General features: G+C 42.2%; 6 protein-coding genes across 6 annotated transcripts; all 6 read right to left on the bottom strand.

Annotated features, from left to right (window-relative positions):
* Positions 1 to 38,777: 38,777 nt before the first annotated feature.
* On the bottom strand, positions 38,778 to 39,302 carry LOC136980541 (uncharacterized). Its single transcript, XM_067276668.1, has one exon. The coding sequence runs from the start codon at positions 39,300 to 39,302 to the stop codon at positions 38,778 to 38,780; it is 525 nt and encodes a 174-aa protein (XP_067132769.1).
* Positions 39,303 to 41,085: 1,783 nt separating this feature from the next.
* Positions 41,086 to 42,483, bottom strand: LOC136980540 (uncharacterized). The gene has a single exon (XM_067276667.1). It carries the CDS (start codon positions 42,481 to 42,483, stop codon positions 41,086 to 41,088), a length of 1,398 nt encoding a protein of 465 aa, XP_067132768.1.
* Positions 42,484 to 48,019: 5,536 nt separating this feature from the next.
* Positions 48,020 to 49,180, bottom strand: LOC136980539 (uncharacterized). The gene has a single exon (XM_067276665.1). The coding sequence runs from the start codon at positions 49,178 to 49,180 to the stop codon at positions 48,020 to 48,022; it is 1,161 nt and encodes a 386-aa protein (XP_067132766.1).
* Positions 49,181 to 51,651: 2,471 nt separating this feature from the next.
* LOC136980538 (uncharacterized) lies at positions 51,652 to 53,049 on the bottom strand. Its single transcript, XM_067276664.1, has one exon. It carries the CDS (start codon positions 53,047 to 53,049, stop codon positions 51,652 to 51,654), a length of 1,398 nt encoding a protein of 465 aa, XP_067132765.1.
* Positions 53,050 to 57,331: 4,282 nt separating this feature from the next.
* LOC136980537 (uncharacterized) lies at positions 57,332 to 59,005 on the bottom strand. The gene is made up of 2 exons (XM_067276662.1): positions 57,573 to 59,005; positions 57,332 to 57,473 (listed from the first exon to the last, which is right to left on the bottom strand). Exons 1-2 carry the CDS (start codon positions 59,003 to 59,005, stop codon positions 57,332 to 57,334), a joined length of 1,575 nt encoding a protein of 524 aa, XP_067132763.1.
* Positions 59,006 to 64,032: 5,027 nt separating this feature from the next.
* Positions 64,033 to 65,682, bottom strand: LOC136980536 (uncharacterized). Its single transcript, XM_067276660.1, has one exon. It carries the CDS (start codon positions 65,680 to 65,682, stop codon positions 64,033 to 64,035), a length of 1,650 nt encoding a protein of 549 aa, XP_067132761.1.
* Between the last annotated feature and the right edge of the window lie 6,118 nt (positions 65,683 to 71,800).

Raw genomic sequence — 71,800 nt, 5'->3', positions numbered from 1 at the left:
TCATAACTCTTTTCCTGCAGTCTTTTCCCAAAAACAATCCTATATGTTATCAACGCATGATCGGAGGACGTATAACTATGAGAAACTTGACAATCACCGATATGACCTCTTAAAGAAGGAGAATATGCTACCACATCCAAAAAGGACAAGCCTCGAGTTGACATAAATGTCGGAACCTTGTCCTGACTATTCAACACCATAAACCCCCATCTATTAAGCATCTCCACCAACACTCCTCCTCTATCATCAACCTTGTCGCTTCCCCAAAGAGGTGCCTTAGAATTAGAGTCCATCCCAATCACCACGCGTTTACCCACTAAAGATTGCAATATCTTCTCTAACTCTATTAACGATACCTGAATATCTACACTTGGGGGAAATATAAACTAACTATATATACACTAATTTCCTCTCTAGTCAATTGTGCCACCGCACATGTGCCGGAGGAAAATTGAATTAACTGCATTATCGACCAGTCCTCCTGATACTCTATAATAGCTGCCCACGGAATTTCTTAGAAACTCTGGACAACTCGAGTCCGCACACCAAACCCCCTCACCTTTCCTTTAAATACATATGGTTCCTGTACTATAATAATATCAGGTCGACACTTTTCGAGATATAAAGCTAACTCATTAGGAACTATCTTACTACGTTGTAAATTAATTTGCGCAACCTTAAGAACCAATTCATAACTCCTACTATCCATAATCTATCCCTCGCTTATATCGACTGATAGCTACCTGATACGAGTAACAGCTTCTATCTCTAGTTTAGTGATCGAACTTCCTACCAATTCCTACAAGGAACACATACTCGTTCCGGCCTATCCAAACTACAGTCTTTAGATCTATGTCCTGATTCACCACATTTAAAGCATATCGTATGTTCCTGCCTGCACACTCGAGCAATATGGCCAAACATTTGGCATTTAAAACACTTAGATACCTCCAAAAAATCTCTAATCCCACAACACCTATATTTTACATACAGTTTCCCCAAATCTAATAACTTGTGCCGCAACTCTGGAAAAACTTCCAATACCCAATTCACTAATAATTCTCGTTTTCTTCCTACCCTATATAATAACCTAAGATGATTCTTAAACTCCTCTAACTGAATTTTCGTATCACCATATATCAAATCTACATTTAGCGTATACAATAAATTAATTACATCATCTACCAACAACATCCGCGGTTTCCGTTTAATAAAACTAACTGCCTCTAAGCCCGCTTCCCTCACTTTACTATGCTGCAAAAGTCTATCCCTATCTGTCTTAGATGCAGTAGTAACTGCCAAACCACCACTTCTTAATTTCTGCAGACCCTGAATCCTTATTTTATCTCTACGTGGATCTATACTCTTTATAAATCTACGCTTAATCTCCTCACTATCTAATATTCCCTCTCCTCTAATCATTAATACTTGTTCATCATTATCCTTACACTCCTCCTGTTGTTTACCCTTAACTTTATCCGAAAATAACGTAGGTGTAGTTGTTATAGATACCTCCCGTCTATCCATCTGTTCTAACCCACTAATTTTACCCATTAACCTCTCATTTTCCAAAGCCAATACTTGTACTACCTTAACAGCTTTTCCAAACATCTCTGTGAGGGCTCCTGCAGCCTGCCGAGACAATCTACTATCCTTATGCAGAACTGTCTTTCTAAATTCCAACGCTAAATTCTCTATCTCCTTCAACTGTTTCAGCCCATCATATTCCATCTTTTGCTGCGTCGTCTTCTCTAAATCCATACTTCGGCTCAAAACTCCTCCTGCCGGTGAACTAAACTGAGAGTCAGGAACCTCTCCCCCTTCCCCCTGCGCTTGTAAACGTTTTCTTTCTGTGTACTATCCATATTAACAATTAAGGAACCCCTTTACCCACCAGGAACAGGTGCCAGCCTGCCCCTCCCACCACCACACAAACCAGTCTGCGCCCCAGAGTCCATGAGAGGACAAGAGGCAGACCCCGTGGCCTCGGCGTAGGCCCCCACCCCCCACCAGTGGGTCCTGAACAAAGCGCCACCCTGCACACTGACAGGAGGCAGGATTATTTGCTAATTGACCAGGGCTGCCAGCTAAGACAGGCTAAGCCCGCCAGGCCCCTTTCTATTTAGCGCCCCAGGTGCGCAAACCCCAGTTTATACGCTGTACCCTCGGGGACTGCCTCCGATTTTCTCCCCCGGGAAACGCGTCCAAACACATGTGATAGCTTTCGGAACAGGCCAACACCTGAACCCCCCGCCGCACCATTGGCTTCCCCAGGAGAACCCGCCAAGACAGTCTAAGACCGAAAAGACAAGATCCGCCTGGGTACTGAGCCCCTTCGCCACGACAAGGCTGGTACGTACGAGTTGTGACTAGGGCTGAAGCCCCAAGCCACCATTTGGAGAGGAGTAGATAGGGACAAGTCAAGTCATTTATTAGAACGTTCCATAAATGGTACATACCCGGTACCGTTTAACACACAACCGGGAGAAATACGCGACAACGGTAGTAAATAGTAGTTCATTACAAAAATACAGGGTGAGTACAAAATATGAACGCGATATTTACATTTGATTAATTAGTAACTATGTACAGTAATTTCTAAAGCTTATTACAAATAGCAGAGTATTTAAGGCAGTTACAAGGTAAATGCAAAAAGAACATATAGATGTATAAAATACATAACACAAAACAAAGAAACTTAATGTAGAAATTTACAGTGTATTTACAGAAGCTGTCTGAACGACAGAGACATAGCAGCATCAGTAGGCTGGGACAGTTGACCGCTTGAAGTATTTGTTCACTAGGTTCGTGAAGGTGTCGAAAACGTCTTTATGCCTGAGTAGGCTGGCAATGTCACTTGGTGGCCAACAAATGTTATTGGCCTCAGCAGTAGTCCTTAGTATGTGTCGCTCGAGTTCCAACATAGGGCATTCCAGGATGTAATGGGCGCTGCTATCATTAATATTGCAGATAGTGCAGAGGGGAGCAGTGGTGCCCAGGAACCTGTGAAGGTAGCTGTAAAATTGCCCATGGCCGGAGAGGAACTGGGAGTACTTGTTGTTTGGTTTGTACCATTTAGACGAAAGCAGTTCACGAATGTTTGGTACAAATCTGGAGGCAGTGGTGTTGATACGGCACCATTGTGTTTGCCACTCATCGATGGTGTCCTGCCATAGGAGGTTTTTGATGGTCTGCAGGTTAATTTTACTATAGGAGATGGAGATGGCCTCATTGGTGGACGCCATTTTAGCGATAGTGTCTGCCCTTTTGTTGCCATAGGTACCCTGGTGGGCTCTAGTCCAGTCAATGTAGAAGTAGTTGGAGGAGACAATGGCGGCCTCGTGGATACTGGTGGCAATAGGGTGAGAGCCGGCGTTTTGCAGAAGCGCAATAGCTGAGAAGCTGTCTGTAGTGATGTTAATTCTCTTATGGTTATAACTTGTGTTGGCCCAGTCCATAGCCTTCCTGATGGCAAGAAGCTCAGCCTGGAACACAGTACAGTGCACGCCTAGCCTGTATTGTCTCGTTGCAGTTTCCGTATTGTTCTCAAAAGCAAGAAAGCCACAACCCACCTTCGTATCCGTCTTCGAACCGTCCGTGAAGATGTGGACATCTGTTCCACCAGGGGTGTCGAATCTGATTTTATATGGTGTGGCCGGGTGTCGGGTGTGTGTGACGCTCACCTTACTCTCTAGGTCTTCGTGCCTAATGTGGTCTGAGTCGGTGGAGATGTCCTTGCCCCACTTGATTAGCCAGATCTTGTGATGAAGGCCAATTACCAGGTCAATCGGGGCCTTCTTTGCCAGCACCTGAAGGGCAGTGTTGGGGGTAGTATTATACGCACCAGTGATGCGAAGGAGGGCACTTTTCTGGGCGGAAACAAGTTTCCTTTTATGTGTGTTTTATAAGTGTCTTGTCCCCAGCTGCCACAGGCATACGTAATGATCGGCAGGAAGATTTCGTCATAAATAGCGCTATGTGCCTCAGCAGCTAGGCCCCAGCGCCTCTTTGCCATGCAGGCAAAGGCATTGAAGATTTTTCCAGTGCGGTCAGTAATGTATTTGGTGTGGGCATTCCATAGGAGCCGATGGTCCAGCACCACACCCAGGTACTTGATTGTCTTCTCGATGCGGACTGTGAGGCCATTCATTTTGACAGTGGGGACACGGAGATAAAGATCTGAGTGACCTGGCCTGTTGAAAATAATACCCCTGGTCTTAGTGGGGTTAAAGGTCAGCTTGTAATGCGTGCCCCAATCAAGGATCCTCTCTATGATCCGATTGCCGTTTTCCTCAAGGTCTGCTCTCGACTTTCCCCCTAGAATGACCAGCACGTAGTCTGCGTAGGCGACCAGGTCATGTTGCCCAAACTGCTGTCTGAGGAAATCATCAAAAACCATGTTCCAGAGAATGGGTCCGCAGACAGAGCCCTGGGGGCATCCACGCACCACTTTACGGCTGAAGGAGTGCTCTCCATAGTGAAGGGTGGCTGAACGATCATTTAGGTAGTCCTTGATGATGTAAAAGAGGTTTGCAGGGCAGTTTTTAGCTCTTAGCCCATTGAGAACCGCTGGCCACCAGGCACTGTCAAATGCCTTGGCAATATCCAGGCTGATGGCCATGACGTACTTGTGGTTTTCCAGAAGGTTGTTAACTCTGTTGATAGCGCTTTGAACAGCATCTGCAGTGGAGCGCTGTGGACGAAAACCATACTGGTTAGTGTGTAGAAGGTTGTTCCTTTCGAGGTGCCATTGTAATCTGTTTGTAATCAACCTCTCCAACACTTTCCCAAGCACTGGCAGTAGCGAAATGGGGCGACTGTCTTCCAAGTTGCCCGGTTTGGGAACAGGCACTATTTTTGCGCTTTTCCAGTTGTTGGGATAGATCCCATGTTGTAGGCAGACATTGTAAATCTGTGTTAGATGTTCTGGGATAATGTTCCAAAGGCGCTTGGCTAATTCTGGCGTGATGTCGTCCTGGCCAGGTGCTTTCCTTCTGTTAAGGTCTCCGAAAGCCTTGCCTATCTCCTGTGGCTGGAAGGCTGGGGTGTCGAGGGTGTTTACACCTTAAGTTGCCAGTTCCCTAATTCTACGATGTTGTTCATTCTTCGTATCCTGTTTGTCTTCTATACAGAAGGAATCTATTTTCCGATTGGCAGCCTGGAAAAAGTCTTGTCCCGCTGCAGTGGAGTGCAGGATCTGTCTGTGCTTCAGCTTGTTTGTAGCATAACGGGTGATAAAGCCCCAGGGATTCTTGGTGGCCTCCCTGCAAAACATGGTCCAGGATGTCTGTTTACCCTTTTTAATCTCAGTCTTGTATTTCTTAAGATGTTGTTGATAGATGAGCTTATAATTGGTCCGGTTTGGCTCATAATGGCAGTTCTGGAACTGCTTTCGAAGTTTCTTGTTTTCGTCTCGTAATTTTGTCAATGTGTCGTTCCCCCAAGGAGCTGGTTTATTTTTGTTGGTATACTTAGGAATGAGCCTGTGACAAGTTGTCTCAATGATCTTGATGTTCGTGTCTATGGTCTCCCTAGCAGTCTGCTTGTCTCGGTGTTCACAGTTCAACAGATTGGATTCCAGATGATTCTTAAGATTTTCCCAGTCAGTGTGTTTGATGTTGAACTTAAGCCGTGGCTGCCTGGGGTTGTTAACGTCAGTGGAGTTAATGTTGAAGCTTATCATGGCGTGATCATCAAGGGAATCTTCCAGCACTTTCCAGTTGGTAACATGAGTCAACAGCTCAGGGAGCAGGCCGTGATGTCGATCCAGCTTTGCCCCTGGCTGAAGACAAAAGTGGGGGGAGAGTGCGGGTTGTTAACAGTAATTAGCCCATTGTTTGCAAAAAATTCTTCCCACCTACGGCCACGGTGGTCAAGTAGGTCGCCTCCCCAGGTTGGGGAGTGCGCATTGGCATCCTTCGCCAAAATAAAGTTTATGTTGTTAAAGTTGTTCATACAGTTCTGAATTGTAGTGAGCGTCTCCTCTATGTTAACGTCTTTAGGGCTATAGAAATTTATAATGATATATCTGTTGTTATTTTTAATGATCTCAGTACAGTTGATATAGGTGTTGCTGATGTTGCCGTGATGGAGAACAGACAGGTTGTTATTGGTAAGTATGGAGATAGTCCAAGGGTATTCAGAAGTGCCTTTAAGAATACTGCAGGTAGAAAGGAGGCAGGCTGGTTTATTGCGTACGCAGTATGGTTCCTGACAGATGATGAGATCATAATTAGTAATGTTTGAGGTGAGTATAGAGGTGGCAGCAATGCCTCTGCCGGTGTTGTATTGCAGAACACGGATGGAATTATTGTCTTGGTGATCCATACTCTGTACTGTTTATAATTTTGGTCTTGATGCGGGCGTGGACCCTACAGGAACTATCACGTGCGTTGTGATCAGTTTTGCTTGATCTTTCAAACTTACAGTTACAACAAACCGCCGGTTTGTTTTTATTTTTACATTCCTTATATAAATGTTCCCCAGAGCATTGACTGCAGGTGGGTACTGTCTGGCTACAGGACCTGCTAGAATGGCCAAATCTGCAACATCTGTAACATTGCAGGACCGGACAGAAGTCCGAGACCCTGCACTTCGACCATTCTATGGAGAGCTTGTCTAGCATGAGGAGTCTTTTGCGCAGGTTGGGTGTTACCTGTATAGCCCAGTTAGTGTAGTGTTTATCCCGTTTTCCTGTGGCAAATTTAGCAGTGAAGGCTTCTCTAAAGTCCTCTTCAGGGAAGTCCTCCCGCAGGAACTCGTTCTGTCTGTAAATAGTCTCAGCAATCTCCTTGCGAGGAACGTTTGCGGGAACTGAATAGATAATTATGTACGGTAGTCTCTTTCTGGGTTTCCTAACGGCAATCTCAGGGATTTCCTCAGTAACGTGTTTCTCAAGTTTAGCTGCCTCTTTGGGGTTTTTAAACTCAATGGCCAGGCCGCCGCCACCGATATTTCGCACTCTGTCGATTCCTATCTGGATCCTGGATGGTTTAATGTGATCAAACAGTAGTTTCCTAAGCTTATTACAGCTTGTGTCTTCGTTCTTGCTGTGGAGCAGAAGGACCTGAGTCCCTGAGCCGCGGGTACCAGTATTCCGGTTTTTGTTTCCCTTGGTCTCTTGGACCGTCTTCCCGGATTGGAGAACAGAGCTGTAGGTGCTGCGAACAGTGTCCCCTACAGGGATTTGTCCACTTAGTTGTTTTATTTTGGCAGCAGTACTCTCTTGGCTGTCCAGGATTTTCTGAATGGGATTTTCCTCCAGTATCTTGTCCATCTTTACAGTGAGGGCTTCTAGATGTGCAGTCGGGGCGTTGAAGACCATTCGGTCTGTGAGGTAGTCAATGCTTTCTCCAATTTTTTCATTAGAGTGTTCAATTTTTTCAAGCTTATTGTGTATCTCATGCAGTTTCTTTTCCATTTCCTGTTTATCACTGTGCAGAGGCTTGTCCGTGTTAGAGGCGGGGAGGCTGTTGTTGGTGGAATTCTCCTGCAGCTTAGCTAAAATGGGGGGAGATCTTTATCCAGCAGAGAGCTTAGTTTGGTGTATAGTTTTCCAAGTTCTGGGTTAGTCACATAGGGTGAGGATGGCGGGTGCAGAATGGGCATGGGAGGGGTGGGAGCCACCTCCAGAAACCCGTTATTCTTCCTAGTAGGAGTCATCTCGTCCTGCGTGGTGGCCTGGGGGGAAGGAGAGAGGGTCTTTTGAACCCTGTCACCCATCATCTTGGTCAGTAAGTGTGCAGTTCTCTTTCATGGTGAGAACAGCCAGGTCGATGATCTTCTAAAACTGATTTTTTATAAAGTTCTGGTTCTGTGTAGACCCAAAACGCCTGTCGGGTTTTTCAACACAGAAGCCCTTCACCGTATCGGCGATCTTGTAGGCCTTCTCAATAAAGTCCTCGATGAATGTAGTAGACATGGCACACAGTGGAACGAACCGAGTAATAGTGGTATGTGTAAGACCAACCAAAAGAAAATGTAGAGAGGTGTGGAAGGGTGTAAAAGATGCCAATAAGGCTAACAACTCTGTCGAAGCGAGAAAAAATTCCAACTTAGACAGAGGGGAGCAGATTGGTTGGTTAAGAAAAAGTAACAGAGGTACTCACCACAGAGGGGTTACCGTAGAGAGTTCTTTCCAAGTAAATCGAAGGAGGAAGTTGTTCCAATCCAGGCCACAGTGGCGGAAGCCGAGTAGGTCACAAGGAGGGTCCAGGAGTTCGTCACGAACACGTAGAAATCCGAAGGGTGTGGCCTGAAGAAGGCGGCGTTAAGTAATCCTGCAGGGAGGGTCCTAGGGGGTACACTGTTGAAGGGAGGTGATCCTGTATCCAATAGAGGCGATGTAGAGTTTAAGAAACAGCATCAACACCGAAAGTTCCAGAGACGGCTTCCTATAAGAGTCCCAGCTGCCAGAAGGGAGGCCAAGCTAGCTTGGCCAGTGGAAACGCAGGCTGCTAGGTATACCACCTGTCACTGTTGTCCCTCAGTGTCAACAAGACACCTGTTGGCACGGGGGGGACCTGGTCGAGTAACCAGGGCTCCCGCCAAACTAACAAGAGCAGATCTAGAGGTGTCCAGCTACTCCAACACAGTCTATGTTGGTTAGACACCTGTCTTGTCTAGACAGCCCTGGCTAGGAGGAAGTAAACAAAAACGCAGACACACGTAATCCAAACAGGAGCACATCACTTTCTTCATGTAATCCACAGGCACAACAGAACAGTAGACACAACACTAAATCACAACACAAACACCACAAAGTTCCCAACAAGATGGCAACAAACAACAACTCCAAAGCAGTACCTGCGGTAAGGAGTTGGGGAAGCCAATATGGTGACCTGGAAGGGACGTACACACAAGATGGTTGCTATCCGCTGTCTTCTGCTAAAGTAGAACCCAGAGTTGGGGAGGGCAACATGGCGACCCTAAAATCACAGCAGCAGAACCAAAGTGGAGGAGGGCTTCACTAAGCCTAAAGTTAGGGCTAACCCCAACTAACCAAGCTAAGCCTAAGAGAAGGCCCAGCAGAAGCAACTAAGCCTAAAAGCCTAAGCCTAAAAGTAGGCCCAACGAACTAGTAACCTGGCTAAGCCTAAACTAGCCCTACTTTCCTATACCTTAGTATGGAGGAGACTCAGCTAGGACTAAAACTAGGGTTAGTAGTCTACACTAAGCTATAACACATATAGAATGAGGAGCTAAACAACACACGTCTGAACAGCACGAAGACTAGACTCAGAGAGAGTAGATAGGGACATTTTTTTTTCATTTTTGTTGGAACTCGCCTCTCGACATAGGCTATCTAGCCAAGTCAGGTTGGCAGTTCCATTTTAATGCACTCTGCACCACCGTAGCTTCGCGGAGATTGGAAAGTAACAGAATAAAACAATGAGTACATAATAATTACAATGTAAAATATGTGCGCGACAGATATACTTCCGCGATACCGGAAAAAGAATGTTACAGTAGTGGCCGCGTGTAGAGGAAACTGCTAGAGAAAACTTAAACATTTTTAAACTTATGGTAACAGTTTATTAAATTTTGTAGCAGTGGAAAGAGCTTTGCATCTTTGACGAGAAGGTGCTTCGGCGTTGGCCAGTTGTATTTACGAAGTTCACATTTGTTCTTTAAGTCGAGCCTGGTCCGCTCCAGACGGACGCAATGGTAGATGGCGTGGTCGGGATCTTCTACGTCGCCACAGGTTGTACAGAGGTCGGTATCAGCATGGCCGAGGTTGTGGAGGTATTTGTTAAAGTAGCCATGGTAAGAGATGAAGGAGGAGATGAAGTGGTTGAGTTTTAAAGACTTGTTGTCAAGACGGTCCGGCACACTAGGAAGGAACGAGAAGAGACCACGACCGTTAGGCGACTGTTGCCACCTTTGCTGCTATTCAGCAAGGTAAAAACCTATGATGTCGTGCTTCATGCTTGATAGGGGAATGCAGCTATAGGCAGGCCTTAGGTCCATAGTGGTCCCTTGTTTGGCAAGTTTATCCGCTTCTTCATTACCATCGGTCCCGATATGGGCCCTCACCCAGGCGAAAAAGACATTGGACCTTGGGTCTAGATGAGACAGTTCGTCCCAGATAGAGTTGGTCAGACCATGCACGCTGTTAGGATCTTGGAGGGCCGCAATGGCCGACATACTGTTGGTACAGACGTAGTATGTGCCACCGGCACAAGACTTACGGACCCAGCACAACACCATCCTGATAGCCCACATCTCGGCCTGGAAATTGCTACAACGGTGGTGTAGCTTCATGGTCTTACTATAATGGCGATGCATGCCGTAATAGTATACAAAGGCGGCCCCCACGCCGTCCGAGTTCTTTGAACCATCCGTGTAAATTCTTCTTTGTGCAGTGTTGTCGTACTTAGCAATGGTAATAAGCGGTACGTCTCTCAAACCTCGTCGGCGAGGTAAGGAGAGTGGCCGCTCCAGCGTGGCACCATCAGTACGTAGGTACGGTGGGATAATGCTGTGGGACCGCACCAGGAAGATGTCCCTTTTAAGCTGGATTAATAAATCCAGAGGCATCTGGCCAGTGAGGACTTGGAGGGCATCGTTAGAGATAGTGCGGAAGGCACAAGCGGCACGGAGGAGAACCTTACGTTGAATAGATAGGAGTTTCCTCTTGTTGTGGCTGTGGTTAACACCAGAGCTCCAGGTGGCCGCAGCAAAGGTTAGCAGAGGGACGATAGCACCCTTGTAGATGACGAGGAGGGCTTCTCCGTTAAGGCCCCAGTCCCGCCTGGCCACTTTTGCAACCCAGGCGAGTAGGTGGCTGATCTTCTCCTTGAGGTGATCTACATGAACAGTCCAGTTCAGCTTGTTGTCAATCACGATACCAAGGTATCGCATGTGGTTGCTGATGTTGATGGGTTTGTTACCCATGCGGAGGGATGGGAACCTACGGTCCACCTTGAATTTTGTAAAGATTACACAGTCAGTTTTCGCTGGGTTGAAGCTAAGTTTGTTAGAGAGACCCCAGTCATGGATCTGGTCCAGAATTTTGTTAAGACTATGTTCCAGGGATTGCCTGGATTGGGCGGAGTGGATAAGTAAAAGGTCATCAGCATTTGCCATTATGTGGGCATCCCGCAGGAAGCCTTGACGTAATAAATCATCCAAAATGAGACACCAGAACAGAGGGCCAGAGCAGGAGCCCTGCGGGCAGCCAGAGGTAACCTGTTTAGTGACTGTGATACAGCCATAGGTCATAGTGGCCTTCCTGTTTGTAAAGTAATCACATATTAGGCGGTAAAGGTTGTTTGGACAGTTATAACGCTCCAGCTTGGACAGAATGAGGGGCCACCAAGCGTTGTCGAAGGCCCCCTGAATATTTAAGCTTACCGCCGCAGTCCAGCCATGCGACCTCCTTCTAGCCTGTAACTCCGCCACTACCCTGTAGATGGCGTCCTCAGCGCCAACACCTTCCCTGAACCCATACTGGTTGGGGCACAGGGGATGGTAGAGCAGGAGCCAGTCGGATAGCCTTTTCGTAACAAGCTTATCCAATACTTTGCCCATCACGGGCAAAAGGCAAATTGGTCGGTAACTATTGGCCATAACTAAAGGTTTGTTGTGTCCTTTATAGATGGGAACAATGTTGGCCACCTTCCAGCTACTGGGGAAGACGGCGTTCCTAAGGCAGCAGTTAAAAATATCCGGTAGGATGTTAGGTATCCTGGCATGGATGCCCTTAATAATATCGATGGTAATATTGTCCAGACCGGGAGCTTTGCCCCTTTTGAACTTATTTAATGCCCAATTTATCTCGCTGGAGGAAAAGGGCGGGGTATCGTTGCCTTTACTAATATAGGTCAGGCTATCACGTAGACCACGTTGTGCCACATTATCGGTGCCTTTTTTATCGTCCTTAAAAAATTCATTTAAGAGATGTTCCAAGCAATCAATGGCACTCGCTGGTTGGCTGCCAGTATTGGATTTAAAGTCAAGAAGTTGTATGCTGGTCTTAAGCTTACTTGTACCCAGCTTGTAGAGGATCCCCCATGGGTCCTCACTGCATTTGGAGCAGAAGTTTCTCCAGCTTCTTAGCTTGCTGTCGCTGATGTGGGATTTATAGCGTTTAAGCTCGGCTAAATAATCTTGTTTATAGGTTATTCTCATGCCAATGTTCTGGCATAGTTGGTAACGTCTGCGCTTTGCCGTCAACTTGTTTTTGTGAGTCTGTAGGTCCGGACTCCACCAACGGATTATCTTGTCCCTTTGCCTATAGCGTGGGATTGAGTCGTTTAGTGTACAAGTCAGAAGACTGATAAAGTTTTTAGTGGCCTCTTAGGCATTCCAGCGGTCATTAATGTGCTCGAACCTTATGGCTGCCTTGCTGAGTTTGTGGACTATGCCATCCCAATTCGCAAGAGAAGTATTAAACTTATTGAGATGGTTTGTTGGTATAATGTCAGTCAGTAGAAAACAGAGGTACCTGTGGTCTGATAGGGTTGGCGAGTCGCTGACCATCCAGTCATGGATGTGGCCAAGTGCCAAGTGGTTACACAGCGTCAGATCCACATTAGAGGTGCCATTGAAAGTTTCGAACGTGGGGAGATTGCCTGGCTCATTTAAGAGATAGAGTTCCTTCTCGTGTATAAAGTCTTCCAACATTTCACCCCTATCATCGGTGTTATCTTCGTACCAGAGATAGGAGTGGGAATTGAAATCACCAGCGATAACCACACAGTGAGTGGACTTATAGGTACACAGGAGATTATCCAAGCTCCTAAGAAGGACATCTAGGTCACCATCCATAGGGCAGTACACGCTGCCCAGGATCCACTTGCGGTTGTTGTCGATGACCTCCATAAAAGTCTGGTAGTTGTTACAGTGTTTAGTGAGCAGGGTGCAGGTGAGGGAGCTGTTGTTAACCCCTATCATGGTCCAGGGTGGGCTTCTGTCGCAGAAATAGAATTTCCTGGTACAGATGGGCCAGCCGAAAGAGACCCCACCCCTCTGGTATGGCTCCTGCACCAGCAGGATATCGGCGTTGGAGTTGCCCCAAGCCACAAGCTGTGATACGGCAGCGATTCCACGACCCAGGTTAGCTTGCACTATGCGTATGGAAATTAGAGACTGAGAGTTGTTTAGACCATCTTGTTTGGTACAAGCCTGGCTATCCATAATTTATTCTGGATGTTATAGATTTGATAACCTTCTCTCTCTCGGTGCAAGTTGGGTGGTTCGCTTTATGGGCAAAGGTATTACACTTATTACGGATACAGTTGGCACAACTAGGTGCTGTGTTTTTATTTCTGCATTCTGCATACCTGTGGTCCCCACCACAGTGATTGCAGTAATTTCTCTCTCTCTTACACTCGCGGGCAAAGTGACCGTATTTGTAACACTTGAAGCATTGGATAACGTTGTAGTGTTCCTCCACAGAACAGCGCACAGAATCCAGGTTCACCTTCTTCATTTTTAGAAGGGTTCTGTGTAAGGTTGGCGAGACCTCGCAGATCCAGTGATGGATATCCGGTTTTTTTACCAAATTTGCTTTTGATGGACAATTCTTTGCCAAGCTCCTCTATGTTAGTATATCCATTGGTGATGGCCTCATTCTGCTGATACAGACCTTCAATTATTTGTTCCTTACTAAGGATAGCAGGAACGTTAAAAATTGTGACCCTAGGAAGGATCCTCTTCGGCTCTCTGGCATTTAGGTTGGGAATGTCGTTGATACGACGTATCAACTCACCACTCTTCTCCTTTCCCGCTACCTCCACCAGCAGGGTACGGTGTCTGATTTTTCTGACCTGTTTTATCCCAATCTTTAGATTCCGTGGGTCCAAAGTGGACTTCAGCTTGGTTTTAATTCTTTCGGCGTCCTCATCCTGGTCCGTGCTTTCGATTATCACGACCGAGCCGGTGTCGACAGGATGGCCGGGGCTCACCTTTGTTTTTTCAGCATAGGTTGGATGGGCCCTCGTAGACGCTTTACTATGATCTATCAGAAGATCGAGCTTGCTGCACAGTTCAGCAAATTGACGGTCATCCGTCTTGTAGGAGTCCTTAAAGACCTCGATCATTTGATCAAAGAACTCAAAGATTCTCCCGGAGTGGAGACGTGTCCCAAACTTCGAGTTTGGGTTATTCTCCATATATTTCTCGGCCTCACTCCTAATGGAGTTTAGCTTGGCGAGACCTATTTCAGGGGGCTCCTCGCCCGGGTCCGAGGTAGAATCGGAACTGCACATGGTCGGAGCCGACCAGAACAGGAAAAAGTAAGAAATTGGCAGTGAAAACTGCCGTTTGAAGACTGCTTTTAGCACCCCAGAGACGGGGCAACAGGGCCGCCACGAATAGGCAAGCAGTACCAAGAGTCAAAGATGCGTGTGTACGACTAGAGACGCAGTGTCCAACGATACAAAGTAAAAGAGATATCAATCGAATAGCACTAAGACAAACTTTCGAAAATCACACACCAAAAAACGCTTAGGGACTCGGCCCCAGTAGATAGGAACAATCAATCAATCAATCAATCAAATTTTATTAAGTACAAAGAGTACATTCTCTGGTCCCGCTACGGCATCACCAGAGTAAGAGAACAGACATATAAAAAGTATTACATTTGATACATAGAATTGGTAACAGATGAAAAACAAGCTGGCGTCACTGGCTCTGCCAGTGACCAAAGAGAACCCCAGCAGCGAATACCCGCAACCGATCCTTCCCCATGGTAATACCGCAGACCAGGTGCAAAGCTTTTAGGCACAGACGGTATCGGGGCCTACTTTATGTAAGGAAGTCTAACCCAGGATCGAGTACAGGTCCCGCTGAGGAGTTGAAAGAGAGAAGTGGACAAAAACAATGACAAAACAAGTACAACAGTGGTACTGAATCACAGCAACTCGCGTGAAGGCAGTACGCCAATAAGGGCCCTTAGAAGCCAGTGATAGATCACTAGCGTATGTTGATGCTGTTTACATAGTAGATTTTCTTGGCCAACTGCTTGAAGTAGAGAAAGATATCTTTTTTGGTAAAAAAGTCGGTAGGGCTGCAGGGCCAAGAGATGTTGTTATAATCCAATAAGGCTTTAAGCTCATGTCTTTACTTTTCAAAGATAATACAGTCATACAGGTAGTGCTCTGGCCCGTCCGTAACCTCACAGGTTGTACACTCATCAGATCCTCTATTAGCGAACCTGGTCAGGAAATTCGCAAACTTGTTGTGATTAGTCATGATTTGACTAACGTAATGGTCAGGAATAAACCATTTGTTGGTAATGTGTGTTTCCAGGTCAGGCACGAACTTGTATGTAATGTGACCTGCATTTTTCTCCTACCTTCGTTGCCACTGGAAGATGGTTTCTCTCCACAGTAGTTTGCGCAAGGACCTCTGACTGAGTTTCTCATAAGCGATAAGACTGTTGTCTAAGTTGGTCGCTGCTTTAGCGAGTGTATCAGCTCTCTCATTACCTTCTTCGCCCTGATGGGCTCTGACCCACTTAACACTGATATTGCAATTGGCTGATCTGATTGCGTTCCTGATATACTCCGCCAATGGGTGAAGTTTACAGCTGTGTATGATTTTGTGAGCAGCTTGAGAATCAGTATAAATTGTAGTATCCATGTTATGAAAGTTTTCTTTTATGTAATCAGTGGCCCTGGCAATGGCAAACAGTTCCGCCTGGAACACAGAGCAGGAGTCATCCAGCTTATAAGTCTTATGCTCAGTTTCACAGTTGTTTAAGTAAATAACCAAGCTACAGCCTACTTTTTCATTTATCCTGAAGCTATCCGTATAAACCTTTATAGTAGGGTTTTCGGTATTGCTTTCGTTAATGATGCCGTAACCAGGAAGGAATAGCGTTTCGTTAAATGGGAAGCACCACTCAACTTTGTCATGCTTTATTGTTCCGCTGTTTAATTGGATATCCTGACCCCACTTGCTACGATGGAAGTTGCTTCTTTCAGTAATAGTGAGGTCCACTGGCGGCTTCCTGGCCAGCACTTGGAGGCTTTGATTACTGACAGTGCGGTAAGATTTAGTGATAAGCAGCAAGGCTCTCCTTTGAGATGATATGAGTTTACGGTTAAGATGAACCTTCTGACAGGCCCACCCCCAGGAACCACAGGCATAAGTAATTGTAGGTATGTAAACACAGTCATAGATTGTGGAAAGGGCTTCGGCACTAAGCCCCCAATCCTGCTTCGCCACCTTGGCATAGGTATTCATAATAAGTCCTGTCCGAGTTGTAACATATTTTATATGTGTATCCCATAATAGCCTGAAATCCATGTAGACACCCAGGTATTTTAAGGCCTTTTCAATCTTAATTGTACACCCATTCATTTTCAGGTGGGGTGTCCTAAGATACAGAGATTGCCTGCCAGGCTCATTAAAGACAATGCCGATTGTTTTTTTGGGGTTAAACCTCATTTTGTGTTCACTTCCCCATTCAAAGACTTTTTGGAGCATGTCATTCCCTCTGCTCTCGAGGTCAGCCCTGGACTGGCCCCCCATGAGTAACAAAACGTCATCAGCGTAGGCGACTTGAAGGTGTTGTCCATAGTTGTTCTTTAAAAAGGTGTCAAAAGTAATGATCCAAAGCAGGGGGCCGCAGACGGACCCCTGCGGGCATCCCCTTACAATATTTTTACAAACACTGTGTTCCCCATAGTCCAGCGTCGCCTTTCTGTCTTTAAAGTAATCATATATCAGCTGAAGGATGTTCCTTGGGCAATTAATTTTACGCAGCTGATACATAATGAGGGGCCACCAAGTACTGTCAAATGCTTTTGAAATGTCCAAGCTGACCCCGAGGACATACCTATGGGTTTGGAGCAGACGCTTCACGCCTTCCACCACTTCTTGTATCGCGTCTTCCGCCGACCTCTGTGTTCTGAAACCAAATTGACAATTGCTGATGGAATCGTTCCTCTCAATAAACCATGTAAGTCTGTTTGCAAGTAATTTCTCCAAAACTTTCTTTGCTGCCTGTTATGGGGAAATGGGCCTGACATCAGTGGCTGAGCCAGCCTTAGGCACTGGAATGACCCTAGCAGTTTTCCAGCTTTTTGGAAATATGCCATGAAGTAAGCAGGTATTGTAAAGCCTAAGTAGTTGTTGAGGGAGGATTCTCCAGAGATTGCATACGATGTCCATGGTAATATTATCCGGGCCAGGGGCCTTACCTCTGCCCATGTTGTTGATGACGTAGTTAACTTCATCTGTAGTGAACGGATCTATGTTTTCTGTGTTTTCCAATTTAAATAAGTCATTCCTCAATTGCCTCTGTTCGTCTGTGTCTTCACCTGGATCATCTTTTGGGGAGAATGATTCAAGCTTTACTTGTAAGTTATCGATAATTGATGTAATCTCACTGTCATGGCTGGTTGTAACAAGGATTTGCGTTTTTCTTAGCTTGTTGCTGCACAGCTTAGTAATATACTCCCAGAGGTTAGCGGATGTCCTGGTGCAAAACTCCTTCCAACCTTTAATTTTTTCCTGTTTAATTGTACTCTTGTACATATGTTGACTTTGTAGATATGCATTTTTATGTATAGGCCAAATACTGTCATCTTGGCACCTTTGATACCTTTTTCTTAGCCTCCTCGTGGTTGTCCTGAGGGTACTGAGCTCATCTGTCCACCAGGGGACACTCCTTTTCTTTGGTTTTTTATGCGGTATAAATGTCTCACACGCCGAGTTGATTGCAGAGATGTCTTGTTCTATTTGAGTCCTGGCCTCGGAAGGGTCAACAGAGAACTCCTCAGTCATGTTGTTTAACAAGAAGTCGTGCATTCCTTCCCAATTCGCCCTTTGCACAGCGTACCCAGGCTTCCTAGTAAAAGGAGAAAAGTCTGCAAAACCTGCACAATCCAAGTCATAAGCGACGTAAGCGTGCCCACTAATGCTATCCTCTTCCATGATCCTCCAATTGCAGATTTTATTGTAGAGTTTATTATTACATATAGTAATGTCTATCCAACTGTCCCCTCTACTTGAGGAGAAAGTGGGAGGAGAAAGAGGATTGTTAACAACATAGAGGCTGTTGGAAGCAAAAAATTCTTCAAGCAGAGTGCCACAAGTGTCAAGTTGAGTTCCTCCCCACGTAGGTGAGTGGGCGTTAAAGTCCCCAGCAATTAAGATTGTTAATGCCTTTAGGGATTTTTCCATGTTCTGAAGTTTATCAATGTAGGATTGATTGTCCTCCATGCCAGGAAAATAAACATTAATTATAATAATCCGCTCATTACCTTTCATGAGCTCCATTGTAACCGTATGTTTATCACAATAGGCCTCATGTTTCATGATGGAGAGATTGGAGGTGGGGATCAGAGTAGCAGCCCACGGGTACTCATCAGTCCCTTTAATGACAGGGCAATATGGCGGCAAACAAGTCGGAGTATTATCACGGCAATATGGCTCCTGCACTATAATAATATCAAACTCTGTCATCTGCTTACACAGCAAAGAAGCAGCAGCAATGCTTTTATCCACGTTGATTTGCAGGAAACTAATTCTATTACTGTTGTTTTGATCCATAGTCGGTTTTGGCTAGTATATTGCTTTTAATTCGTGTCAGAAGAGGACAGGAAGGGTCTCTGGTGTTATGGTTGTGATTGCCCGTCTTCTGCCGTGCGCAATTGGAGCATTTTGGATCTTTTTCCTTATTGGTGCACTCTCTGAATAAGTGGTTCTCTGCGCAGTGACTGCAGACTGGTTCAGTATGTGTGCAGTCCTTGGCTGTGTGGTAAAATCCAGAGCATTCGTAGCATTGCAGGACCGGGCAAAAGTCCGCGACCCTGCAACGCGACCACTCTATGTTAAGTTTGGACTGATGTATTAAGACTTTCCTTATATGCGGGGCCACTTCAACCACCCAGTTGTGATAGGCAGATCCCCGTTTGCCGATAGTAAACTTGACTTTAAATTGTTGTTTAAACTCATCCTCGCACAAGTGTTCACTGATGTTTTCATTTTGCTCATACACCAGTGGACCAAGATTCTTTTTAGCAATCTCTGAATTGACAGAGTAGATCACCACGTGAGGCCATCTCTTTTTCGGCCTTTTGGTAGTAAGTTCTGGGACAGCCTCAGCAATATTTCTTTCTAGTGTTTCTGCATCAGCACTATTACCCAGCTCAATTGCCACACCACCTCCAGTGATCCTCCTAACTCTATCCACGCCCACCTTCATAACAGAGGGCTTTAGTCTCTCCTGCATGGTCTTGCGCACTTGCTCGCTAGTTAGCTTTCCCTTGTCTCTCCCATACACCAGCACGACTTCACTTGTGCTGTTACGCTTAAGAGAAGACTGGTCGTTGTCCTTAGCTCTTCCTGATTTAACCATGTCGCTGTACAGCGGCCTATTAATGTTAGTCTCATGTTTGTCCTCAATCATCTTCAGTGTTCTTAAAATTTTGCTATGCGAAGTAAGGACGCTCTCAGTAATATTATCATTCTTCAAATCGCCTGTACTAAGTATTGTGGAGAGCTTATTATCAATAGATTTGAAATAATCATTTGTGGCTGCACTTGCCTTCAGGATTTCAGAGTGTGCAGAACGTAAGCCTTCATTATCAGCATTTCTCTGCTCATCCTCTTTAGTAATTAACGTCAGTAATTTTTCATCTATAGATTTCATATAATCATTGGTAGTCAGGGCAGTTTCTGCTATTACAATAAGTTTAGTGAACTGATCTATTATATATTGGGTATGGTTCCCAGTCCTGAAGCGCCCATTGGGGTTGCCAAGAGCGTATTTCTTGACTTCTTCCAGCAATTCATTCGCTTTCTTGCGAAATATTTCCATAATAAAGCAGATACAAGTAGCAAACAAAGCAAACCAAATACCCCAGTGTTAGTGTTATTACCTAGCCTAAAGCTGAAGGGTGTAAATGACAGAGAGAACCGAAGTTCCAAACGCCTCTGCACAGACAGGTTAACACCTATCAATGCAGAGAGAAAAGATAGCTACAGTTAGCTGTAGACTATCTTAAAATTAGTAATGACACAAATAACACCGCGCGTAACACAATAGTAGTTAATGGCAGTCTTTCAATTGCACAAAAGCACCGAATAAAGCATCAGTAGATAGGGACATTTTTTTTTTTTTTTTCATATGGTAATCATCACTTCCCCTTCCGGGAATCAGAATCACCCTTGTCCCGCTATTCGCACTACAAGGGAGACGTGTACTTTATTCAAACATCAATTAAACAAAAGCCTTAATACTAACAATAGAAGTTAAGTAACCTTAATTACAAAGGTATCCTGCCTTTACAATTGCGACTTGTGTCGCTAAGGAGGCAGCTCGCTCCCTCCCTCACGTCAGTGCTTTCCGCGTGAAGGATCTGACCTCTTGGATCATCTCTTTACTTCGAATAATCATATATAAGTCCAAGTTCGTTAAGTTAAGGGTTTCATTTGCAAGCAGCTGTAGCTGTAGCCGTTCTCGTTCATACTTCGTGCATTCTTGAATTAGATGTTCTAGAGTCTGGTCTCCCTTTCCACACTCGCATGCTATCTCGTGTTGTTTACCAATTCGACGGAGGTACTCTTTGGTGTTGCAATGGTTAGTTAGTAGCTGCGTTATAGTGTGATCCATCGGAAGCCATTTTAGTTCTTTAATTCTCTCCTCTATATTTGGAAGCAGCCAGTATGTATGCCGCCCTTTTTCGCCATAGCTCCACTCCTCTTGCCATTCCATTATTGACTCCTGCCGTAGCTGTTTTTTGACATAAGATATAGGGATTTTGTTATAAGAGACTTCAGTTAACAAGGTAGCCTCTTTGGCTAAAGCATCTGCTTTCTCATTCCATTCTATTCCGATGTGTGCTTTTACCCATCTCAATTTGACTGTCAGACTATGTTTTTCTATGATGTTTTTAACTTCCATGGCCATAACACTGTTATCAGTAAATTGCTGCAGTGTATATATTGCAGCTTTGCTATCTGTATTAACTATTATAGTGCCAGAGGCGCTAATGGGTAGGACCCATTTGATACCTTGAAGTATAGCGAACAACTCCGCCTGGTACACAGAACATCTGTCATCTAATCGATACAGGTCCTGGTATATTTCCTCGTTTTCTTTTGTCACCACGAATGCTGCTCCAACCCTGTCCTCGATCTTGGACCCATCAGTGTATATTTCTATGTCCCCTGTCTCCTCTTCTTCGGCTACTTTGATAGCTTTCCGTTTGTACAGCTTTGGTAAAGTTGCCGCCGTTGGCTGCCTCTCGTATTCCGTTTCATAGTATGTTTGTTCACTTATCGTAATTGAGTAACCTCTTCTACATTTGTAACTTTTGGCCTTTTCTCGAAGCACCAAGTCTATCGGTGTCGTTCCAGCTATCACCATCAGAGCCTCCGTGGAGGTTGTGCGGTATGCTTTTGTCATCCTCAATAATGCTACTCTCTGTGCACTCCTTAATTTCCGTTTGATTGCACCTTTTTCTGCGGCGTCGTACCAGGCTCCTGCTGCGTACGTTATCTTGGGTATGAAAGCCCCTTTATAAATTGTTGCAATGGCTTCACTCTTTAAACCCCACTTTGCTTTGGCCACTCGTGCCAATGCATTGAATAAATTTGTACAGATTGTCCGTACGTGGGTAGTATGTGGTAACCAAGTGAGATGGTGATCCAACACCACTCCTAGGTAAGTTATCTCTTTTTCCACCTCTATGTTATGCCCCTCCATCTTTATTAGTGGTGGTCTCTTATACAAGTCCGGGGTTTTTCCTTTACTGAAAATAATCGCCTTTGCCTTCTGCGGGTTGAAGTAGAGCTTAAGCTCCTTACCCCTCTTAGATATCAGTTCTAGGACTTTATCTCCAGTGTGTTCAATCTCTCTTCTAGAGTTCGAGCCGTATATAATTATGGTGTCATCAGCATACGCTACCTCCGTTATTCCTTCTCCTTTATTTGTTTTTAGGTAACTGTCATAGACAATGTTCCAGAATAGAGGTCCAGAATTGGACCCCTGAGGGCAGCCGCTACTGAGTGCTTTTTGTAAGTTGAAGCCACTCGTGTTATAAATAACTTTCCTGTCCCATAGGTAGTCCTCAACCACTTTGTAGATGTTTACTGGACAGTTTGCTTTCCTTAGTGTCTTTAGGATCAGGGGCCACCACGCATGGTCGAAGGCCCCTTGTATGTCCAGACTGATACTGCAACAATACTTGTTTTCGTTCAGTGTATTCTTTATCGCATCGATCACCTTACATATTACGTCCTCTGTTGATCTATTTGGGAGGAAACCGTGCTGTTTTGGGCTGAGAAAGTTTACGTTCTCAAGATGTTGCGTTATTCTTTGGCTGATGAGGAAGTCCATGACCTTCCCCATCTCTGGCAGCAGGCTGAGGGGCCTGTAACTTTTAATCCTGCTCTTATCTGCTTGGTCGTTCTTCGGTATAATGACCAGCTTTGCTATCTTCCAGATTTTAGGGAAGATGCCGAACCTAAGACATACGTTGTATACTTTGCGGAGGTAGCTGGGGTTGATGTCCCATATTCTATGCATTATTTCCGCAACCACCCCATCGTGACCAGGTGCTTTGCCTGGCTTCAGCCGTAGCACGGCATTGTTTATCTCTTCTTCAGTAAACATTGGGTCCATCGGCCCTGTGTATAGCGTACATACTTCCTGTCTGATTTGTTTATGCTCCGTCGTGTCAGTAGCGGGGTTATCCTCTGGGAAGAACCCAGTCATCAATGTTTGTATTGTCTCTTCATACCCCTCTGTAAGTTCAGTGTTCAAGTAGATAGGGACAGTTACAGTTACAGTTATTTTATTAAAAAAATATACAAAAGTTGTACATCTTGGTGCCACCAGGTATAACCGGGTACGAACAGTAAAAGGATTACAATACAGAAAAATGGAAAAAAGTACATAAACAGCATGCCTGAGCTTTAGGCATGTAGCGAGGTGCGTAAGCACCTGAACAAACAAAACGCGATGACATGGGACCGGCCGGGCAGCCTGCCCTGGCCGAAGAACAAAACAAACAAACGCGACACCCAGAAACAAAAAATTCCTCAGCTTGACCCCAAAGCCCCGCGAGAAAAGGCCCCTGCCAGCGGACCCCCCGCACCCGATCCCGCCCCGTGACGATACCGCAGCCAGGTGCAGAATTGCGGCACCGACGGTATCGGGTCTCAACTCCATAATGGAAGAGGGATCTACTCGGGATCGAGCACGGGTTCCCACCGAGGAGCCAAAAGAGAGCAGGCACAGATCCCACGACGCTCCTGAGCGAAGACGGTACACTGCTAAGGCACCGTCGTCCTTTTGAAATATGTATTTGTTAGATGCACAAAGGCATCAAACGCATCCTTGTGCTGGAAGATGGTGTCCAAACTATTAGGCGGCCAATTACCATTGTTGGCCTCAATAATGATTTTAAGCTGTAGCCGCTCATGCTCGAGCATGGGGCACTCCAGAAGATAATGCTGGCAACTATCTTGAATGCAGCAGATGGGGCAATCGGGGTTGCCTGCTTGCATAAAACGAGCCGAGTAATGGTGGAATTTTCCGTGATTAGACAACATCTGGCTGAGCTGATGACTGGGAGAGTACCACTTGGATTTGATAAACTCCTCGATGTTGGTGATAAGCATGGTGGTAATGGAGGAGTTTTGATTCCATTCCTTCTGCCAGTTTATCAGCAGGTCTTGCCACAGGAAGTTTTTGATAGCTTTGACATTGACCTTCCGATAAATAATAGGAAGATTGCTGTTAATAGACGCCTCTTTAGCGACAGCGTCCGCCCTTTCGTTGCCTAGATTTCCTACGTGGGCCTTAGTCCAATTCATGAAGATTTACAAGTAGTTGTGGCAGCTGCTTTTTGAATGTCCACCACCAGGGGATGTAAGGAGCCAGAAAATAGAAGTTGTAGCACAGAGGCACTATCAGTAATGATGTTAATGTTTGCCCCAGGAAACTGATGACTGGCCCAAACAGTGGCTTCTTTAATTGCAAAAAGCTCTGCCTGGAAAGCAGTGCAGAACTCTCCTAGGCGGTACTAATGCTGGGCAATTTCTTGGTTGTTACTATAGGCTACAAAGCCACAGCCCACATTATGTTCTGTTCTTGACCCATCAGTGTAGATTTCAATATCGGCTTGGCTTGGTGTCGTAAAGTATATTGCGCTGGGCGTGGCCGGGTGCATCGAGTTATGAAATGGAATGTTTTGCTCCATGTCCTCAGGTGTGATGCACTGGTTGCCAATGTTTAAGGTTCTGCCCCATTTAATTTGCCACACTTTGTGGTTAAGAGTGATGACATGATCTATTGGGGCTTTCCTAGCCAGGACCTGCAGAGATGAATTTGGCGTTGTGTTTTAGGCTTTAGTCAATTGGAGGAGTGCCCTGCGTTGAGCCACTATGAATTTCCTCCTAATGTGGACCTTGGCAATATCATGGCCCCAGCTGCCACAAGCATACGTACAGATTGTAACAAAGATTTGATTGTAGATTGGTTCTAGGGCCTCCGAAGCCAGTCCCCACTGCTTGCGGGCCATTCCAGAAAGGAGATTGAAAATTCTGCCAAGCTTGTCAGTAATGAAGTTAGTATGTGTGCTCCACAGAAAGCGATGGTCAAGCATAACACCAAGATACTTAATGGATTTTTCAATGTGTATAGTGTGCCCTTCCATTTTAATAGTAGGGACCCGCAGGTAAAGATTTTGCTGGCCTGGCCTGTTGAAGATGATGCCTTTAGGTTTGTTGGCATTGATGTTGAGTTTATACTTGGCACCCCATCTAGTAATGTTTTCCAGAATACTATTGCCCTTGGCCTCAAGTTCCGCCCTTGATTGTCCACCGTACAGCACTATCGCATCATCCGCGTAAGCGACAGAATCGTGCTGTCCAAAGTCTTCCCTCAGAAATTCGTCGAAAAGTGTGATCTACAAAAGAGGGCCACAGACCGACCCCTGCGGGCAGCCCCGGACCACTTCCCTCAGTACGGTATGTTCACCACAGCGCAGCTCTGCTGTTCTGCCATTGAGATAATCTTTGAATAATTTGTAAATATTATTGGGGCAGTTCCTGGTACGTAGGCTGTATAGAACCAGCGGCCACCAAGCGCTATCGAAGGCTTTTGTAATATCGATGCTGATGGCCAGCACGTATTTGTGATTATTCAGTAAGTTATTGCTGATTTGGATAACTTTTTCTATGGCATCAGGTGCCGAACGTTGGGGCCTGAACCCAAACTGATGGCTGTGAAAGTGATGGTGTCTCTCCAAATGCCAAAGAGTCCTGTTGGTAATAAGCCTCTCGAGGACCTTTCCAAGTACTGGCAATAGAGAGATGGGCCTGCAATCGTTGATGTTGCCCGGCTTAGGAACAGGTACGATGACTGCGTGCTTCCATTGGCCAGGGAAGACTCCAAACCGCAGACAAGCGTTGTAGAGATCGGTCAGTAGATTTGGTATGAGAGTCCAAAGCTGTTTCACTAGTTCCGGAGAAATGTCGTCCCGTCCCGGGGCCTTCTTGTTGTTGAGGCCTTTAATAGCCCAGTTAATTTTTTGCGTCTGGAAATACGGTGTGTTCAAGGTGCTACTGTTCATGTGAATTTGGCTACGGATCCATTGGTGGACAGCTGTTTCGTTGTCAGCATTATCCTGGAGACAAAATTGGTCCATTCTTTGCTCTGCGGCCCTTAGAAAGTCCTGCCCCACCGTGGTGGAATAAAGAGTTTGCCTGTGCAGTACCGTGTAATAAAACCCCACGGGTTGCCAGAAATTGACTCACAATACTTTCTCCAGGAAGCCAGCTTGGCTCTCTTAATCTCAGCCTTGTAGAATTGAAGGTGTTCCATGAAGTGCTGCTTGAGTGTCATGCGTAACGGCTCTGTGTGACAGCTTTGATAGTTTTTCCTGAGCCTGATGGTGGTTAACCTATGGTTTTTCAAATCCTCGGTCCACCACGGGACCGGCTTGTGAGTATTAGAAAATTTAGGAATATAGTAGCTGATAGCTGTTTCTATGATGTTGATGTTACCTTCTATGGCTATTCTTGCCTCCCGGGGATCCGACTGCATGCAGTTGATGAGGTTACTGTCCAAGAAATTCTTTAGACGTTCCCAATTTGCTCTTCGAAGGTTATACTTGAGCTGAGGATGCCTGTGGTCGCTGTCCGCAGCTCCAATGCAAAAAGTGATCAACGCGTGGTCATCCAGCGACTCGTCTAGCACCCTCCAGCCAGAGAAAAGATGGGCACAGCTAAGGGAACAAGCGGTAACATCAATCCAGCTGTGCCCCTGGCTGGAGGTAAAAGTCGGCGGGGAGTTAGGGTCATTGAGAACCAGAAGATTATTCCGTGCAAAAAAGTCTTCCCAACAGCGGCCGCGGTGATCCAGGATCTCTCCACTCCATGTGGGGGAGTGGGCGTTTGTATCGCCAGCGAGGACAAAATACACGTTGTTAAATGCATCCATGCAGTTCTGTATCTCATTAAGGAGCTCCTGGCAGTCCTGGTTTATAGGGCTGTAGAAATTTATCATTATAAACCTGCGGCCATCCAATAAAAGCTCCGTACAACAGATGTATTGCGAGCTTAAGTTTTTATGGTGAAGGAGAGAAAGGTCATTGTTTGGTGCAATAGTATTGACCCATGGGTAATCTTGAGTGCCAGTAAGTGCAATACAAGTAGTGGGAAGGCAAGCAGGGGTATTGCGTATGCAATACGGCTCCTGACAGAAAATTAAGTCATATTTGTTGATGTTAGAAGTCATTAAGGAGGTAGCAGCAATGCCTCTACCTGTATTGAATTGCAGAAAACGGACAACCTGTGTTTTATTTTGTTCCATAGTCTGTTCTGTTTATTATGTTTGCTTTAATTCTCTTATATACTTGACAGGAGCCATCTCTTGCGTTGTGTCGTGTGTCCCTAGGGTTTTCATGCCTGCAATTTGAGCAGACTGCTGGTTTGTCCTTGTTGCGGCACTCCCTGAACAGATGTTCGCCCATGCAATGGCTGCAGGTCGGGGTTTCCTGGCTGCATGCAGATGCCGAGTGGCCGAAACGGCAGCAACGGAAACACTGCAAGACCGGACAAAAGCCCGCGACCTTACAGCGTGACCACTCAATGGAAACCTTACCCTGCATTAAAAGAGTTTTCTGTAGGAAGGGCGTGACTTGAACTATCCAGTTAGTGAAGTCTCTGTTGCGTTTCCCTGTACTAAACTTGATTGAAAAAGAGTCGCAGAATTCCTTCTCAGTCAGCAGTTCTCCGACCGTGGGATTTTGCTTGTAGATAGTGAGCGGGAGCTCTTCCCTTGGAATCTGCGTTGGGACAGAGTATATTGCAACATGTGGAAGCCGTTTCTTCGGCTTACTGATTTCAATTTGTGGCAGTGTTTGCACTATATATTGTTGAAGCCTATCGGCATCAGCTTGTCCCTTGGTTTCCAGGGCAAGGCCGCCTCTGCTGATGTTCCGGATTTTGTTGATCCCAATTTTTAAACTGGACGGCTTAATTTTTTCGTAGATGGTCTTTCTAAGCTTGTTACAGCTTTTCTCTTTAGCTTTGTCAAACAGGAGAAGGACCTCTGTGTTGTCTCTGGCTGTGTTTGGGGTTTTTGTTGTGTCGACACACCGACCAGATTGTAGAACTGCACTATAAGATTTCTGCTGATTCCCACTTGTATGGAGGCAAGGACCCAGTTGTTCTATCTTCTGCGAGATTAATTCTTGGCCTTGCAGTATTTTTGTCAGCTGACCCTCTTTGAGGATACTATTAAGTTTTGCATTAAGACTCTCTATTTGTGTCAGAGGGGTGTCTAGTTCCAATCTGTCTAGAATGTGGTCAGCATTGCTTCCTGTCTGCTCACAGGTGTTGAGAATGCTGTTTAGCTTTGCCTCTATGTGGTGTAACCTCTGGGCAACATCTTTAGAATCCCACGTGGCCAACTCGAATTTTAATGTAGTGATGTATTTTTTAAGGTTCTCGGCCGAATGTGACTCGTGAATTTTGTCCACTGCAGAAATTAGGTCCTCCTGGAGCAGGCCTTTAATTTTCCCCCATATTTCATCGAATTTACTGTTGTCATTATAAATGGCACGCGGGGGGTGTAAGACAGGCATTGGCGGTGTAGCCTGTACGCAGAGAACATCGTTGTTTTGATGCGTTGCATCACTGAGCCTGCATGAGCTTCTTGTAGAGGATGGTGAGGACTCGGCTGACGAGTCACTTTGGTTGCCATCTTCCAAGGAAGAGAGGTTAGTCTTAATAGTTTTGGTGGCAAGATCAATTATCTTGCGCATCTGATCACACACATATTCAGTGTTCTGGGTTGCTCCCAGATGTTTATTAACTCCATCTGCGCAATACTTTTTACTTTCTGCCAAAATTCCATTGGCTTCCTTCAAGAACTGATCCAGGAAGTTTGGTGCCACGAGGACCAGAAAACACAGAAAAGTACCCCGTGTAAATGTTGTGTACCTAGCCCGCAGCTGAAGGTAGGTAAAACAGATGAACGTATGTTCCAACCAGCTCTGCGCTGTCAAGGTGTCCCTTGGCCTCGCAGAGAAAATAGAAAGAACTAAAACTAAAACTATAACTAAGTTAAATCTAAAATTACAAACAATACAACAGATGTAAAGAAGACTCAGTATGTACACACACTGTGATCCAATCCTGGAGAAAGCACTCTGAAAACAGATTTTACAGCCACAGGCTTTGTTTCTAAATTATTTGAAACATTCGTCGTCAAGGAAACGACCGTTGAAGACCGTGTCCGTTAGAGGAACGTTGGATTTCCGTTAAGGTCAATGACCTCTGGTTGTGCTGTAGAAAACTAAGAGTTTTAAAATTGCAAAAACTCGAAAAAATAACCAAAGTACTTGAACAAAAATGACACGGTACGTCCCGACCAAGGTCCTGCCCACGATAAAGGTCCTAATTCGCCTCAGCGACCCGCCGAAAGCCCGATGCGGGCCGATAACGTTCGAACACTTAAAGCTAAATTGCCAAAAAATGGCTGGTCCTAGGGTCACGAAACTTGGAAGGTGTACTCACGATGAGGTCCCCTGTTCGTCTAATCCATTATTTCCGGAAAATAACTACTGGAAAAGCGGCAGAAACGTCCGGAAAAATCGGTCTTCCTTCAAGAAACTTTAAATGGTCCTAAGTTCCAAAATATTAGGTCCACCCTGACAAATTTGGTATCAGAAGAATCCTCTTGTCTTCAGGAATCTAAAAAACACCAAAAAAGCACCAACAAAAGATATATCCAGGGAAAACTGCGCGAAAACGCGGAGCACGATTTGACAGCAGCTACCTAGCTGATGGAACAGTCCACTCTAGTAGACAGGGACATTTTTTCATTTCATTAAGGGGTCATCATTTCCCTATACAGGGATCAGTACTCCCTGCACCGCTAGGCATAGCAGGGATTTAAAATTCCCAAATAACAGCAGTAAAACATAGCACAGACAACAATCAGTAAAACACGTTAGTAAAAGATAAGTATTAGTAATATGTTAGTTACGCGTTTGAACTAACTTTGCCCGCAAGATAACAAGCACAAACTGACGCAATTCCCGAAGCATAACTTCGTTGCGAATAAGCTTGTAGAGGGGACAATGTAAAGTACTATTTTAGTTTACAACGATTATCGACTCTACCGTGTCGGAAACAACCGTTAACCTACCGGGTACTTTACTCGGATTCGCGTTAGCGTGCCAGGCCTGGACTTTAAGCGTGCACCGAATTAAATAAAGACTAAATCTTTGGTTTTTTTTCTATTGACAAATATTAATTAGTCGTTTAGCAATAACTATGTACAATATTTATCTACGAGAAGCCTGAGTGCAGTACTGGCAGAGAAAAGTGGTAAGCTCTGGCACTCTAATTTTTATCTACGAGCTGAGGTGAGTACTGGCAAGGAAAAAGTGGTAAGACTCGTTGGCACTACGTCTGAGTTTACCCGATGTAAGGTCAATTTCGAATGTCGATTGTACGAACCTGACTTCGATAGACGGTTGTTTAGAAATAGATGGAATAGTCGGTTAGAACTAGTGTTCGAATATACGTTGTTTTTTAGACGATCGATGGATAGGCGAGTGTTGGCAGCGGAAGCAAAACCGGTCGAGGCGTGCTGCTTGGCAGGCGGAACTGTGGGAGGTTTTTCATCGATGTAATGTGAAACGAAATTTTGTTTCTTCGGCTCCTTTGCCGAAAGTTCTATCGAAATAGGTCTAACGACGCCTCGGCGTTTTTAAAAGTTCCAGTTTAGCCCAGAATTTATCTAGCGAGCGCTGAGTGAGTACTGGCAGGAAAAAGTGGTAAGCTCTGGCCACTCGTCGATTTACACCCGACTGTCAGGTCCAATTTGTCGAAATGTCGAGTTCGTTCACAACTTGACTTCGATAGACGGTTGTTTAGAAATAGATGGAATAGTTTTTAGTAGGAAATAGTTTCGAAATAGTTTTCTAGTACGATCGAAAGCAGCAGTGTTGGCAGGCGAAAAACCGCGTGCAGCTCTGGCACTGGCGGAGCCGTTTTTCTCGATGTCCCGTTGCAGCCTCCTTACCAAGTGTATCTGCTCGTTCATTGCCCAAATACCCTTGATGTGATCGAATCCAACTGATGTCAAATGTACACGTAGAATTTATTATATTGTGCCGAATTTCAACTGCTAGAGGATGCAGTTTTATGCTATAGATTAGGTGGCATGCCGAGAAAGAATCCGTGTGTATGTGCACAATATTACCAGGAAGATTTTCTTTTGCCCATAGAATAGCCTTTAGTATCGCCAGGAGCTCTGATTGAAAGACTGTACAGGTGTCTTGTAAGCGATATTTGTCGCAGTATGTTTCCATGTTGTTGATATACACAACAAAACTGCATCCGACTTTATCATCTATTTTTGAGCCATCCGTATATATTTTGATGTTTGAGTCAGTTTGTTGGTTACAGATTTCTAATGTATACCTGTGAGGGGAAATAGTTTGGCTAAAAGGATACTGTTGCTCGTATTCATCCAGGGTTATTACTGTCGATTCCACTTGGATCGTGTTTCCCCATTTAAGTTGTAATTGTTTCCTTCGTTTGCTCGTAAATTACCTATGGACCTGGAAATCCACAATCACTTGGAGACTATTATTACTGGCGGTACGAAAGGCTTTTGTCGGGTAGAGTAGTGCTCGACGTTGTGAAGAGATAATCTTTCGTTTAACATGTACTTTGTCAACCGCTGTTCCCCATGTTCCGCATGCATATAGAATAATGGGAACGTATATTCCATCGTATATGGCAGATAGAGCCGCATATGTCAGTCCTCAATCTCTTTTAGCGATTTGTGAAAAGGCCTGTATGATACCTGTTCTTGAGGTTATATATTCGGTGTGTTCGTTCCAGGTCATGCGATAGTCCAATATTACACCAAGGTATTTTAGTGTCGTTCCTACATTAATTGTTTCTACATTTATTTTTGAGTGAAGGAGTTCTCCGGTATAAGTTTGTCTCTCTAGGTTTATTAAATACTATGGCTTTGGTCTTTTTAGAATTAAAAGAAAGTTTATGTTTCTCTCCCCACTTGCATATGTTGTCGAGCATGAGGTTTCCTTTTCTTTCAATGTCTGCTCGTGATCTCCCTTCAAGCAAGAGCAAGACATCATCCGCGTATGCTATGCAGTGTGTTTCTCCGAAATCTGTTTTCAAAAAAGCATCAAATGTGATGATCCACAGCAAGGGTCCACATACCGAACCCTGTGGACATCCTCCAGTAACTCGTTTTCGAACCTCATGTTGTCCATACCGGTAAATTGCCTCTCTATGTCGAAAATAATCAAGAAGGAGATTTAATAAATTGCGCGGGCACATAAATTTTCTTAGTTGGTGCGTAACTAAGGGCCACCATGCACTGTCAAACGCCTTCGTGATGTCGAGGCTGACCCCTAGTACATATTTGTGTGCCTGTAACAGGTTTTGGATGTTATGAATGGTGTTTTCTATTGCGTCCTCCGCAGATCGTTGAGGACGAAATCCATATTGTTTATTACTTAAGTGCATATTACTTTCCATAAACCACGATAGTCTGGTCGAAATAAGTTTTTCAAGCACCTTGCCCAATACGACAAAAGGGAGATTGGTCTGACGTCTGTGCTTCCTGCCTTAGGAACTGGCACAACTTTCGCTTGTTTCCAGGCAATAGGGAAAATGGCATGTTGTAAACAGGTGTTATATATATTAATGAAATGATGCGGTATGAGGCTCCAGAGCTTTACGGCAATATCTGTAGTTATTTCATCGAGTCCTGGTGGTTTGTTTTTACCCAATGTTTGGAACGCCCGTTGGATCTCCTTGTCTGTGAATGGAGGTATATCTTCAGTACCGTCAAGTAGTTCTTTATTCAAGCGCAGTTCATTTTGCCAGTTAGTATCCAATGCGGGGTCATCCTCAGGGCAAAAATTATCTAGTTGAGTCGTCATTACTTCCAGTATGGAGGGAGGGTTAGCTCCGGCTTGAGTGGTAACAAGGATCTGTGTCTTACGCAGTTTATTACTACACATTTTTGTGAGATAACCCCACGGATTATGCGACGTCTTGGTGCAGTAGGTTGCGCCAGCCTACGCAATTTTTCTTCTTTAATTGTATTTTTGTATACCATTTGACTATGGAGATATTCTTCTCTGTATATAGCTCTGAGATTATCATCATTGCATCTTTGGTACTTTTTCCGTAGCTTTCTTGTAATGTGTCGTAATTCACTAAGGCCAGGTGTCCACCATGGGACACTTTTCCTGGTTGTTACAAATTTAGGAATGTAGATCTCACATGCATGTTTTATACATTCTATATTCATATCTATTTGCTTTCGAATTTCACTATTATCCCCCGAGTAACTATGTATAAGGTTAGTTTCAAGGTATTCTGTGAGATACTCCCATTTAGCTCTATTGAGAGCAAATCTACATCGAGGAGTGTAAACCTGATTGTTGTCATCTGCAGAAGTCATGTCAGAAATAATATCAAATGCGATGTAATCATGGTCGCTTAATGTTTCTTCTGACAACACCCTCCAATTCATTATACTTGTAAAGCAACTGTCGCTGCATACGGTCACATCAATCCACGATTCCCCTCTAGAAGAGTGGAATGTTGGAGGAGCAAATGGATTATTTAAAATCAATAGATCGTTCCGTGCAAAAAATTCCTCTAATAGGCGGACCCTACTGTCGAAATTGTCTCCACCCCAAGCTGGCGAGTGTGCGTTAAAGTCTCCTGCGATAATGACAGATGTTCCATAGAACGCCTCAATAGTTTGCTGCAATACTGCCAAATATTCTTCATTATTGGTTCCGCCAGGAAAGTATATATTTATGATTATAAATCTTTTATTTCTAACCAGTACCTCTGTTACTATGATGTTATCATTACTGTAGTTAATATGGTGGAGAATGGAGATATAATTATTAGGCACCAAGGTAACAGCCCATGGGTATTGCTCCGTGCCTTGAAGTATAGAACAATAGATAGGTAGGCACGCTGGTTTGTTATTCCGACAATATGGTTCCTGTACAAGTATTATATCATAGTTTTGTAGTTGCTCCCCTAAGATTGACGTAGTCGCTACACTGCGTTCTAAATTACACTGCAGAAGACGTATTTTGTTATTAATAGTCTGTGCCATAGTCTGTTCTAGATGATATTAGAGTTTTTATCCGTTGATATACCGGGCATATGCTGTCACGAGCATTATGAGTGCTATTCCTCGTTTTATCGTGATGGCAGTTGCAGCAGATCGGGTTGTCTTGTCTATAGGGACAATTTTTGTACGGATGGTCTTGCATACAATGACTACATGTATATGCAGTTTGCAAACAATCTTTTGCGGAATGGTTGTACTGACAACACATAAAACATTGCAGGACCGGGCTAAAGTCCGTAATCCTGCAACGCGACCATGCAATATTTATTTTGCCTGTTGTCAGTAATATTCTCCGGATTGCAGGGGATACTTCCACCACTCAGTTTTTGTAAGGCTTGTCTCTTTTCCCAAGTTGAAATTTAACTTTAAATTTATGAGCAGAATAATATCTTACAATCAACATTTAGTGCAGATGACTTTATAAAACAATTTGAATAGGTAAATCCTCCCGTGTAATGTCAGTGTGTACTGAGAATATTGCCATGTGGGGTGATCGTTTCTTAGGTCTTCGTGTAACAAGATTCGGGATGTTCTTTTCTATACTTTCTTCGAGTTTAACAACATCTTCCCTATCCTCCAATTCCATTGCAATACTCCCTCCACCAATCCTGCGTATTTTATTTATTCCTATCTGTAGTACAGAGGGTTTGATACTATCCTGTAATAATTGTCTTACATTATCACTGTTGTTCACTTTTGGGTCTTTATTATACACGAGCAATACTTCCTTGGGGCACTTGCGGGTATCCACCTCATATCGGTCTCGCGTTTTCTCCCCCAACTTAACCACAGTACTATAAAGTGGAGCAGGAGAAGAAGCTTGATGAGATATTTTATCTTCAATAGTGTCCAGTCTTGCGATAATTGCATGTTTAGTGTCATCAATTGTTTGTAGTAATTGTTCTGCTCGAGTGTCATCAAGTTTATCCATCAACTTGTCTGTCTTGCAAATAGTTTTCATAGCATCTTCCGCTGACTGTATCACTTTCGCAAATTGATCAGTAATGAAAGTGAAATGTTGTTTTGTGCCCAAGTGTGCATTTGGGTAAACGGTTGCGTATTGTTTAACCTCTTGTAATGCTTCATTAGCGTTTTTTAAAAATTGCTCAATGATTGAAGAAGCCATTGTTGCTATTAAATTCTTAACTACTAGTCAAATTCAACGATAATATTACACAATATATCAAAAACGCGAAATAAAAATAAAATGATAGTATATATATTTATCCTATATTATTAAAATTGCGATAATAATAATCCTCGTATTGTCCCGATTCGAAAAATGTATAATATGTGGGGGGTTGTATTATTAATAGAGAAGAAAAACTTCAATTTAAGCAGATTCAACAGAAACGATCGATCGAAAGGTCAATGACCGTTGTCATGGCGACCAAGAAGATGGAGATGTTGATTTTAGAATTCAATTTAACTTTTGCCATTATTCAAATTCTATTAATCCGATTTTAATGAAATTTAAAATACAAGTTGCTTATGAGGTCCTTTAAGAACTACCCAAGTTTCATAATAATAGAACAAACCGGAAGCGCAGAACGGACGTTCGACTGCCGAACCGGAAGTGGGCTTCTAACTCGAGAAATAATTGACCCGGAGACCCAATTTTTGGTAGTCTTATCTCCAAGCGGGTCCCGCACCCGACGAGATCGCAAAAACCCGGTTAGTCGAAATCAAAAACCCGGAAAATCGAAAAAAGCGGTTTTTGAGGTATAATTCAAAAATTAATAAAATTGAGAGTGCCTACTTGATGTTATTTCCTCCCCTTGACCTTCCGAAGCAAAAATCCACAAAAAAGTAGTAATCGGAAACACTTATTTACGCAGAAATCACAGAAAAATCACAGAGCAAAGAGACTAGCAGCTTATCCATTTTAGAACATCCAAACTCAGTAGTAGATAGGGACATTTTTTTTTTTTTCCATTAAGGGGTCATCATTTCCCTATACAGGGATCAGTCCCCTGCACCGCACAGGGATCAGTCCCTGCACCGCTAGGCATAGCAGGGATTTAAAATTCCCAAAAAACAGCAGTAAAACATAGCACGATCAACAATCAGTAAAACATGTTAGTAAAAGGTAAGTATTAGTAATATATTAGTTACGCGTTTGAACTAACTTTGCCCGCAAGATAACACGCACAAACTGACGCAATTCTTGAAGCATAACTTCATTGCGAATGAGCTTGTAGAGGGAACAAGGCCAATCCTCTCCCTCACTATAAACAACCTGGGAAAGATAAAACCTTTCCCTTTGAAAGGCAGTACAATCATATATGATATGCTCAATATTTTCAGTACCAAAACCACAGATACACAACGGGTTATCCTTAAGATTAAACCTTGACAGATAATCACCAAGGCCGTTGTGATCTTAAGCACAAACATAGAGAACTTATCACGAACAATACAGTTCAAATTCCTAATCCACTCTTCAATATTAGGCAACAGCCTGAAGGTATATCGACCTTTATCACTGTGCAACCACCTCTCCTGCCAACGCAGCAGAGTGGTATCCCTCAACTTCCGCTTGATATAGCACAGCGGAAAATTGTTATAATCGATATCCAAGTTCCTGACGGCAAGTGTAGCCAAGTGATCGGCCCTCTCATTACCGGTAATACCGGTATGCGCTTGCACCCACATGAACCTGATACGATTGAACAGATCATTATCCAATAACATACACTTAATAGTGTAGACTAAAGGATGAAGTGCCCTGCTGTCTTGCAAGGCATCGAGAGCACTGCGGCTGTCTGTATAAATACAGACATCCTGATAACACCGACCAGAAATACACCAGTTAATAGCCTCTTTGATACCCAAAAGCTCAGCCTGAAAGTTGGAGCAAAAGCTCTCCAACTTAAAGACCTGAGAAAAAACTTCCAAGCAATGCTGGTAAACGACAAAAGCCGCACCAACACCATCCTCAGACCTGGAACCATCCGTGTAAATATGGGTATCAGCAAGAAAACTCGTATCTGCCATAGTGATACGAAAATTGATGTTTGGCTTAGGCAAGCTCCAGTAACTAACGTTAAGATCACAGTTAGGTGTATCAAAAATCGGCTCAAGGGTAACAGAAAGATACCCTTTCCTAGCCAGATAACGCTTGGCATGCTCCTCAATAATGTACTCAATAGGAGGCTTTCCAGTCAAAACAAGCAAGGCCTCATTAGAAATTGTCCGATAACATTTTGAGCTCCTTAACAATGCCATACGCTGCACCCTGGCCAAGTGCCTACCCTGCATTGCCTTATAGGCATTAGGCCACCAGGCAGAAGCAGCGTAGGCCAACATAGGAACGACAAGCCCCTCATAAATGATATTGAGGGCTTCAGAGTTGAGCCCCCACAGACTCTTGGCTACTTGTGCCAGCCTATTCATTATAGTAATACTCTTAAGCTTAACGTCCTTAATGTGCTCAATCCAGTTGAGCTTATTATCAAGAGTAACCGCAAGATACCTCATACGCTTGACTATCATAATAGAGGCGTTATCCATCTTAATTAATGGTATACGCTTAAGAAGCGTATTACTAGTGTTAGAAAACACTATCCCCATCGTTTTCTTGGGATTAAAAACAAGCTTTAATTCCCTTCCCCACTGGGAAATCTTGTTAAGAATATTCATACCATTAATCTCAAGATCCTTACGAGTTTGACCAGGTACAACAATCATCAGGTCATCAGCATAAGCCGTAGCCTGAATACCACACTCGCTAATCTTAATAAGAATATCATCAAAAATAATATTCCAGAAGCTGGGCCCGGACTTAGAGCCCTGTGGGCAACCTCTCTCTAAATGCTTCTGTACACAGATGAAATTGGTAACATAGCATGCTGACCTATTTGATAAATAGTCAGCAGCTAGATAATATAAGTTCCTTGGGCACCTTAACCTCCTAAGCTTGAAAAGGATGCCCTGCCACCAGGCATGATCGAAAGCACCCATAATATCAAGGCTGATAGCCACAACATAATTGTAGGTCTGCAAAAGGTTATTAATATTATAACAACCATATTAATGGCATCCTCAGTAGACTTCTGTTTACTAAAGCCATACTGCGTAGTGTGCAGACCACCATTATCATGAATGTGCCACATAATCCTATTGATCATTAAGTCGTCTAATATCTTTCCCAAAACTGGGAGCAGACTGATAGGCCGAAAACTGGATGGGTCAGAGTGATCAATCCGATTGGGCTTCGAAAAGATCACCACTAAGGCCCTTTTCCAAATATCAGGAAAAGTGCCAAACTGCAAACAATAATTGAAAACCCTTACTAGAGTCTCTGAACACACATCCCAGGTCGCCCGAAAAATGTGACAATCAATACCATCCTCCCCGGGAGCCTTGTTAATTTTCATCCTCATGATGCTGTGATAGACCTCTTCCCTAGTAAAGGGAGGATTGTCACAAGAAGTATACTCCGTCTGGAGTTCTTCACGAATAGCCGTATGGCTATCCTCGTCCCAACTCTCATTATCCTCAGGAAAGAAATGCGTCATAAGCGTATCAACAGTATCTTCCAGGGAAGCGGCAGAATTACCAACAGTCCCAATAGAAGTCAAGACCGACCTAGCCTTAATGCGGCCGGTCCCAAGCTTATACAACATTCCCCAGGGGTCTGACGCATTGTCGGCGCAAAAGCGCCTCCAAGACTCGACCTTGTAATGTTTGATTTTACCCTTGTAAAACTTTTCAAACCTTACAAAAATGGCCTTACGCCTGTTCCGCTCAACAGGATCGTAACAGTGCTGATATCTACGCCTGAGGTAAACATTCTGCTTCCTAATGTAGGTTAAATCAGAGTTCCACCATTTAACGGTGTGCATACCAGGCTTCCTAGCCGGGATACACTCCTTACAAACGTCAATTAACCTACTTGTAAAGTTCACGACCTGCCTGCCTTCATACACCTCAGGCATAGGGAACTCCAGCATACTTATATTTAAAGCATTACCAAACTTCTCCCAATTCGCACGATTAGTGTTGAACAAAGTGCGAACATTCCGTTCTTTGGTAAACACTGCCCACCGCCGAAAAAGAATCAACCTATGGTCACTCATGCTCGGCTCCATACTGACCTCCCAATCCTGAATACTCAGGAAAGCACCATTATTACAAATGGTGAGGTCTATCCAACTTGCCCCTCTTGGGCCATCAAAAGTTGGGGGGAATCAGGATCGTTAAGAATGTGGAGACCATGCTCGGCGAGAAATTCCAATAGATCATCAGCCTCCTCATCATGTTCCTCCCCGCCCCAGACTGGGGAGTGAACATTAAAATCCCCACCAATGATAACATCGCATGCGCCGAAATGCCGCATGATTTTATCGATCTTATTAAGGGTATGCCTAATAGGCTCCCCAAAAGTATGATAGACACTGACCCAGATCGTACGCTTGCCCTGAATAATCATATCAGCGCAAGCCACATTTGCATCGCTGTACTCTTCGCAAAACTGAATATCAATATTCCTGTTTGCACAAACAAGCACAGCAGATGGCCTGGCACACCTAGCGTGAATAACGCTAAGCCTAAGCCCAAGCCCCAAGCCCGCAACCTTGCCATGAAGGACATAAGGCTCCTGAATAATGGCTATATCTGTAGACTCCATGACCTTATTCAGCATGGAGCCCGCAGCAATTGCCCTCTGCATATTAAGCTGAACTACTTTAATAGTATTGTAATTTAGCAAGGGCGGCTTAAGACCACTATCCATAGTCAATACGGCTGATAATCAAATTTCTCATACGTTGCACTATAGGGCATTTTTTATCTAGTGCGTTGTGCCGAACATCAGAATACTTTTCATGCTTACAATTAGCACAAACTTTAACAGTATTCTTATTAGGGCACTCTTTGAATCTATGATCTTGACCACATTGACTGCATATAGGTTTGGTTTCGTTACAATCCTTCGCAAAATGGCCCATTTTGCAACAATTGTAACACTGGATAACAGGGATAAAATCCTCGATATTACACCTCACCCAGTTAAGATTTATTCTCTTTAGGGCCATCAAGATCTTCCTGAGTGAAGGTGTAACCTCCACAACCCAGCTACAAAAAGGTCTATCCCTGCTTCCAAGTTGGAACTGAGGGTTGAATGCCTTAGCAAACTCCTCATCCTTATACTCATTGTTTTTTATGTCAGCATTTTGCTCGACAATATACTCGATCAATTCAGCTTTCTGAATATCTCGAGGGACACCATGTATTATGATCCTGGGCAAGCGTTTTCTTGCCTCTTTTGCCTCCAGACCATCAATTCTACTTACAGCATTCTGTAAAATAGCTTTGTCAACCGCTTTGTCGACCTCAACAGCTATAGCTCCCTTCCTGAGCTTCCTGATTCTCCTGATCCCAATTCCCAACTTATGGGGCTGAATACTTTCCTTAAGTTTTTGTTTAGTTTCCTCAGCTTCCCCATCACCTGACTTTGGTTGAATAATCAACACTTCTTTTTTTCTCTATTGGAAACCTATTAACTTTTGGGAGGCCAGCAGCCTGAGCATATGACCTACTTGCAGTAAGTCCACCATTACTAATCTCATCCAACCGTTCAGTAATTTTTTCAAACATCTTGGTCACAGTGCTGTCTTCACTCGACTTACTGGCCAAGATGTCAATTATCTGAGTAACTTTGCTCATGATCGTTTGAATGTGGTCCCTAGAACCAATTTTAGAACCAGCATTCGAAGTCAAATATGCTGAAAGTTCTGTTTGCACAGTCTTTGCTTTTTTGATTCTTAGTTGGTGAGCTTCTACAACCCCTGCGCCCGGCAGGGAAGGAAACTCACCGCTCAGGACATCCACATCCTGGCTCTCAGTCCTGAGAGACACCCCTGGTGTCCCCTTATCAGGCTGAGAAGCCATAAAACCACAAAAAGGGCCAAGGAAAGGTTAATATTAGTATACAAAAAGAACAAACTAATTAGTAAAACAAAAGAAAGAAAAACCAACTTTATTGCGCTACTGTGTTTGGTTTCCCCCGAAGGGTACTTGCGGGCTGCACCTCGAGGAGGTACACAGATACGCCTTCCCCAGAGATAACTCGTGAAAAGCAGCGAAAAGGGCTAAGCTAAAAATGCTCAAATATTCGCCAAAATAATCGCTCACGATAATCTCACAAATTGGGACCGCAGCCCAGTAGATAGGGACATTCATTCATTCATTATTATTTTTATTCGGTACATAAGATTGTACATCACCTGGTACCGCTTGAGGCATAACCAGGTGTGATAACATAGTTTATGTTTACAATACAATAGGGAATGATACATTTGAATTACAAATATAATTAAAGTGGACAATGACAAACTATTGTATTGTAAACATAAACTATTTACAATTCCCTAATAGCTCATTAGGAGAACCATGGAATTACATGGTTGCCATAAGTAACAGTTGATAAGCATTCAGCTAGGGGTTGAAGGAAGTCAAGTAAAGGTTTGATTACGGTTTATGTAATTTATTTGACTGCACATCCTGTCGAAGGCCATGTAAGTAGATTTAGTAGTCCATATATCAGATGGCCTGCAGGGCCAATTAATTTTTTGTTCCTGTATCGCAACTTTTAACTCAAGCCTTTCTCGTTCGAAAGTAGGGCATCGATATATGTAATGACTGGGTCCATCTTCTTCTATGTTACAAGTTGGGCATAGCTTGGATGTACAATGCTTAAATTTATGAAGATACGAAGCAAACCTGCCATGACTTGTCAGCATTTGCGAGCAGTTGTGATTGGGGTTGTACCATTTGTTATCTTTGAATTCCTTTAAATTCGGAATAAATTGGTATGTGATGTGTCCGGTATGCTGATTCCACATGTTCTGCCATTTGTTAAAAGTATCATTTCGTAGAATATTGCATAGTGTATTTTTGCTTAACTTGTTGTAAGCTATGGGCAGAGATTTTTCTACGGCAGCTTCCTTTGCCAGGAAGTCTGCCCTCTCATTTCCTGTCTCACCTTTGTGAGCTCTCACCCATTCAATTTCAAATTTGTTTGTGGAGGCCAAGATTATTTCTCTAATCCTTTCAGCTGTAGGATTCAAGTTTCTATTCTTGATAGTTTGGACTGATGAAGAGGAGTCCGTGTAAATTTTTATGCGATGGTTGTTGAAATTATGATTAATGTCCTCAATTGCCATTTTTATTGCGTGCATCTCGGCTTGAAAAATTGTGCAATCGCTGTGAAGACGAAATTTGCAATAATCAATTTCTCTGTTGTCCTTGTATATCACATAACTGCATCCTACACTATTGTCATGATATGAGCCATCGGTATATATGGCTAAGGTGTCCTCTACTGCAGCGCCTTCATTGTGGAATATGACTTTCTCAGGTGGGAGTGTTTGGCTTATAGGCGAAGGCCATTCGATGTCCTGCTGTGTAATCACTCTATTTTCTATTATTATATTTTTTCCTCCTTTGAGTTTATATAGTTTTTGTTTCTCTTCAATAACCAGATCAATCGGTGGCTTCATAGTTATAACTTGTAGGCTTGCATTGCTTGTGGTTCTATATGCTTTAGATATTAGCAGTAATATTTTTCTCTGGGAGGATATTAACTTTCTTCTGGGGTGAACTTTAGTAGTTGCCCATCCCCAGGTTCCACAAGCGTATGTGATTGTTGGCAGGTATATACTTTCATATATGATGGATAGCGATTTAGAACTAAGACCCCATTTCTGTTTTGCCACCTGGGAGAAGCTTTGACAAATAAGGCCAGTTCTTCCTGTAATGTATTCTATGTGACTATCCCATGATAGTCTAAAATCGATGATAGTTCCCAAGTACTTTAAAGATTTTTCCACTTTTATAGTAGTACCGTTCATTTTTGTGTGGTGGTCTAGTGTACAAGTTGCTCTCTCTAGGCTTGTTAAAGACAATAGCCTTTGTCTTATTTGTATTGAATTTAAACTTGTGTTGTTCTCCCCAGTCGTAGATCTTTTGTAAAAGTCCATTCCCTTTTTCTTCTAAATCTGCCCGAGACCTTCCCTGCAGTAGCATAAAGACGTCATCCGCGTATGCAACGCAGTGCGTTTGTCCAAAGTTGTTAGTTAAAAAACTGTCAAACATGATATTCCACAACAGGGGGCCGCAGACTGATCCCTGCGGGCAGACTGATCCCTGGACCCCTCGTGATATCCTTTTCAACACTGTGTATTCCGTATTGAAGTATGGCTTTCCTTTCTTTAAAATAATTAACAAGGAGACCCAGTATGTTTCTGGGACAGTTGAATCTTCTTAGTTGATGTGTCACTAGGGGCCACCAAGCACTGTCGAATGCCTTGGAGATGTCAAGGCTGACCCCTAGGACGTATTTGTTGGTTTCCAATAATTTTCGGATATAATGTACCGTTTTATCTATGGCGTCTTCTGCCGATTTTTGTTGTCTGAAGCCAAATTGCACTTTATTGATATAATCATGATGTTCAAGATGCCATGTAAGTCTCCTTGTCACTAGTTTTTCAAGAACTTTTCCCAAAATAGGCAGGAGTGATATCGGCCTGCTATCCAAAATGGATCCTGGTTTTGGAACCGGAATCACTCGTGCCACCTTCCAGGCGTGTGGAAATATTGCATATTTTAAGCAACTGTTATACAAATTGTTTAAGGATTCGGGAATTATTTTCCACAGTTCAATAGCGATCTCGGCAGTTATGTCATCTAATCCTGGCGCTTTGCGCTTGCCCAATGTTGTAATGGCCCAGTTGATTTCTTCGTATGTGAAACAAGGGGTGTCTTCTGTATTGGTAAGTAGGTCTGATTCGATTCTCATCTGTTTTTGCCAATCGTTGTCAAGTGTTGAGTTGTCATCTGGACAGTAACCATTCAGTTGAGATATCAGTGCCTGGATCATAGATGGTGTCTGTGTGGTTATTTGATTGTCAGTCAGTATCTTGGTTTTACGCAGCTTGCCGCAGCACATTTTGGTGATAAACCCCCAGGGGTTAGTGGAGGCCTTTGTGCAAAATTCTTGCCAACTGCCTGTCTTTTCTGTTTTTATTTTCTGTTTATATATTTTCTGACAGGTTAAGTATTCTTCTTTATGTTGGAGTCTTGTGTTGTTGTCTTGGCATCTTTGATAAATCTTTCTGAGTTTTCTAGTTTTACGTCTTAACTCGCTTAGTTCTGCAGACCACCATGGTACTTTTCGTTTATTTATTATCTTTTTTGAGATGAAGATATCACAAGCCTTGCCAATTATTTCAACGTTATTTTCAATTTGAAGTTTAGCATTTTCTGAGTCGCTAGTGCCAATGTTTGATAAGTTGTTATCCAAGTAATGTTTCATCTCGTTCCATTTTGCAGTGTTGATCACATATTTTGGTCTTGGTGTCCATATCATTTTTTCACTTCTATCAGTGGTGATTTCAAATGCTATATATGCATGATCGCTAAGCGATTCCACTGGTAAAACTCTCCAATTAACAACTTTTGTATAGAAATTTGAGTTGCAAAAGGCCACATCAATCCAAGAGTCCCCTCTCGCCGATCTAAAGGTCGGAGGAGAGAGGGGATTATTTAATATTAGCAAGTCATTTTCATGTATGAATTCTTCAATTCTGCCTCCTCTTTCATCTAACTGCTCACCCCCCACGCTGGGGAGTGCGCATTCATGTCACCAGCAACTATATATGACAGCTAGGGAAAGAGTCCATGATAGTCTGAAGGTTGTCTAGAAGATAAATGTCATTCATGTCTCCAGGAAAGTATATATTGATAATGATCACTCTTTCGTCATTAATTGTCACTTCTGTAACTATAATCCAATCGTTGCTGTGCCTAGAGTGATGTAGGATTGGGAGATTTGTATTCGGTACCAAGGTAACGGCCCATGGGTAGTCACTTGTACCCCTGATGATAGGACAAAATGTTGGCAGGCATGCAGGGATCCTGTCTCTGCAATATGGCTCTTGCACTAACACTATATCGTGATTATAAAGCTGTTTGCTGAGAAGAGAAGCACCAGCTATGCTTCTTTGAATGTTGCTTTGTAGGATTCGGATCTTCCAATTAAGACTCCTGTCCATAATCGGTTTTGAGTTGAATACTGTTTTTTAATTCTTAGGTAGATTGGGCATTTAGTAGATAGGGACACCCAGGAGAACACCCTTCCGGCCACCCCCGCTGTACCCTGCCCAAGGTATACCAGCGGCCTTGTCCTCTTTTCTTTCTGCCGCCCTATCTACATTTTAGTTCTCCTTCTTCTTTGTTAAGTCCTCAGGTGTAAGTTAGGTCGTGTTTAATTATGATCTTGCCTTATTCTTCTTCTTTTTGCCAGTATATTTTCCATTGACATTTTAACTTGCTGGAAGTTTTTCTTTTCCAGGATTGTTGTAAGGTCTGAGTCTGTGAGTTCGGCGTTCATTGAAAGTTCTTGGAGTGTATCCGACTTCCTTCGTTCTTGGTCGTATATAGGACAGTATAACAACGCATGAATTGCGGTGTCCTCTTGTCTGCACTCACACTGTGGGCTGTCTTTCAGTGAGAATTCGTATAATTTGGCGTTAAAATCCCCGTGGCCTGTCAGGAATTGCGTTGTATAAAAGTTATTTCTTAGCCACTTCATTTTCTGACGGTCTTGAATGTCTGGCAGTAGCCTGTATGTATATCGACCTTTGGTCGTTGTCGTCCAGTCCGCTTGCCACTGCGTCCTCAGTGATTGTTCCACTTCTTGTTTCATTGCTTTCTTTTCGTCTTTTGTGTTTGCCGCACTGAAATCTTGGTTGTTCATGGTGAATTCTTTGCCCCTACGGATGTAGTAATGGGCGTAAGCAGTCTATATGTCTTGGGTAATGGGTGGGGCGTTTGCCACCACCTGCAGAGCCGCCGCTGAGCAGGTTCTGTATCCCTTTAGAGTTCGTAGAAGGGCTGTGCTTTGAGCACTTATCAATTTTCTCTTGCTATGGGCTGTGAGTTTGTCTGCCCATGCTGCTGCTGCATAAGTTATCACCGGGACGAACAGTCCCTTATAGATCGTGGCCATTGCTTTGCTATCAAGGCCCCAGTCCGCCTTTGCGATTCTGCCCAGGCGGTTAAAATAATCAGAGGCTTTATTGGTAATGTTCTTTACATGCTCTGTGATGTTAAATCCTTTCCCTATAGTAAGCCCTAAGTATTTAACAGTCTTGGGCATCTTTATTGTCTTTCCATAGAGTTTGATGGTGGGTGGTCTCTCTACTGCCAGGTTGCCTTTAAGTAAGACCATTATGGTTTTCTCGGTTGAGAAACGGAGCTTGTGGGCTGTGGCCCATGTCTCTTGCTCCTTCATTAATTTCTCTCCATTTAGTTCTATTTCTCTCCTGCTATCTCCTTCTAGAATGATTGCCTCGTCGTCTGCGTAGGCTATTGTCTTGAACCCTTTAGCTTGTAACATCCTTAGATTTGAGTCGAAGACGAGATTCCACATGTCTGGACCCAACAGGGAGCCTTGTGGGCAGCCTCTGTAAATTTGTTTTGTAACTCTCTGGTTATTGTCTATGATTGTAACCCTTCGGTCTCGAAGGTAGTCCTTTATTAACCTATAGAGGTTTCTTGGGCACTTTCGGGTACTTAGCTCATCGAGTATGTTTGGCCACCATAGGTGGTCGAAAGCTCCCACTATGTCAAAGAAAACTCCGACCACATACTTCTTCCTTGATGTTTCTACCGCCTCTCTTAGCCGTAGGATGGCGTCTGTAGTTGAGCGCCCCGGCCGAAAGCCGTATTGATTATCCTCCGTTCTGTTCTCTATGTCGTTTTTCAACCTCATACGAATAAGGCCTTCGAGAGCCTTTCCCAGGAGGGGGAGAAGGCAGATCGGCCTGTATGACCGTGGGTCGCCTCTTATCACTTTTCCCTGGTTTTAAGATTGTAATAAGTCTGCCCTCTTTCCATTCTGTTGGGAAAATCCCATATTTCAAGCATGCATTATAGCCTCTTAATAGTTCCGGCTCGATAGTTTCGTATGCTTCTTCTAAGATTCGCTTCGTAATGCCATCTATGCCTGGGGCCTTGCCCCTCTTCATTCTGTGTGTGGCACAGCGCAACTCTGACTCTCTGAATGGAGTGCTGATTTCATCGCCCTTGTAATCACTTGTTCATCGCCGTATCTCTTGCTGGTCAGGCGAGTCTTCCTCTGGGTTGTCTTGTTTGAACAACGCTTCAAGGATGTTGGAAGTCGCTTGCCTCCAGTTGGTTGCTTCAGTCGTACCTAGCCGTATTGGGCCGAGTGCCTGAGCACGCTTTACTTTCCCTGTTTGGAGTTTGTAGGCCAGCCCCCAGGGGTTAGCCTGACTTGTGTCTGTCACGTACTGCCTCCAACTCTTTTGCTTTGCGTCTTTGACTGCTTTGCGAAATTCACGGTTTAGTCTGTAATATTCAGTTCTTAGTATGCTTCTCCTTTCTGGCTCTGACTCCCGCTGATAGGTTCGGCGGGCTTTGTAAGTTTGACTCTTTAGTTTCTCGAGCTCTATGTTCCACCATCTTTGATGATGTGTCTGACCTCGACTTATTGGGATGGCTGAGGTAGTTGCCTTTAGGATTGCCTTCTGCACCCCGTAGCATTGACGTATTGCGTCTGTGTTATTTTCAATTGCGACCACTCGTCGCTTTTGAACTTCAGTAGTTAAGATAGCTTTGAACTTCCTCCAGTTGGCCTTATCGGTATTATACCTTCCTAGTTCAGTTGTTTGTGTCCGCTTATGTGTGGATGTGACTTCAAACGTGATAACGTTGTGATCGCTGGTACACCAGTCCCCATGGACTAACCAATTGTTTATGTGCGGGAGTATGTTTCCGCTGACGCCGTTATATCGATATTCGATTCCCCTCTTCCTGAGGAGAAGGTACTGATTTGTCCAGGGGTGTTCACTACTGTTAGGCCATGAGCCGCAAACAAGGACAGAAGCTTTTCCCCGTTTGAATCAGTTCTATCACTTCCCCATGTTGGGGATTTTGCGTTACTATCCACGCAGACTATAACTCTTGCATTGGGAAGCTTTTGGAGGGCTGCGTCCAGTCGATCGAGACCCTCTTCAATTGGAGCACCAAACTGGAAGTATGTGCTTATTATATAGAAATCGTAGTCTCCATAAGTAAATTGGGCACTAACGCAATGTGAGTCGTTTATGTGCGATAGATCGAGCACAGAGAGCTCTTTGTTTATGACTATAAAACCAGCCCAGGGGGCTTCATTATTCTTGTTTCCTTGGATGATTTTCGTTTTAATGTCGTATCCTGCTATGTTACCTGCCACGGAGTACGGCTCCTGCACTGCTAAGATGTCGGCGCAGTATGTCCTCATTGCCTGCCTTAGTTCCGAAGGAACTGTTTGTCCCCTGCTGCCGTTTATTTGCATTATTTTAATACTGAAATCTATAGCCATCACTCAAACTGAGTAGTACTAAGATATCGTTCCACAGCCATCTTGTATGCTGTACATTGCTTGCTGTTTCTCATGTGTGTATGCGGCTTGTCTAATTTCTTGCAGGCTGCGCACTGCGCCGGTTCTTGCCTTTTTGGGCAATCCTTATATCTATGTCCTTTAGTCATGCAGTGGGAGCATACTTCTTCTGTTTCTCGGCAGTATTTTGCCACGTGTCCGTAACTTTGGCACTTAAAACATCTGCTCACTGACACATAGTCTCGTGCTTTGCAGCTGCAGTAGTCAACATACAGAATTCTATTACAAGGACGGCTGTTTCTTATGTCAGGCGACGTTTCGACAACCCAGTTTACGAGGTCATCTCGCCTTTTCCCCGTTTTGAATAGAAGCTTGAAGTCCTGTTGCTTTGGACTTTGAATAAAGACCGTTGAGTTCATTTCATGCATGACTTGTGGAAGGTCTTTTTCATCAATGTTCCGTGGAACGTCGTATATTATTATGCGCGGGTTGCGCTTATTCTGCGGCTGAGCTTTTAGGCCGCTCTCCCTTAATTTAGGGTGCTGTATTATTTTATTTGCATCTTCTTCTCCTTCTACTTCTAACATGAGGCATTTGTTCCGAAGTTTCCGTATTTGTCGGAATTTTATTCGGTCCTTCCTCGGGTCTATCGCCTTTATGAACTTCTGTTTTAGTTCGTCACTGTCCATTGTACTTTCTGAGTCCATGGGTTTGACAAACAGCACTTTCTGTTGCTTCGGTTTAGTAACTCCAGTTTTGATATGTCTTACTGGAGTGCTTCGTTTAGTCACTTGTGCATAGCTTTCAGTTTCTGTTGTTTGCTTATTAGCGTGGAACGTTTGCTGTTGTTCCAGCTTTCCTTGAAGCCGCTCATTATCGGCCAGCAGCTCTATCACTAGATCTTGGAATGCTCTAGTGTGGGACAGAATCTTGTCTGCCGCTTGCTTTGTGATTTTGTTGTCTCGATCTAAACAGATCTTTTGTAGGTCTGAGATTATGTCTCTCATTGTTTGCTTGACAGTTTGCCGGGTGTTACCCGCTTCGGCTAATGTGAGCCGTCGTTTGCTAGCTGGTGGAGTAAATTCTAATCCTTCTCCACTGCTGCTCCTCTTTTTCTGAGACGTAGTCTCATAAATTTCCATATCGGAGCTTTCCTCTTCTTCTGAACTAAGGGATTCATCGATCGTGCTGAGCACTTTGAAATGGTTTTATCGTTATTTGACATTTTCAATTTTGTTTGATAAGAAAGAACTCTGGGCTATTCGATCAAATCCTTCGCACTTTCAGTCTGTTGTCCGTGCGAGGCTGTGGTGGCCTCCAGCTCAACCCCCAGTAGCCTCGGCAGAGCCCCCCGCCGCATGCTGCAGGGCCCTCTCCAGTCGCCAGCTGGCACTACAACACACAGCGAGATTATGCACCTGCTGATAAGGCAGCCAGCCCCATATGGCTAGAAGGGGCCGGGCCTCTGTACTATCAGGCGGCCCGGGAGTGCTAACCCGGTTTTTAGGCTGTACCCTCTGGGGGAGAGCCTTCGACTCAGCCTTTTCCCTCCAGCAAACCTCCGTTGCAAGTTCAATGATGTAGGAACCCGGAGCCGCCGTCACACTATTTGGTTTCACCCAGGGACGTCCTGGGCTACTCGGCCACCCCGCCGCTACCAGGCAAGTGCATCAGACTTGTGGGGGATGAGTAGATAGGGACAATACTATACATAGACAAAGGAGTAATATCTCCTATGGTATATGGGTTTACGTTCATATAATGAGAACAAGATTAAGAAGTAAAATAAATTAACAAATTACTTAAGCTAGAAAACATATAACAATACACGATACAATACAATATATACGGTGTCAATAACATATTAACAAAACTCAACACATTACAATTATAGCAAACATGACAGAGGGGCAGTGGTTGATAGGCCATACTTACATATATGTAATAAAATTACAATAAGTGTTAAAATTAACGATGGCCTAATTAATATCTCAGGCAGCACTATCCAGTAATATCTTAGGCAGTACTACGATTGTATAATTACAAAATAATATCTTAGGCTTTTGTTAACACACTTACATGTATTGTGTTACATGCGCATGGTCGCTATATAGCCTGAGTAGCAATGCAGAACATTTTCACATATTGAGACAGATTGTGATTGGTAAGTAAGCTTGCAAAAGTGCAATTTGTAACAATAAATGTATACATGTATACACACGGTAGCCCAAGTAACATATTCCAAATATTACTAAATGCTTCAATAATAAGCCCAAGTAACAAATTCAGATATTACCAAATGCAACAATAATAATCAATAACCTAAGTAACATGTTTCAGATATTACTATTTGTTACAAATGTTACAAATAATTCAAATGTGTTCTCAGTAATTTAACAATTTCTGATTTTCTATACAATTAACAGAAGTTTACCTTTAACAAGCTGTCGATTAATATTGTAATCAGACAAGCTTTAAACAGTTGAATAGTTAGCGATGAATCAAGAATTATAATCAATTTGCAGTCATTCACCGAGTAAAGCTTATATTTATCAGTTATCCGTTTGATATAAACAATGTTAGACTTCCAATTATCCAATTACAATAATTAATCATATTATTGTTCAATTGTTAGATTACTACAAATTACCCATTAATTATTATGGTGAATAGACAGTTATGATAAGTAGTCCTATGTTTATCAGTTATACATTTATATACATTTATACGTTTGACTTGAATTGTTGGACTTCCGAATTAATTACATCATGTATCATATTATTGATCAGATATTTAATACACAATACGCGATTAACAATTATCAATTCTTATCAATTAATATTGTAATTCTCCAATTAACAGTTAATTCATAGTTTAATAATCAAAACAAACAGTAAGTTAAACAGTGTATAATCAGTAATCAATCACTACCAATTGTCAAACAAACACATCTGAACATACAATAAATAAGTAAAGCTATAGCTAAATATATAACGTAAAACAAAATAATACCTACATAGTAACCTAATCATGTATAGTTGTTAAGCTCTGTAGGTATCCTGCAGTGGATTGCTGTACACGTGTACTGTACAGTCCGATAGCTTGAATTTCAAGTAATTCAAGGAAATTCAAGTAGATAGGGACATCATCATCATCATATATATTTATTTTCGTACAGATTTTGTACATATCCTGACACCGCTATTGGCATTATCAGGAAAATTATACAATAAAATTGTAGTTTACAGAAAAATAGTTTGAAACAATAAGTATTTACAATTTTTCTCAAGGTGGACTATATACATTAATACAAAATACAATAATAATCAAATAAATACAACAAATAAAGGCTCCTGATAACTTATCAGGATTAAACAAAACATAAACATAAGCAAAGTAAGAATTTTAAATCATAAGAGGAAAAGCCCCAAGCAGCGGTCCCCCGTGGCCAACCCCGCCCTTTGTTGATGCCGCAGTCCAGGTGCAGTATATTGGCACCGATGGCATTGGGGCTCACTCTAGGATGGTGAGGAGGTATAACCCGGGATCAGACACAAGCTCCCGCCAAGGGGCAATACTAGCAGGAAGTTCAAATGCAACAATAATAAAAACGCTAATCGAAGTTGTGATTACTGTTGATAAAGTTCACTTGTTTGCACAGCCTATCAAAGGCCTCGATGGTATCTTTAAAAGTCCAGATATCAGATGGCCTGCAAGGCCATACTAAGCCGTGTTCCTGTACCGTTGTCTGCAGCTCAATCCGTTCTCTGTCAAAAGTTGGGCATCGGAAGAGGTAGTGTAAAGTGCCATCTTCCTCCATTTGGCAGGAGGGGCAGATGTTTGAAGTGCAATGATTGAACCTGTGCAAGTAGGTGGCGAATTTTCCGTGATCTGTTAGAAGCTGCGAAATATGGTGGTTAGGCCTATACCACTTGTTGTGAATGAATTGCTCAATGTCTGTAATAAATTTGTAAGTAATATGTTCATTGTGCTGATTCCACGTTTGTTGCCATTTCCTGATGGTCTCCTTTTTTAAAATATTGCAAGTAGTTCTTTTAGTTAATTTATTATATGATATCGGTAGGTTGTCATCAGTGGCAGCTTCCTTCGCCAAGAGATCAGCTTGCTCATTGCCCATCTCTCCCTGATGGGCTTTCACCCATTCTATGTCGTATTTGTTAATTGACAAGTGAATTAATTTTCTGATTTCCTCGGCTATCGGATGTAAGTTTCTATTTTTAATAGTTTGGGCCGAGGAGAGCGAATTAGTATATATTTTGATGTTTTTGTTTTTGAAGTTTTCATTTGAATAGGTGACGGCCATTTTAATCGCCCACATTTCCGCCTGGAAAATTGTGCATTCATCATGCAGATGAAATTTACAGTTATCAATCTCATTGTAAGTGTCAAAAACAACAAAGCTACATCCGACTTTGTTATCGTGTACGGAGCCGTCTGTGTAAATAACCATAGTATCGTCCGCCATGGGCATATCTCGACTAAGGATGGATTTATCCAGTGGTAGAGTACAATCAATTGGTGACGGCCATTCGATGTCTTGATGTTTTATCTCTCTTGTGTCGACTTTGATATTTTCTCCCCTTTTTAGTTTGAATAACTTTTGCCTTTCCTCTATCACTAGATCAATCGGCGGTTTTCTTGTAATAACTTGCAAACAGACATTGCTTGTTGTCCTGTATGCTTTAGAGATCATAAGCAGCATACGCCTTTGAGATGAGATTATTTTCCTCCTGGGGTGGACCTTTGAGATAGCCCACCCCCAGGTGCCACAGCCATATGTGATGGTAGGGATATAAATTCCATCGTATACTATAGACAGTGTTTTGGAGGTCAGTCCCCATTTCTGTTTAGCAACTTGTGAGAATGCCTGGCTGATTAGGCCAGTCCGATCGGTGATGTAGGTAATATGACTGTCCCATACCAGCCTAAAATCCAATATAACACCTAAGTAACGTAAAGATTTTTCGACTTTGATTGTTGTCCCATTCATCTTTAGGTGTGGAGGTCTCGTGTATAGGTTGGCTTCCCTCGATTTGTTAAAAACAATTGTCTTCGTTTTATTGGTGTTAAATTTCAATTTGTACATCTCACCCCAGTTATATATTCCTTGCAGTAGACTATTGCCCTTTGTCTCCAAGTCTGCTCTTGATCGTCCTCCTAATACCATGAATACGTCATCGGCGTAGGCTGTACAATATGTTTGGCCAAAATTATTATTAAGGAAACTGTCAAACATTACGTTCCAAAGCAATGGACCGCAGACAGATCCCTGCGGACAACCCCTTGTTATTGCCTTTTCAACAGTATGTATACCACTCTGCAGTAATGCTTTCCTATCATTAAAATAATCAATAATCAAGCTTAGGAATTTTAATTGCCCAAAAAATATACTAAGTTGTTGTGTCACTAGGGGCCACCATGCACTGTCGAATGCCTTTGAGATGTCGAGGCTGACCCCTAGGACGTACTTGTTATTTTCCAACAAATTTTTTATTTGAGTGACAGTTTTATCTATTGCTTCCTCCGCAGATTTCTGCTGCCTAAACCCATGTTGGGCACTGTTAAATAGCCCATTGTGTTCGATGTGCCAGGTTAACCTTCCTGCAATCAGTTTTTCAAAAACTTTTCCAGGCCTTCGGAAAGATTGAAAAATGAAGGCAGCTGTTATAAAGGTTAATGAAATAGGCTGGAATTAAGTTCCAGGTATCACTCTTGCGATTTTCCAGGCCTTCGGAAAGATTGAAAAATGAAGGCAGCTGTTATAAAGGTTAATGAAATAGGCTGGAATTAAGTTCCATAGTTTAAGAACAAATTCAGCCGTTATATCATCTATGCCTGGAGCCTTGCGCCTTCCTAGAGAAATGAAGGCCCAGTTGATTTCTTCTTCAGTAAATGCAGGAGTATTTTCAGCGTTGTTAAGGTTGTCAAAGTCAAGGCGCATCTGTTTTTGCAGATCGGTGTCTAGTGAAGGATCGTTATCTGGACAGTAGTTGTTTAACTGAGATATCATTGCTTGCGTCATTGAAGGAGCTTGTGAATTATCCTGGATGTCAGTAAGGATTTTTGTAATTCTTAGCTTATCACAACACATCTTGGTTATATAACCCCACGGGTTATTCGATGCCCTTGAGCAAAACTCCCACCAACTCTGTGTTTTTTCTTCCCTTATTGTCTTTTTATAGAATCTTTGGCATTCCAAGTACTCCTCTCTGTATTGATTTCGTATAGTAATATCGTGACACCTCTGGTATTTTCTTCTCAATCTCCTTGTTTGGCGTCTCAGTTCGCTAAGTTTACTTGACAACCATGGAACACTTCGGTTTTTAGAGGTTTTCTTTGGTATGTGCGCCTCACATGCTTTATTAATTATATCAATATCTGTTTCAATCTGATTTTTTGCTGTTTCTCGGTAGTCAGTGCATATATTGGGTAAGTTGGTTTCTAGGTAGTTTTTTAATTGTTCCCAGTTTGCCTTGTGTATAACATACCTTAACCTCGGTGTCCATATAATTTGTTCAGTTCTATTGTTAACAATTTCATAGGCAATGTGCGCATGATCACTCAGTGAGTCTTCCGATAAGACCCTCCAGTTGTCTATTTTTGTATAGCAGCGTGAGTTGCAAACAGTAACGTCAATCCATGATTCCCCCCTTACCGAACAGTAAGTCGGGGGAGAGAATGGGTTGTTTAATATCAAATAGTCATTTTCATTGAGAAATTCCTCAAACATTCTTCCTCTGTCATCTATGCGTTCACCCCCCCCATGCTGGGGAGTGAGCATTCAAATCTCCTGCAATAATGATATTGGCGTCCTGAAAGTTGTTTATAATATTCTGAAGATTTCCAATTAGAAAATCATCGTCCATATCACCAGGAAAGTAAACATTAATGATAACAAGTCTTTCATTATGTATTGTTGATTCAGTCACAACAGTCCAATCATTGCTTAATTTTGTGTGGTGCAATATAGGCAAATCAGTATTAGGAGTTAAAGTAACTGCCCACGGGTAGTTACTAGTGCCCTGAATGATCGGGCAAAAAGTTGGTAAGCAAGTTGGAGTCTTGTCCTTGCAATATGGTTCTTGCATGAGCACTAAGTCATTGTTGCACAGTGGTTTACTGAGAATAGAAGCAGCCGAAATGCTTCGTTGCGTATTACATTGCAATATCCTTATTTGATTACGGTTCTTCTCCATAATCAGTTTTTTGTTGTATGCTATTTTTTATTCTTTGATATGTTGGGCACTTAGTGTCTCGTGCATTGTGATGGATGTCCTTTAGCTTGTCAGCATAGCAGTTGCAGCATTTCGGTTTTTCTTCCTGTTTAGGACAATCACGATACAGGTGTGCTTCCATACATTGACTGCAGGTGACTTGTGGTTGCGTGCATTCTTTCGCGGTGTGTCCATAATAGCAGCACTTGAAGCACTGTAGGACCGGACAAAAGTCCGTGATCCTACAGCGCGACCAGTTTATGTTAATTTTTTCCAGTTTCAGAAGAACTTTCCTCAGTGCAGGAGAAACCTCTGCAGTCCAATTTTTATATGTTGCCGTTCTTCTCCCCAATTGAAACTTAACTCTGAACTGCTTGTTAAACTCATCCTGAGTGTATTCCTCTTGGATCTGCTGATTTTGAGTATATATCTCATTTGGTAAATCATCTTTTGAGATGTCTTTATGTACTGAATGTAAGACAAGATGGGGCCACCTTTTTTTAGGAGTGTGTGCAGTGAGTTCTTTAATTTTATCTTCAATGCAGTTTTCTAAGATTTTGGCATTCCCATGTCCACTCATTTCGATTGCCACACCTCCACCTCCTATCTTGCGAAGTCTCTCTACCTTTATGTTTAATTCTGACGGTTTAATCTTTTCTTGAAGTAGCAATTTAACTTTATCGCTATTACCCTCTTCTTTGTTCTTACTATAGACCAGCAAGACTTCCCTAGGGATGTGTGTTTGCATGGTCATCCGATGTGTTCTAGTTGCTCCCATTTTAACTATTGAGCTGTAGAGTGGCACTGACGGTGATTTCTCATTCAGCGTCTCCTCAAATCTTTCTAATCTATTTTTAATGGCAGAAACAGTTGTTAAGTTTGTATTATTTTCTTTGATTATCTCGGCAATTTCCTGTTTAAATGTATCATTATTTTCAGATAAGTTAAATCTATTATTTGCCGCCAGTTTCATTTCATTCACCTCTGCCTTCATTTCATTTAAAGCTTCTACGGTCTTGTGTTCTAGTTTTCCTATCTCTCTCACAAAGTCTTCTTTATTCATCAGCTCATTTAATTGTTTCTTGATTTCTTCATTTTTTGGTGTTTCTACGAATGTCGCTTCTGCTAACCGTATCAACTTATTCATCTGTTCCAGAATGAATTTCCGGTGTGCTTTTGTTGATAATCGTCCATCTGGGTTATCATCTATATACTGTCTCGTTTCCTCTAATATTTCGGAAGAATCTTCTAGAAAGTCTTCCATAAGGGGGCCTTTGTTTTCCTCCATGGTATGGCAAAATAAGAGATAGACAGATTGTTGCCCTTGTATGTACCTAATACCGAAAATCTGAAGGGAAGTTTTGGACAGAGGTAGCTATTGTACCAACAGCTCTGCACTGTCAGGTTGTCACACGACAGTGCAGAGAGAAAGAGATAGATAAAACTAATTAAATCTACTTAAAGTTAACTTAATGTAACTTAAATATAGAATCGATTGTTACGCGATTTAATTATAAGTTCTTATTCCAAAGCGACCGTGGGAAAGTTTGTTGAAAATCCGTTGTTGATCTAATACGTTGAGGAGAGGTCATTGACCTTTTACTGCTGATAATTTTGAAGAGTTTTAAAACTGCCGAATCTTCAAAACTGCTGGACGTAGGTCCACCAAATTTCGACAGCCGAAGGTAATATGGGTCTAATGTCCAATCCCGTCGATAATTTGACTGGATGGCCGATAGGAGGCCCGATGCGGGCCGCCAAGTTTGAAAGAGAAAAGTTCAATTTCTCAAAAACAAATGGGCCAATTAATTTCAAAATTGGATGATATACTCACGTGGCACTAAGGTTTCACCCTGTATCACCAGTTCCGGTTGAAAGGTCCTGGAAATCCGGAAAATCGGTTCCGAATTTTTAGTCACTAAAACAGTTCATTTCTCCAAAAATATCGGGTCCACATGGGTAAAATTGGTATCAAAAGGATCACCCTGACTAATGCTATCGAAATCCACACAAAAAACTGCACGAAAAACTCTTTTTCCCGATGAAAATTCGAAAAATTCAGGAGCTCGATTTATCCACTGTCATCCAACTGTTGGAACAGTCCACAGAGTAGTCAGTAGATAGGGACATTTTTTTTTTCATTGGATGGTCATCATTTCCCCTTTCGGGGATCAGAGTCACCCTTGTTCCGCTGTAAGCACTACAAGGGAAACATTATCTTTATTCATAAGTCAATATACTTTGTTTGTTTTTTAAACTTTGATGTATGATTTTTTGTAAACAATTTCATGACACTTGCCTAACCGACTTGTGGCTACTAGCCACATGAGCGTAAGAGCCACTCGCCCCAACGCCCTTACAAAGGATACTTCTTGCGAAGTTTCGAAGCTCGTGAACAATATCTTTGTTCCGGATCAACATATATAAGTCCGTACTTTGTTGGTCTCTTGCCTGATTAGCAGCAACATGCAGTTGCATTCGCTCTCTCTCGTGTTTAATACATGAGTCGACTAGATGTTCCAGGCTTTCTGTCGTCTCGCCACAGTCACATTGTGTGTCTCGGTCTTGACCAACTCTTTGTAAGTACTCTTTCGTATTACAGTGATTTGAGTACAGTTGAGTTCTGACGTAGTCAATTGGTAACCAGCTCAATTCTTTTATTCTTTCTTCTACGTTTGGGAGTAGCCAGTATGTGTGTCTCCCTTTATTGCTGTAGGTCCATCTATCTTGCCACTCTTCAATCGTGTATTGTCGTAGCAGCCCTTTGATGTGCGTGGATGGAATCTTATTGTATGTTACTTCGGGCAGGTTAGCGGCTTCTTTCGCCAATGCATCCGCTCGTTCATTGTCCGCTACACCCACGTGGGCCTTGACCCATTTCACTTTCACTATGATATTACTTAGTTTCAGTAGTTTCTTCACTTCCATGGCCATTTGATTACTATCTTTGTATTGCTGCAACGTTTGTATGGCAGCTTGACTATCCATATGGATAATTATCTCATGAGCACTTTGGGTGGTAATGCTCCACCTTACCGCCATAAGAATGGCAAACAGCTCTGCCTGATACACAGTGAAGTAGTCTTCTAGTCTGTATTGACCGTAAGAAATTTCATGTCCTCTTTCTAGGACCGTATATGCTGCTCCCACTCTACCATCGATCTTGGAGCCATCTGAGTATATTTCGATCATAGCCCGTTCATTCTCTTCTGCTATCCTTATAGCCTGTCTTTCATAAGGTCTTGGCATTTCACTCGCTTTTGGTTTCAACTCGTATTCCGTTCCTATCCAGCTCGTTCCCCCTATGTTAATGGGCAATCCTCTTCTGTTCATGTACTTAACTGCACTTTCTCTGATAAGAAGGTCTATTGGCGGCTCTCCCGCTATTACCAATAGCGCTTCCGTTGACGTAGTGCGGAACGCTTTAGCTATTCTAAGCAACGCTACCCGTTGTGCACTCAGTAGGTTGCGGATTATGGCTCTTTTAGTTGCCACAGTGTACCAAGCTGCCGCCGCATAAGTCATCTTCGGTATAAAGACACCCTGATAGATCAGTCGTAACGCTTCGGAGTTCAGGCCCCAGTTTGAGCGTGCAACTCTGGCCAAGGCACTGAAGATGATAGTACATGCAGTTCTTATTGCCTTCACGTGAGGAAGCCACGTCAGGCGATGATCAAGAACGACACCTAAGTAAGTAAGTTTTCTTTCAACACTTATGCTGTGGCCTTCCATCTTGATAGTTGGCGTTCGTTTGTAAAGGTCACGTGTAGTACCTTTCGTGAAAACAATTGCCTTCGTCTTTTTAGGGTTGAAGTACAGCTTCAAATCTTGTCCCCTTTTAGAAATTAATCCAAGCACATGGTTTCCTTTGCTTTCTATTTGTCTTCTCGAGTTTGCGCCAAACAGTATTATTGTATCATCTGCGTAGGCGAACTCATACACACCATCTCCCTTATCCTTTTTCAAATAGTTGTCATACACAACATTCCAGAACAGAGGCCCCGAGTTGGAGCCCTGCAAGCAACCTCTATTCAAGGGTCTGGTGATAGGTTTCCTGTTCGGTATGTGACTTGTCGTTCATGCAAGTAGTGCTCAACTACCTGATAAATGTTTTTAGGACATTCAGCCTTTCTTAGAGTAGCTAAAATCAGGGGCCACCAAGCATGGTCAAAAGCCCCCTGAATATCAAGGCTGACTGCACAACATTACTTATAGTTATTTAAGGTAGTGTTGATCGTCTCAACCACCGTTTTTATGACATCGTCTGTGGATCGGTTCGGCAGGAACCTGAACTGCTTTGGACAGAGAAATTGTTTCTCCTCCAGATGGTGTGTTATTCTTTCGCTGATTAGATTGTCTAATACCTTCCCTAGGGTAGGTAACAAGCTTAATGGCCTATAGCTTTTCGCTAGGCTTTTATCAACAGTATTGCCTTTCGGGATAATAACCAGCTTGGCCTCCTTCCATTTCCTTGGAAAGATACCCATGGCCAGACAGGTATTGTAGATATCTGTTATATAACTTGGATTTAAGTCCCACATCCTGTGGACAATCTCCGCCACTATGCCATCATTTCTTGGGGCCTTTCCCAGTCTTAGCCGACGGATAGCTGCGCCCACTTCAAGTTCTGTGAAAAGCGGTTGTGTTGGTGCTTCATAGGTGTTAATCAATTCATGTTTTAAGTCCCGCTGCGTTGGGGAATCAGCATCCATCTCATCTTGTGGGAAAAACACATCCATGAGCCTTTCGACTGTATTACTAATGCCCTCCGTGTAGTTATCATACTCTCTTAGTGCGGTAAGGTATTGTGGTCTTTTTAATTTTCCCGCACAGGCCTTATATAGGTATCCCCAAGGCTTACCCGCACTGTCCGTGCAGAACTGCTTCCATGATTTAAGTTTGCATTCTCTGATTTTATTCTTGTACATCCTGCAATGTTCTTGGTATTCACTTTTCTTCTGTCTTCTATTCTCCGCCGTTTTCGCTCTCTGGTATCTTCAGCGTAACCGATTGCTTTCTCTCCTCAGGCCACTCAGTTCCTCTGTCCACCAAGGAATTCTTTTCCGGCCTCTCCTTTTTCTTGGTATTGTTTCGTTACATATAGTTATAAGAGAGTTATGAAACTCGTTAATCCGTTCTTCTGCTTCTGCTTTGGTTCTGATGGTGCTGAGTTCTGCCTTTATCATTAAATCTGTCAATTTTTGGTCAAAGAGAGGCCAATTGGCCCATTTGACTGCATATTGTGTGGGTTCAGCATCATCTATTCGCTCACTCTGATTTAAGTTAAATGTAATGTAGCTATGATCGCTTAAGCTACTGACTGGTGCAACTTCCCAGTCTTTGAAAAGATTTAAGGCCTTTCCGTTACTTATTGTCACATCGATCCAGCTCTTCCCCCTTGGGGCATCAAATGTGGGCAATGACTTTGGGTCATTTAAGATGTGTAACCCGTTGGAGCTCACAAATTCCATCAATTCCTCTGCCCTATCATCATTTCCAGGATCGCCCCATAGTTCAGAATGGGCGTTCAAGTCTCCTGCAATTAAAATATTCTTGTCTCTAAAGGTATAAATCAAGTTATCGAGTGTTTCAAAAAGCGGACCAAGTTCGTCCGTTATTGGGCAGTATACGCTTGCCATTACTACATTCTGGTTTCCAGCTCTTATTTCCACACATGTCATATACTTATTTCTCCAGTTAGCATAGAATAGCACTGGTAACGTGTGGTTATTAACAATGATCATGGTTCTGGGACCATCTACAGAGGCGTAAAGAGTTCTATAGGATTCCCTTAGGCATCCAGGGTTGCCTCTTCTACAGTACGGTTCTTGTACCAAGGCTATATCCATGTTTTCCATGGTTTTGCAAAGAGCCGAGGTAGCCCCTATCGACTTCTGTACATTAATCTGTAAAATTTTGATCGAATTAAGTATATCCTGCAATTCAGTGGTCGCCATAGTCTATTTTGGCGATAATCATTTTCCGAATCCTTTGTATCATGGGGCATCTCGTCACACGCATTGTGACCTAGGTTTCCCAGCTTCTCTCGTTTGCAATTGCAACATTCAGGTTGTCCACGCTTAGGGCACTCTCTGTATTTATGGCCTTGTCCGCAGTGGCTACCGACAGGCTGTTTCTCCGTACAATCTTTAGCCATATGGCCAATTTTGCAACACAAAGCATTGTAGTACATTTATGTATTCCTCGACTCCGCATCGAGTCCATCCCAGATGGATCTTCTTCTTGGGTAAAATCAATCTTCTCACTCTCGGGCTGACCTCTGCCACCCAGTTCACTATCTGTCGTTCTCTGTTTCCGTATTTAAACTTTAGGTTTACTTCTGTCTGATATTCATTGGGATTTAAATTACTATGTAAAACTTCATTTTGTTCATATAGGCTATTAAGTACTTCTTCTTTCGAGGTGTCAGCAGCAACTCCATATATTACCACTCTAGGTCTTCTCTTCACTGGCTCACGTGTACGTAAACCAGTCTTTTCTTCTATTGCTTTTTGTAGTCTGTTTCTCTTCTGGCGTCGCAACCTCTACTGCCACTCCCCCGCGTCTCAGCTTTCGCACAGCTTGGATACCTACCCCAATCGCTCGGGGGTTAATACTTTTTTTAAGCTCACTCTTCGTTTCTTCTGCATCCCCGCCTTCCTTGGCAGGTTCGACCAACAGTATTTCTTTTGGTGGCCGTGTCTTCTTGGCCGTCACTGCGGCATAACTCTGGACAGGTGCACTTGTCTTGGTAAGCACTCTATCTAGCTTCTCATTTATTACATCGATTGTAGTTTGCAGAGTTTTCACTGTCTCTAAGAAGATCAATGATCTTATTGATCGTGTCTCCCACGAATGTCACGTGCTCTTTCGTGCCCAACTTGCAGTTGCTGTTTTCCAGCATATAGTCAACTATGTCATCGCGGAGACTCTCCGCAATAGCCAGTCTATCACCTTGGAGAGTGACATCCATCAACTGGGATGACGGCTCGTCGTCCGAGTCGGAAACGTGAGGCCTTTTGGCCATAGTCCTAAAAAGGACTGATATCGTGTTCAACAAGTCGCAGTACACTGATTAGCTTCACCCCAATGGGGTTACTGACAAGCGGGACCACAAGAAGGTTCAGTGACCGCTTCCCTGTGGAGCTGTTACAGTGCAAAATCACAAGCACAAGTCGCAAGGCAAAATAATCGCCTGAATAAACGCACGACAAAATAATCGCCTGAATAAACGCACGACAAAATAGCTTTCGAATAGCACAAACAACACAATAGGGCTCCCCGCCCAGTAGATAGGGACAGATTCAGATTCAGATTTATTTATTTATTGGTTAATATACGTTGAATGTACATCCCCGGTGCCATAAGGAATATTACCGGGTGAAACAGATTATATTACATTACAAAACATTGACAGAGGAGTGTAATCTCCAATAATAATATAATATATCATGGTATGACTATTATATAATAACAGAATAAAATATTTAACAAATTAAAATAACTAAAGCTAAGAAAACATATTACAGTGTACAGAACAAACGGTGGCGATGACAAAATCACAGTACAAAACATACAAACATTACAAACGTTACAAAAAAATTGTGAGTGATAGGCAAATTTACATCATATGTATTATGTTACAATGAATGTGGTTAATTAACAATAGTCTAGTTATGTAATAGCTTAGGCAATGCTATCGGTAATATGCGTGTGTACAAAGATTAAATATTGTTTAACAATAGCCTGAGAAGCTAATTACAGTACGTTACAACATATTATGCGGATTGTGAGTAATACATAAAATGCAGAGTATGCAGTGTGTGACAATTATATAAACTCAGCAATGGCCCAAGAATTCATGTATTACAAAGTAAAACATTAATACAAACAGATTATTAATGATCAACACGCGTACAAACTGTGGAGTTAATCATAGTAGCAAATATAAGATTTCAATAGTGTACAAGAGGATTTGATAGGAAAAAAAAACAATTGTCTGTTTAGCAGTATACTTTCTCATTACGGTTAACAGAAGTTCACCATTCACCAGCTATCAAATGTCGAGGTATTCTAACAGCTATAATCGATTGAACAAATCAGCGATAATGCGATTATTATAATTATGTTACAATCGTTACCAAATTATATACATATTTGACAATGGGCCAGTTAACCATAACAATATTCAGCTTTTTAATTATTTAATTATACAGAATTAATTATCTATTTACAAATATTTAAAACATTATGATCAGTAATAGTTATCAATCATCACTAATTTAAATTGTAATTTAAGTAATTGACAGTTAATTAATAATTAAACTTTCAAATTAATCAGTATATTCGGCAGTAGATGAATATAAGTTAATCATTGCCAATCTGTTAAGACAGACAACACTGAACATACAGTAAAACAGTAAAACTAAAATTAAAATTAAAATTAAAAATAGATAGACAAAGTTAACACTAATAGTTATTTCTACTTAGTGACCCAGTATGTAAATGGGTCAGCGCTGTATGTTTCCTACAAAGGATTGCTGCACACGTATGCTGTACAGTCCTAATTTTGAAGTTCTTCTGTACAATTGTAACTGTGCAGTCCAACAAACAGATTTTACTGTACAAGTAAAGCTGTACAGTTCATAATGTTACCAGGAGGTGAGTTGGTACAAGGCTCCGTTCTTACACGTGAAGTTTCAGGAAGTGCGTGACGAGGGAAGTCTCCGTAGGGATTCGGTGTTAGACGATGTGCGGTGTTAGTTGATGATGTGCGTTTCAGCGATGATTTTAAGGGCGCATCTCTCTGCTTCGAGCATAGGGCACTGAAAGATGTAATGTATGCTGCCATCAGTGTTATCGCAGATAGCACACATGGGGCTAGTAGTGCCCTTGAAACGGGATAGGTATGCAAAAAACCTTCCATGGTTTGATAGCATCTGTGTGATTTTGTGACTGGGACTGTACCATTTATTAGTCAAGAATTTAGATATATCAGGAATGAGCTGATGTGTAATCGAGGTGTTATTCTCCCAATCTAATTGCCACGTATCTATAGTATCTTCCCAGAGGCTAGATTTAATCGACTGGATACTGATGTTGTTATATACGATGGGCAGTTCTGTATTGTTCGAAGCCTCCTTCGCCAGAGTATCTGCCCTTTCGTTCCCATAGTGGCCCTGGTGGCCCTTTATCCAAGTTATTGTAAAATGACATGAGGAAGAGTTCACAATATTTTGTATGTCATATACGAGTGGATGGAGATTATTTTTCTTCAGAGACGCAATAGCGGAGGCGCAGTCAGTTATGATGTTGATTCTTAGGTGTGGGTGGTTGTTTTTACTCCAAATAGCAGCCATGCGAATTGCAAATAACTCCGCTTGGAAGCTGGAGCATCGCGCTCCCAATCTAAATTGCTGTTGTTCGATTTTTGTGCCTTCATAGAAAGCAACAAAGCTGCTGCCCACCTTGGCTTCCGACTTCGACCCATCGGTATAAATTTCAATATCCACATTACCAGTGGTGTCATAATGAATGTTAATGAGCTCAGCAGGATGTCTGGTCAGGGAGAACTCTACAGGTCTTTTGAAGTCATTAGCATATATTGTCTGGTCTTTGATGTTGATGTTACGGCCCCATTTAACGTACCATAGTTTAGTGTAAAATTGAACAACTTTCGGAAGTGGTGGTGTCCTTGCCAAAACTTGTAAGGAGGCGTTCGGTGTGGTGCAATAAGCTTTAGTGATTTGGACCAGGGCTCTCCTCTGAGCTGCAATAAGCTTTCTGCTAATGTGTATTTTATTAACGTCGTGACCCCAGCTGCCACACGCGTATGTAGCGATCGGTATAAAGATTTGTCGGTATATAATATCGAGAGCCTCTGAGGCCAGACCCCATTTTCTTTTGGCGATGCCAGCAAAGGTATTAAAAATTTTACCAGTACGGTCGTTAATATATGACACATGGTCATTCCATAACAGGCGATGTTCTAAGATCACTCCAAGATACTTAATGGATTTTTCCACCTTCACTGTGTTTCCATTCATTTTAATCGTAGGTACCCTAGTGTAGAGGTTTTGATTGCCTGGTTTATTTAAGATAATACATTTTGTTTTCATAGGATTAAAGCATAGCTTGTGTTCGGTCCCCCATAGTATGATGTTTTCTAAGATTTTATTGCCATTTTCTTCTAGGGTGGCTCGAGTTCGTCCCCCGAAAAGCACCAACGCATCGTCAGTGTAGGCAATAATATGGTGTTGTCCAAAGTCTTGTCTCAAAAAATCATCAAAGACTATATTCCAGAGAAGTGGTCCACAAACCGATTTCTGTGGACAGCCGCGTACTACTCTCCTTTGGATGTTATATGTCCTGAAGCAAAGATCTGCGTGTCTATTATCCAAATAGTCCATTAATATCTTGTAGATGTTCCGAGGACATTGCCGGCGTCTCAGGCCCTGCAAGATCGATGGCCACCAAGCGCTATCAAAGGCTTTAGCTATATCTAAGCTAATAGCAAGTACATAGCGGTTTTCCTCAAGTAGGTGGTTTATACAAGTAATTACTTCCTCAATAGCAGCAGGGGCAGAGCGTTGGTGGCGGAACCCGTATTGACTGCTATGTAGATGTTGTTTAGTCTCAATATGCCAGTGCAGCCTATTAGCAATTAGCCTCTCTAAGATCTTACCAAGAACTGGTAGCAGTGAAATCGGGCGACATTCGTCTAAAGTTATATGTTTTGGGACAGGGACAATACGTGCACGTTTCCAAGTGGCAGGGAATATTCCATGTTTGAGACACCCATTATATATTTAAGTTAGTTTCAGTGGGATTAATCTCCATAGATTAAGCGCCAGCTCCGGTGAGATGTCGTCATGTCCTGAGGCCTTCCTGATGTTAAGGTTGTTAAATGCCAAGGCTATTTCCTCCATAGTAAACTGAGGAGTGTTGGCTGTATAAATTTCAGTGTATATTTCTTTGCGAACTTGTCGTTGATTGTCTGTTTCTTGACTCTCAGGGTCTGGAAGGCAGAAGGCATCCATCTTAGTATTGGCGGCCTCGATAAAGGTTTGGCCAATTTCAGAGGAATGTAAAATCTGTCTGTGTTTTAGTTTGTTAGTGCAGAAGCGTGTAAGAAACCCCCAAGGGTTGCCTCGTGCTGCAGCGCAATACTCATCCCAAGACCTGAGTTTTGCCTGTTTTATAGCCAATTTATATATTTGGAGATGCTCAAGAAATTTCTTCTTAAGGTTGATGCGAAGTGGCGCCACATGGCATTTCTGAAAATTTTTCCTTAATCGGATGTTAGTTGCTCGTAAAGCTTTCAGTTCATTGTTCCACCAGGGAACCGAAGCCCTTTCATTTCTGAATTTTGGTATATATTTTTTGCAGGCCTCCTCAATTGAATGTACGGAATTTTCCAGTAGTTGTCTAGCAATCTCAGGGTCCCTGGGTTCATTGATTTGAAGGTGTAATTCAAGGTAAGCTTGGAGGCCATCCCAGTCAGCTCTCTTTAAGTTATATTTAAAACGAGGTTGCCGTAAATTGGTTACATGGGAATGAATAATTTTAAAAGAAATTATAGCGTGGTCGTTCATTGTATCATCTAAGATTTTCCAGTTCCCTACGTACGGAAGACACCCCAGTGAGCATGCTGTGATGTCTATCCAGCTTTCCCCTTGAGTAGATACAAAAGTCGGAGGAGAAGATGGGTCATTAATTATATGTAAGTCGTTTTGGGCAAAGAATTCTTCCCAACTTCTCCCGCGTGGGTCAAGGCGGTCTCCTCCCCAGCATGGGGAATGTGCATTAATGTCCCCAGCTATTATAAAAAAGGCATTGGAGAAAGCATCAAGGATGCTCTGCAGATTTTGTAGGAAGTCGTCTAAGTTGCAGTCTTTTGGGCAATATACGTTTATGAGGATGTATCTATTCCCATCTACGTAGACAGGGCCGGCCTTCTCGATAAAGGGGCCCGGGTGCAAGAAACTATTTGGGCCCAAATGTTTTTCTAAAATAAAAAAATTTACAAACACGAACATATATTAATGCATGTTTATTTAAAGCGTGATTTTGTTCTTGCTAATACATTAATTACTTCAGAAAAATTATAATTTTTTGCAATAATTCTTTTTCGATGCTTAATATAGCAAGTGCATTTAAGCGTTCTGCACACATGCTGGATCGAAGATAATTCTTTATTAATTTTAATTTGCTGAAAGAGCGCTCAGCACTTGCTATAGTAACTGGCAACGTAAAGAAAAGTTTTAATACAGTTAATACATTTAGAAATAACTCATTATAATTATTATTTAGTATGTATTGCAATATATCTTGTGTGTTATTTACATCCCTTTCATTCAAAATCAAATCCCGTAGCAAACCAATTTCCTGGATTAAGTTTTCATCTACATCTTTGTTATAAAAATTTACAAAGTTTTTGGAACATTTTTCTAATTCATGTTTTTCTAAGGTTTTCATATCAGTGATTAATTTGAAATCAGATTTAAAAGTATACCAAATATTATTTCTATCTTCTATTTGTACAATAACCGTATCAATTAGAGTGTTAAAAAAATAACATCTAAATTCCTCTACCGGGTTTTCTATAACTTCATCTTCTGCTATTTCGGAATATAACCTTTTTCTTTTTCGTATTCGTTTTTCAGGAAAATGTTCTGAAATATTTAAATTACGTGCTAGCACTTTTGCTTCGTCTAAAAATGTGTTAAATTTTGTTCTTAAATTTTGGATTTCAGTTTTAATTTTATTGACTAAATTAAAAGCCGACTCAAGAATAATTGTTTTTGCTTGAAATAGTATATTGATTGCGTTGATTTTAGACAACATTGCAAAACCATACTACTAAACATAAAATAAATGGCATTTCTTGTATTGAATCCAATAGACTTTTAGCTTCGGATACTGCTGTATTATCGTTACTTACATAAATAAATTCTTCTAGGGCATTACAAGTTTGTTCAAACTGTGTATACACTGCTTTAACCGAATCTATTTTGGCTTTTCAACGAGTGTCACATAATGGTTTAAGAGTAATGTTTAAATGTTTTTGTAGAATTTCCCATCTCTTTGTAGATGCAGAAAATAAGCAATATAAACGTTGCAATATCCCAAAAAAATGTTTACAATATATACTGCTGGAAGCGGCATCACAAATTAATAAATTAAAAGAGTGTGATAGGCAAGGCACATATATTGCATGAGGGTTTAGAGCAATTATTCTAGATTGTACACCTTTATATTTCCCTTTCATGTTGCTACTGTTGTCGTATCCCTGCCCTCTGCAATTCATAATATCTAAATCAAGCTCACTTAATGTTTTCAATAGAGTTTTTGCTAGTCCTTCTCCAGTCACATCAGTTGCTTCAATAAACCTTATAAATGACTCATTTATAATTAATCTTTTCTCTTCAAAATTTACATACCTAATAATAACTGAAGTTTGTTCCTTATGGGAAATATCAGGAGTACAATCCATTTGGACACTATAGTATGTGGCTGCTTTTATACCGTTTTTAATTTTGTTAAGGACTTCATCTCCTAACGCAGAAATAATTTGTTCTTGTGATCTATGTGCTAAATGATGCACAATTCTATTTTTCGAATTTTTTATTCTGTTTATATGATCCATTAACACAGAGTCGTATTTACTTAAAAATTCGATTAAACTTAAAAAATTGGCACTTGTGCTGATTGGGGGGTACGGCTATTTCAGAGGTTTTCTTCCAGAAAATTAATAATTTCTAGACTAATTTGACTCAATCATGTCCAAAACACGTATAATTTGTTGGAAATTAGCGATATAAAATATGCTATAAACAAAAAATTGTCGGAATACTTACCGAGTGTATCCCGTTCGAAGACGCCATTGCTTAAGCACGATGTCGTCGCGGAGCGGTACATTAGATGGCGGACGCGTACGAAGCGTGTCACGTGACATTTCTCGGTTCCCTTCGGTCACGTGACTATTCACTCGTCTCGGCCACGCCTCGCATCTCCGACGTGTTTCCTGATAACTTAATCTTCTCGCGGAGGAATTAGCTAAACTTTGGAGACATCACGTGATTTAACCGAGCCTTTGAAGCAGTCCCCGGACTACAGGTTGATAAACTTTGCATTAGTTACGTTTCCGGTAATACCGTAACGTTCTACAACAAATACCCAGACTCAGTTTTTAAAAACTAAAGTAATAAATGATCGAATTACTTTATAATTATTTAATAATTTAGGAACTACAGGAATTTCATCTGAATTTTAAAGTTGTTATCTAAATTTACAAAAAAAATATATAACTTTAGTGAAAAAATAAAATCATAACAATATTATACATATAATTTATGTAAGATATGTGACTAATTCCATATAAAGACTTTTGTTGAAATAAAATGTTTTCATTAAAACAATAGATGAAACGTGTATTAGATCGGTACTCAGTGTCAACACTTTATCGTTAAATAATGTACAATTAATTTTAGTACTTTCATAATATTTTCGAAAGTTCCAAATGATATCACAGAAATTCACTTGTTAGAATGAAAAAACATGAGAAATGACCTTCAAAATGAATAAAATGAACCTATAAAAGTTACGACAGTTACGTTACAGAACGTATAGTCAAAAATAATAATCAGTACAAAAATTAATTATTCTATTATTTTATCATTAACTCATTTAATATGGCCAGTGACATAATAATGAGTCGGTTTCAAATTACAATATTTATTATAATTTTATATACATTATCTATTAAATTATTACTAATATGATATATATTATGATGATAAATATTAGTCAGATGCAACAAAAGATGTCTAATGTCTTCAGATAAGAAAAAAATAGAGTTATATATATTTAAGACACGAAAGAGATTAGGCTATTTAAAAGCAGAGTGAAATTATTAGTTATTTATCGAAAACCTTAAACTATTTATCGATGCCTTAAACTCCTGTTCCTTATATGTATCGAAAATAAACTCGTTTTGCTGGTATAAATACGTTAATAAGTCTTCTTTAGTGATCTGGGTAGGGACCGAATAAATAGCAAGGTGTGGTAGCTTCTTTTTAGGTTTCTTAATTACTATTTGTGGAATTTCCTTTTTTATATGCTGCTCTAGCTTATTGGCATCGTCAGGATTGCTCAGTTCAATAGCGACACCCCCGCCACCAATATTTCTCATTTTATCAATTCCTATGCCTAGTTGCGAAGGATTGACCTTTTCATATAGTCTATGTCGCAATTTGTTGCAACTTCTCTCATCTACTGTACTGTATAAAAGGAGGACCTCAGTGTCTACGCCTTTCCCTCGTAAGTATTTGTTAGTATTTCTTTGTTGTCCTGCCTGTATGCCTCACTGTATGTTTTTGGTATTGTATACTTAGTTTGGGTACCAGTTTGCCCAGAAACCTCATCATTAATTCTGAGATCAGCCCCGTCTGCAATCGTCTTGAACTGTTTCAATACTGACTCATGTCCAAGTATTGTGGAATTTAGATTCTCTCCGAGCTTACTAAATTTATTCAGAAAATCCCTGTGAATTTCAGTATAATTCATGTCACAAGAGCATTTAATAACATTCTCCTCCAATTTTGCCATCCTGTCCGTAATAACGTGTTGTGTTTTTTCTATCTGATCCAAAACAACATGTGTTGCGTTATCCAGATTGCTAGCATCAGTTAATTCTATTAAATCTTTTTTTGTCACTAATTCAGAAAGCTGTACGTCAGGACATGCAGAAGACCTTAGAGTCTTGAAAGTCGATTCCGCAGTGTCAATGATATTGTCGAATTGGTCTAAAATAAATTGCATATGCATTGGCACATGGAACTTCCCGTTGGGGTTGGCGGCAATGTATGATTTAATTCTATTTAAAATATCTTTCGCATTTGTCCGAAATGTTTCTATAGCAGGTTCTATAGCATGTATCACAGCTGGTTTTATAGCAGATTCTACATTATCCATTGTTATGATTATGCATCAAAATAAGTCAATAATATACTTGTATAAATGAAATACTTATATTAATAAAATCTTATACATATATATATATAAATATATATTTGTCGCAAATATTTCCGTTATTATATGATACTAAATACGACTCACACGTTAATACTGGAAATTCCCCGTAAAATTAAAAAAAACGATCATTATATATTTATCCAGTATTATTATAGATGTCACCATTGGCATCCTAACGTCATACCGATTCAGAAAATATATACTTATCCCTATATTTAATAAACCCAACGTGAAAAAATGCCAACTTCCTGTTGTAAAAAGCGATCAACGGCAAAGGTCGTTGATCGCTATGATGATCAACGCTATCAATGATCGTAGCCATGACAACGTCGGTTGAAGCAAATGTTGATAATGGAACAAAAACGAGAATTGCCATAATTCAAAAACTATAAAAGGGATCTTAATGAAAATTTTACAGGAGCTTACGGAAGTGCTCCTAAAAGAAATGACCGAATATCAAAGGGATCGGATTAGCCGGAAGCGCAATACTCG

Source organism: Centruroides vittatus, unplaced genomic scaffold (genome assembly GCF_030686945.1).
Source record: "Centruroides vittatus isolate TY-2023 unplaced genomic scaffold, ASM3068694v2 contig_705, whole genome shotgun sequence".
Lineage (NCBI taxonomy): Eukaryota > Metazoa > Arthropoda > Arachnida > Scorpiones > Buthidae > Centruroides > Centruroides vittatus.
The sequence above is the reverse complement of the archived record's forward strand: the minus strand, read 5'-3'. Positions and strand labels throughout refer to the sequence as shown.

Bases quoted from the DNA above. Each gene is read 5' to 3' on its own strand.
- LOC136980537 (XM_067276662.1), bottom strand. From the start codon at position 59,005: ATGGAAGGCCACAGCATAAGTGTTGAAAGAAAACTTACTTACTTAGGT. The intron at 57,474-57,572 runs GCAAGTGTCATG...TTTCCCTTGTAG, and splicing joins AGTAGCCACAAGTCGGTTAG to TGCTTACAGCGGAACAAGGG.
- LOC136980536 (XM_067276660.1), bottom strand. From the start codon at position 65,682: ATGGACTATTTGGATAATAGACACGCAGATCTTTGCTTCAGGACATAT.
- LOC136980538 (XM_067276664.1), bottom strand. From the start codon at position 53,049: ATGAATGGGACAACAATCAAAGTCGAAAAATCTTTACGTTACTTAGGT.
- LOC136980540 (XM_067276667.1), bottom strand. From the start codon at position 42,483: ATGAACGGTACTACTATAAAAGTGGAAAAATCTTTAAAGTACTTGGGA.
- LOC136980539 (XM_067276665.1), bottom strand. From the start codon at position 49,180: ATGGAAATTTATGAGACTACGTCTCAGAAAAAGAGGAGCAGCAGTGGA.
- LOC136980541 (XM_067276668.1), bottom strand. From the start codon at position 39,302: ATGCAGAGGGCAATTGCTGCGGGCTCCATGCTGAATAAGGTCATGGAG.